The sequence below is a fragment of the Saccoglossus kowalevskii genome, chromosome 17, assembly GCF_978046115.1.
Source record: "Saccoglossus kowalevskii chromosome 17, keSacKowa6.1, whole genome shotgun sequence".
Classification (NCBI taxonomy): domain Eukaryota; kingdom Metazoa; phylum Hemichordata; class Enteropneusta; family Harrimaniidae; genus Saccoglossus; species Saccoglossus kowalevskii.
Genome location: NC_140657.1, coordinates 6,382,619 through 6,454,707, shown reverse-complemented (window position 1 = coordinate 6,454,707; position 72,089 = coordinate 6,382,619).

Below are 72,089 nucleotides of genomic sequence, written 5' to 3'. Positions count from 1 at the left end.
ATAATCTGCTTACATATCGGGCATTTTCTAGACATATACTTAATGTTTTCGAAATTTAACTGCGGGGTTTGCATTCCAATGACTTAGGTTATATATACATGCAACTCCGCCAACGTTTTGAACGCTTTTATCAACTTTGCATGCTGTTTCTATCATCTTTATGGTCAGTCAGCTCATGTGATACTCCGCTAATATAGGCTGTTTTCATCTCGCTTTTATTCATTTGTTTGACTTTACAATTGCGGGTTTCTATATGCCAACAACTTAGGTCAAACATACAAATACATCTACAAACTTTGTAATCACTTTGCACAACTTTGCGTACACTTTGTACGACTTTTCACGGTAAGTTAACTGGTCAAACTCCACTATGTGCCGACAGCGTCACCAACTTCTTCTCCGAAAATAATAGGGAAATTGAAAATTGTTCATGAATTTGAAAACAAGCCTAGATTTCCATGTCTTTCTACTAAAAATGATTAACATCACAGTGAAAAAAAACATGCACGAACGTTGTCTCATATCTTTGATATGTATGTGATGAAACCAAAAAAAATCCCAAGCTGGTGTTTTCAGGCAGTCTCCCATGCAAGAACTAACCATGCCCGATTGAGCTTAACTTTAAACTTTGTCTCTTCACCTACCCACACTACTGCTTACGTAAATTGAAATATACTCGAATTAGCGACTATTTCATTTTTGAAACTGTTTTAAACTTGATAGCTTTTGTACAAGTAACTTCTTGAATTGACCTATGACCTCTACATGCTCCGAGTGATAGTACGCTACTTTAACGGCAATGTGCGAAATATGTATTTACGTTTTCGAACTTTTGACTATGGAACCCGTCAATATAATATCATATGTAACATTGCCAAACGAATCTACAAATTTTGCAATCGCTTTTCATAACTTTGTAAGCAGTTTGTCTTCGATTTTCCGTTCGCAGTTGCGATAATCTGCTTACATATCGTGAATTTTCTAGACATATACTTAATGTTTTCGAAATTTAACTGCGGGGTTGGCATTCCAATGACTTAGGTTATATATACATGCAACTCCGCCAACGTTTTGAACGCTTTTATCAACTTTGCATGCTGTTTCTATCATCTTTATGGTCAGTCAGCTCATGTGATACTCCGCTAATATAGGCTGTTTTCATCTCGCTTTTATTCATTTGTTTGACTTTACAATTGCGGGTTTCTATATGCCAACAACTTAGGTCAAACATACAAATACATCTACAAACTTTGTAATCACTTTGCACAACTTTGCGTACACTTTGTACGACTTTTCACGGTAAGTTAACTGGTCAAACTCCACTATGTGCCGACAGCGTCACCAACTTCTTCTCCGAAAATAATAGGGAAATTGAAAATTGTTCATGAATTTGAAAACAAGCCTAGATTTCCATGTCTTTCTACTAAAAATGATTAACATCACAGTGAAAAAAAACATGCACGAACGTTGTCTCATATCTTTGATATGTATGTGATGAAACCAAAAAAAATCCCAAGCTGGTGTTTTCAGGCAGTCTCCCATGCAAGAACTAACCATGCCCGATTGAGCTTAACTTTAAACTTTGTCTCTTCACCTACCCACACTACTGCTTACGTAAATTGAAATATACTCGAATTAGCGACTATTTCATTTTTGAAACTGTTTTAAACTTGATAGCTTTTGTACAAGTAACTTCTTGAATTGACCTATGACCTCTACATGCTCCGAGTGATAGTACGCTACTTTAACGGCAATGTGCGAAATATGTATTTACGTTTTCGAACTTTTGACTATGGAACCCGTCAATATAATATCATATGTAACATTGCCAAACGAATCTACAAATTTTGCAATCGCTTTTCATAACTTTGTAAGCAGTTTGTCTTCGATTTTCCGTTCGCAGTTGCGATAATCTGCTTACATATCGTGAATTTTCTAGACATATACTTAATGTTTTCGAAATTTAACTGCGGGGTTGGCATTCCAATGACTTAGGTTATATATACATGCAACTCCGCCAACGTTTTGAACGCTTTTATCAACTTTGCATGCTGTTTCTATCATCTTTATGGTCAGTCAGCTCATGTGATACTCCGCTAATATAGGCTGTTTTCATCTCGCTTTTATTCATTTGTTTGACTTTACAATTGCGGGTTTCTATATGCCAACAACTTAGGTCAAACATACAAATACATCTACAAACTTTGTAATCACTTTGCACAACTTTGCGTTCACTTTGTACGACTTTTCACGGTAAGTTAACTGGTCAAACTCCACTATGTGCCGACAGCGTCACCAACTTCTTCTCCGAAAATAATAGGGAAATTGAAAATTGTTCATGAATTTGAAAACAATCCTAGATTTCCATGTCTTTCTACTAAAAATGATTAACATCACAGTGAAAAAAAGATGCACGAACGTTGTCTCATATCTTTGATATGTATGTGATGAAACCAAAAAAAAATCCCAAGCTGTTTTTTTCAGGCAGTCTCCCATGCAAGAACTAACCATGCCCGATTGAGCTTAACTTTAAACTTTGTCTCTTCACCTACCCACACTACTGCTTACGTAAATTGAAATATACTCGAATTAGCGACTATTTCATTTTTGAAACTGTTTTAAACTTGATAGCTTTTGTACAAGTAACTTCTTGAATTGACCTATGACCTCTACATGCTCCGAGTGATAGTACGCTACTTTAACGGCAATGTGCGAAATATGTATTTACGTTTTCGAACTTTTGACTATGGAACCCGTCAATATAATATCATATGTAACATTGCCAAACGAATCTACAAATTTTGCAATCGCTTTTCATAACTTTGTAAGCAGTTTGTCTTCGATTTTCCGTTCGCAGTTGCGATAATCTGCTTACATATCGGGAATTTTCTAGACATATACTTAATGTTTTCGAAATTTAACTGCGGGGTTGGCATTCCAATGACTTAGGTTATATATACATGCAACTCCGCCAACGTTTTGAACGCTTTTATCAACTTTGCATGCTGTTTCTATCATCTTTACGGTCAGTCAGCTCATGTGATACTCTGCTAATATAGGCTGTTTTCATTTCCCTTTTATTCATTTGTTTTACTTTACAATTGCGGGTTTCTATATGCCAACAACTTAGGTCAAACATACAAATACATCTACAAACTTTGTAATCACTTTGCACAACTTTGCGTTCACTTTGTACGACTTTTCACGGTAAGTTAACTGGTCAAACTCCACTATGTGCCGACAGCGTCACCAACTTCTTCTCCGAAAATAATAGGGAAATTGAAAATTTTTCATGAATTTGAAAACAATCCTAGATTTCCATGTCTTTCTACTAAAAATGATTAACATCACAGTGAAAAAAAAGATGCACGAACGTTGTCTCATATCTTTGATATGTATGTGATGAAACCAAAAAAAAAATCCCAAGCTGTTTTTTTCAGGCAGTCTCCCATGCAAGAACTAACCATGCCCGATTGAGCTTAACTTTAATCTTTGTCTCTTCACCTACCCACACTACTGCTTACGTAAATTGAAATATACTCGAATTAGCGACTATTTCATTTTTGAAACTGTTTTAAACTTGATAGCTTTTGTACAAGTAACTTCTTGAATTGACCTATGACCTCTACATGCTCCGAGTGATAGTACGTTACTTTAACGGCAATGTGCGAAATATGTATTTACGTTTTCGAACTTTTGACTATGGAACCCGTCAATATAATATCATATGTAACATTGCCAAACGAATCTACAAACTTTGCAATCGCTTTTCATAACTTTGTAAGCAGTTTGTCTTCGATTTTCGGTTCGCAGTTGCGATAATCTGCTTACATATCGGGAATTTTCTAGACATATACTTAATGTTTTCGAAATTTAACTGCGGGGTTGGCATTCCAATGACTTAGGTTATATATACATGCAACTCCACCAACGTTTTGAACGCTTTTATCAACTTTGCATGCTGTTTCTATCATCTTTATGGTCAGTCAGCTCATGTGATACTCCGCTAATATAGGCTGTTTTCATCTCGCTTTTATTCATTTGTTTGACTTTACAATTGCGGGTTTCTATATGCCAACAACTTAGGTCAAACATACAAATACATCTACAAACTTTGTAATCACTTTGCACAACTTTGCGTTCACTTTGTACGACTTTTCACGGTAAGTTAACTGGTCAAACTCCACTATGTGCCGACAGTGTCACCAACTTGTTCTCCGAAAATAATAGGGAAATTGAAAAATGTTCATGAATTTGAAAACAAGCCTAGATTTCCATGTCTTTCTACTAAAAATGATTAACATCACAGTGAAAAAAAAGATGCACGAACGTTGTCTCATATCTTTGATATGTATGTGATGAAACTAAGAACTAACCATGCCCGATTGAGCTTAACTTTAAACTTTGTCTCTTCACCTACCCACACTACTGCTTACGTAAATTGAAATATACTCGAATTAGCGACTATTTCATTTTTGAAACTGTTTTAAACTTGATATCTTTTGTACAAGTAACTTCTTCAATTGACCTATGACCTCTACATGCTCCGAGTGATAGTACGCTACTTTAACGGCAATGTGCGAAATATGTATTTACGTTTTCGAACTTTTGACTATGGAACCCGTCAATATAATATCATATGTAACATTGCCAAACGAATCTACAAACTTTGCAATCGCTTTTCATAACTTTGTAAGCAGTTTGTCTTCGATTTTCGGTTCGCAGTTGCGATAATCTGCTTACATATCGGGAATTTTCTAGACATATACTTAATGTTTTCGAAATTTAACTGCGGGGTTTGCATTCCAATGACTTAGGTTATATATACATGCAACTCCGCCAACGTTTTGAACGCTTTTATCAACTTTGCATGCTGTTTCTATCATCTTTATGGTCAGTCAGCTCATGTGATACTCCGCTAATATAGGCTGTTTTCATCTCGCTTTTATTCATTTGTTTGACTTTACAATTGCGGGTTTCTATATGCCAACAACTTAGGTCAAACATACAAATACATCTACAAACTTTGTAATCACTTTGCACAACTTTGCGTTCACTTTGTACGACTTTTCACGGTAAGTTAACTGGTCAAACTCCACTATGTGCCGACAGCGTCACCAACTTCTTCTCCGAAAATAATAGGGAAATTGAAAATTGTTCATGAATTTGAAAACAAGCCTAGATTTCCATGTCTTTCTACTAAAAATGATTAACATCACAGTGAAAAAAAACATGCACGAACGTTGTCTCATATCTTTGATATGTATGTGATGAAACCAAAAAAAATCCCAAGCTGGTGTTTTCAGGCAGTCTCCCATGCAAGAACTAACCATGCCCGATTGAGCTTAACTTTAAACTTTGTCTCTTCACCTACCCACACTACTGCTTACGTAAATTGAAATATACTCGAATTAGCGACTATTTCATTTTTGAAACTGTTTTAAACTTGATAGCTTTTGTACAAGTAACTTCTTGAATTGACCTATGACCTCTACATGCTCCGAGTGATAGTACGCTACTTTAACGGCAATGTGCGAAATATGTATTTACGTTTTCGAACTTTTGACTATGGAACCCGTCAATATAATATCATATGTAACATTGCCAAACGAATCTACAAATTTTGCAATCGCTTTTCATAACTTTGTAAGCAGTTTGTCTTCGATTTTCCGTTCGCAGTTGCGATAATCTGCTTACATATCGGGAATTTTCTAGACATATACTTAATGTTTTCGAAATTTAACTGCGGGGTTGGCATTCCAATGACTTAGGTTATATATACATGCAACTCCGCCAACGTTTTGAACGCTTTTATCAACTTTGCATGCTGTTTCTATCATCTTTATGGTCAGTCAGCTCATGTGATACTCCGCTAATATAGGCTGTTTTCATCTCGCTTTTATTCATTTGTTTGACTTTACAATTGCGAGTTTCTATATGCCAACAACTTAGGTCAAACATACAAATACATCTACAAACTTTGTAATCACTTTGCACAACTTTGCGTTCACTTTGTACGACTTTTCACGGTAAGTTAACTGGTCAAACTCCACTATGTGCCGACAGCGTCACCAACTTCTTCTCCGAAAATAATAGGGAAATTGAAAATTGTTCATGAATTTGAAAACAATCCTAGATTTCCATGTCTTTCTACTAAAAATGATTAACATCACAGTGAAAAAAAGATGCACGAACGTTGTCTCATATCTTTGATATGTATGTGATGAAACCAAAAAAAAATCCCAAGCTGGTTTTTTCAGGCAGTCTCCCATGCAAGAACTAACCATGCCCGATTGAGCTTAACTTTAAACTTTGTCTCTTCACCTACCCACACTACTGCTTACGTAAATTGAAATATACTCGAATTAGCGACTATTTCATTTTTGAAACTGTTTTAAACTTGATAGCTTTTGTACAAGTAACTTCTTGAATTGACCTATGACCTCTACATGCTCCGAGTGATAGTACGCTACTTTAACGGCAATGTGCGAAATATGTATTTACGTTTTCGAACTTTTGACTATGGAACCCGTCAATATAATATCATATGTAACATTGCCAAACGAATCTACAAATTTTGCAATCGCTTTTCATAACTTTGTAAGCAGTTTGTCTTCGATTTTCCGTTCGCAGTTGCGATAATCTGCTTACATATCGGGAATTTTCTAGACATATACTTAATGTTTTCGAAATTTAACTGCGGGGTTGGCATTCCAATGACTTAGGTTATATATACATGCAACTCCGCCAACGTTTTGAACGCTTTTATCAACTTTGCATGCTGTTTCTATCATCTTTACGGTCAGTCAGCTCATGTGATACTCTGCTAATATAGGCTGTTTTCATTTCCCTTTTATTCATTTGTTTTACTTTACAATTGCGGGTTTCTATATGCCAACAACTTAGGTCAAACATACAAATACATCTACAAACTTTGTAATCACTTTGCACAACTTTGCGTTCACTTTGTACGACTTTTCACGGTAAGTTAACTGGTCAAACTCCACTATGTACCGACAGCGTCACCAACTTCTTCTCCGAAAATAATAGGGAAATTGAAAATTGTTCATGAATTTGAAAACAAGCATAGATTTCCATGTCTTTCTACTAAAAATGATTAACATCACAGTGAAAAAAAACATGCACGAACGTTGTCTCATATCTTTGATATGTATGTGATGAAACCAAAAAAAAATCCCAAGCTGTTTTTTTCAGGCAGTCTCCCATGCAAGAACTAACCATGCCCGATTGAGCTTAACTTTAAACTTTGTCTCTTCACCTACCCACACTACTGCTTACGTAAATTAAAATATACTCGAATTAGCGACTATTTCATTTTTGAAACTGTTTTAAACTTGATAGCTTTTGTACAAGTAACTTCTTGAATTGACCTATGACCTCTACATGCTCCGAGTGATAGTACGCTACTTTAATGGCAATGTGCGAAATATGTATTTACGTTTTCGAACTTTTGACTATGGAACCCGTCAATATAATATCGTATGTAACATTGCCAAACGAATCTACAAATTTTGCAATCGCTTTTCATAACTTTGTAAGCAGTTTGTCTTCGATTTTCGGTTCGCAGTTGCGATAATCTGCTTACATATCGGGAATTTTCTAGACATATACTTAATGTTTTCGAAATTTAACTGCGGGGTTGGCATTCCAATGACTTAGGTTATATATACATGCAACTCCGCCAACGTTTTGAACGCTTTTATCAACTTTGCATGCTGTTTCTATCATCTTTATGGTCAGTCAGCTCATGTGATACTCCGCTAATATAGGCTGTTTTCATCTCGCTTTTATTCATTTGTTTGACTTTACAATTGCGGGTTTCTATATGCCAACAACTTAGGTCAAACATACAAATACATCTACAAACTTTGTAATCACTTTGCACAACTTTGCGTTCACTTTGTACGACTTTTCACTGTAAGTTAACTGGTCAAACTCCACTATGTGCCGACAGCGTCACCAACTTCTTCTCCGAAAATAATAGGGAAATTGAAAATTGTTCATGAATTTGAAAACAAGCCTAGATTTCCATGTCTTTCTACTAAAAATGATTAACATCACAGTGAAAAAAAACATGCACGAACGTTGTCTCATATCTTTGATATGTATGTGATGAAACCAAAAAAAATCCCAAGCTGGTTTTTTCAGGCAGTCTCCCATGCAAGAACTAACCATGCCCGATTGAGCTTAACTTTAAACTATGTCTCTTCACCTACCCACACTACTGCTTACGTAAATTGAAATATACTCGAATTAGCGACTATTTCATTTTTGAAACTGTTTTAAACTTGATAGCTTTTGTACAAGTAACTTCTTGAATTGACCTATGACCTCTACATGCTCCGAGTGATAGTACGCTACTTTAACGGCAATGTGCGAAATATGTATTTACGTTTTCGAACTTTTGACTATGGAACCCGTCAATATAATATCATATGTAACATTGCCAAACGAATCTACAAATTTTGCAATCGCTTTTCATAACTTTGTAAGCAGTTTGTCTTCGATTTTCCGTTCGCAGTTGCGATAATCTGCTTACATATCGGGAATTTTCTAGACATATACTTAATGTTTTCGAAATTTAACTGCGGGGTTGGCATTCCAATGACTTAGGTTATATATACATGCAACTCCGCCAACGTTTTGAACGCTTTTATCAACTTTGCATGCTGTTTCTATCATCTTTACGGTCAGTCAGCTCATGTGATACTCTGCTAATATAGGCTGTTTTCATTTCCCTTTTATTCATTTGTTTTACTTTACAATTGCGGGTTTCTATATGCCAACAACTTAGGTCAAACATACAAATACATCTACAAACTTTGTAATCACTTTGCACAACTTTGCGTTCACTTTGTACGACTTTTCACGGTAAGTTAACTGGTCAAACTCCACTATGTACCGACAGCGTCACTAACTTCTTCTCCGAAAATAATAGGGAAATTGAAAATTGTTCATGAATTTGAAAACAAGCCTAGATTTCCATGTCTTTCTAATAAAAATGATTAACATCACAGTGAAAAAAAACATGCACGAACATTGTCTCATATCTTTGATATGTATGTGATGAAACCAAAAAAAAATCCCAAGCTGGTTTTTTCAGGCAGTCTCCCATGCAAGAACTAACCATGCCCGATTGAGCTTAACTTTAAACTTTGTCTCTTCACCTACCCCACACTACTGCTTACGTAAATTGAAATATACTCGAATTAGCGACTATTTCATTTTTGAAACTGTTTTAAACTTGATAGCTTTTGTACAAGTAACTTCTTGAATTGACCTATGACCTCTACATGCTCCGAGTGATAGTACGCTACTTTAATGGCAATGTGCGAAATATGTATTTACGTTTTCGAACTTTTGACTATGGAACCCGTCAATATAATATCATATGTAACATTGCCAAACGAATCTACAAATTTTGCAATCGCTTTTCATAACTTTGTAAGCAGTTTGTCTTCGATTTTCCGTTCGCAGTTGCGATAATCTGCTTACATATCGGGAATTTTCTAGACATATACTTAATGTTTTCGAAATTTAACTGCGGGGTTGGCATTCCAATGACTTAGGTTATATATACATGCAACTCCGCCAACGTTTTGAACGCTTTTATCAACTTTGCATGCTGTTTCTATCATCTTTATGGTCAGTCAGCTCATGTGATACTCCGCTAATATAGGCTGTTTTCATCTCGCTTTTATTCATTTGTTTCACTTTACAATTGCGGGTTTCTATATGCCAACAACTTAGGTCAAACATACAAATACATCTACAAACTTTGTAATCACTTTGCACAACTTTGCGTTCACTTTGTACGACTTTTCACGGTAAGTTAACTGGTCAAACTCCACTATGTGCCGACAGCGTCACCAACTTCTTCTCCGAAAATAATAGGGAAATTGAAAATTGTTCATGAATTTGAAAACAAGCCTAGACTTCCATGTCTTTCTACTAAAAATGATTAACATCACAGTGAAAAAAAGATGCACGAACGTTGTCTCATATCTTTGATATGTATGTGATGAAACCAAAAAAAAATCCCAAGCTGTTTTTTTCAGGCAGTCTCCCATGCAAGAACTAACCATGCCCGATTGAGCTTAACTTTAAACTTTGTCTCTTCACCTACCCACACTACTGCTTACGTAAATTGAAATATACTCGAATTAGCGACTATTTCATTTTTGAAACTGTTTTAAACTTGATAGCTTTTGTACAAGTAACTTCTTGAATTGACCTATGACCTCTACATGCTCCGAGTGATAGTACGCTACTTTAACGGCAATGTGCGAAATATGTATTTACGTTTTCGAACGTTTGACTATGGAACCCGTCAATATAATATCATATGTAACATTGCCAAACGAATCTACAAACTTTGCAATCGCTTTTCATAATTGTGTAAGCAGTTTGTCTTCGATTTTCGGTTCGCAGTTGCGATAATCTGCTTACATATCGGGAATTTTCTAGACATATACTTAATGTTTTCGAAATTTAACTGCGGGGTTGGCATTCCAATGACTTAGGTTATATATACATGCAACTCCACCAACGTTTTGAACGCTTTTATCAACTTTGCATGCTGTTTCTATCATCTTTACGGTCAGTCAGCTCATGTGATACTCTGCTAATATAGGCTGTTTTCATTTCCCTTTTATTCATTTGTTTTACTTTACAATTGCGGGTTTCTATATGCCAACAACTTAGGTCAAACATACAAATACATCTACAAACTTTGTAATCACTTTGCACAACTTTGCGTTCACTTTGTACGACTTTTCACGGTAAGTTAACTGGTCAAACTCCACTATGTGCCGACAGCGTCACCAACTTCTTCTCCGAAAATAATAGGGAAATTGAAAATTTTTCATGAATTTGAAAACAATCCTAGATTTCCATGTCTTTCTACTAAAAATGATTAACATCACAGTGAAAAAAAGATGCACGAACGTTGTCTCATATCTTTGATATGTATGTTATGAAACCAAAAAAAAATCCCAAGCTGTTTTTTTCAGGCAGTCTCCCATGCAAGAACTAACCATGCCCGATTGAGCTTAACTTTAAACTTTGTCTCTTCACCTACCCACACTACTGCTTACGTAAATTGAAATATACTCGAATTAGCGACTATTTCATTTTTGAAACTGTTTTAAACTTGATAGCTTTTGTACAAGTAACTTCTTGAATTGACCTATGACCTCTACATGCTCCGAGTGATAGTACGCTACTTTAACGGCAATGTGCGAAATATGTATTTACGTTTTCGAACGTTTGACTATGGAACCCGTCAATATAATATCATATGTAACATTGCCAAACGAATCTACAAACTTTGCAATCGCTTTTCATAATTGTGTAAGCAGTTTGTCTTCGATTTTCGGTTCGCAGTTGCGATAATCTGCTTACATATCGGGAATTTTCTAGACATATACTTAATGTTTTCGAAATTTAACTGCGGGGTTGGCATTCCAATGACTTAGGTTATATATACATGCAACTCCACCAACGTTTTGAACGCTTTTATCAACTTTGCATGCTGTTTCTATCATCTTTACGGTCAGTCAGCTCATGTGATACTCTGCTAATATAGGCTGTTTTCATTTCCCTTTTATTCATTTGTTTTACTTTACAATTGCGGGTTTCTATATGCCAACAACTTAGGTCAAACATACAAATACATCTACAAACTTTGTAATCACTTTGCACAACTTTGCGTTCACTTTGTACGACTTTTCACGGTAAGTTAACTGGTCAAACTCCACTATGTGCCGACAGCGTCACCAACTTCTTCTCCGAAAATAATAGGGAAATTGAAAATTTTTCATGAATTTGAAAACAATCCTAGATTTCCATGTCTTTCTACTAAAAATGATTAACATCACAGTGAAAAAAAGATGCACGAACGTTGTCTCATATCTTTGATATGTATGTGATGAAACCAAAAAAAAATCCCAAGCTGGTTTTTTCAGGCAGTCTCCCATGCAAGAACTAACCATGCCCGATTGAGCTTAACTTTAAACTTTGTCTCTTCACCTACCCACACTACTGCTTACGTAAATTGAAATATACTCGAATTAGCGACTATTTCATTTTTGAAACTGTTTTAAACTTGATAGCTTTTGTACAAGTAACTTCTTGAATTGACCTATGACCTCTACATGCTCCGAGTGATAGTACGCTACTTTAACGGCAATGTGCGAAATATGTATTTACGTTTTCGAACGTTTGACTATGGAACCCGTCAATATAATATCATATGTAACATTGCCAAACGAATCTACAAACTTTGCAATCGCTTTTCATAATTGTGTAAGCAGTTTGTCTTCGATTTTCGGTTCGCAGTTGCGATAATCTGCTTACATATCGGGAATTTTCTAGACATATACTTAATGTTTTCGAAATTTAACTGCGGGGTTGGCATTCCAATGACTTAGGTTATATATACATGCAACTCCACCAACGTTTTGAACGCTTTTATCAACTTTGCATGCTGTTTCTATCATCTTTACGGTCAGTCAGCTCATGTGATACTCTGCTAATATAGGCTGTTTTCATTTCCCTTTTATTCATTTGTTTTACTTTACAATTGCGGGTTTCTATATGCCAACAACTTAGGTCAAACATACAAATACATCTACAAACTTTGTAATCACTTTGCACAACTTTGCGTTCACTTTGTACGACTTTTCACGGTAAGTTAACTGGTCAAACTCCACTATGTGCCGACAGCGTCACCAACTTCTTCTCCGAAAATAATAGGGAAATTGAAAATTTTTCATGAATTTGAAAACAATCCTAGATTTCCATGTCTTTCTACTAAAAATGATTAACATCACAGTGAAAAAAAGATGCACGAACGTTGTCTCATATCTTTGATATGTATGTGATGAAACCAAAAAAAAATCCCAAGCTGGTTTTTTCAGGCAGTCTCCCATGCAAGAACTAACCATGCCCGATTGAGCTTAACTTTAAACTTTGTCTCTTCACCTACCCACACTACTGCTTACGTAAATTGAAATATACTCGAATTAGCGACTATTTCATTTTTGAAACTGTTTTAAACTTGATAGCTTTTGTACAAGTAACTTCTTGAATTGACCTATGACCTCTACATGCTCCGAGTGATAGTACGCTACTTTAACGGCAATGTGCGAAATATGTATTTACGTTTTCGAACGTTTGACTATGGAACCCGTCAATATAATATCATATGTAACATTGCCAAACGAATCTACAAACTTTGCAATCGCTTTTCATAATTGTGTAAGCAGTTTGTCTTCGATTTTCGGTTCGCAGTTGCGATAATCTGCTTACATATCGGGAATTTTCTAGACATATACTTAATGTTTTCGAAATTTAACTGCGGGGTTGGCATTCCAATGACTTAGGTTATATATACATGCAACTCCACCAACGTTTTGAACGCTTTTATCAACTTTGCATGCTGTTTCTATCATCTTTACGGTCAGTCAGCTCATGTGATACTCTGCTAATATAGGCTGTTTTCATTTCCCTTTTATTCATTTGTTTTACTTTACAATTGCGGGTTTCTATATGCCAACAACTTAGGTCAAACATACAAATACATCTACAAACTTTGTAATCACTTTGCACAACTTTGCGTTCACTTTGTACGACTTTTCACGGTAAGTTAACTGGTCAAACTCCACTATGTGCCGACAGCGTCACCAACTTCTTCTCCGAAAATAATAGGGAAATTGAAAATTTTTCATGAATTTGAAAACAATCCTAGATTTCCATGTCTTTCTACTAAAAATGATTAACATCACAGTGAAAAAAAGATGCACGAACGTTGTCTCATATCTTTGATATGTATGTGATGAAACCAAAAAAAAATCCCAAGCTGGTTTTTTCAGGCAGTCTCCCATGCAAGAACTAACCATGCCCGATTGAGCTTAACTTTAAACTTTGTCTCTTCACCTACCCACACTACTGCTTACGTAAATTGAAATATACTCGAATTAGCGACTATTTCATTTTTGAAACTGTTTTAAACTTGATAGCTTCTGTACAAGTAACTTCTTGAATTGACCTATGACCTCTACATGCTCCGAGTGATAGTACGCTACTTTAACGGCAATGTGCGAAATATGTATTTACGTTTTCGAACTTTTGACTATGGAACCCGTCAATATAATATCATATGTAACATTGCCAAACGAATCTACAAATTTTGCAATCGCTTTTCATAACTTTGTAAGCAGTTTGTCTTCGATTTTCCGTTCGCAGTTGCGATAATCTGCTTACATATCGGGAATTTTCTAGACATATACTTAATGTTTTCGAAATTTAACTGCGGGGTTGGCATTCCAATGACTTAGGTTATATATACATGCAACTCCGCCAACGTTTTGAACGCTTTTATCAACTTTGCATGCTGTTTCTATCATCTTTACGGTCAGTCAGCTCATGTGATACTCTGCTAATATAGGCTGTTTTCATTTCCCTTTTATTCATTTGTTTTACTTTACAATTGCGGGTTTCTATATGCCAACAACTTAGGTCAAACATACAAATACATCTACAAACTTTGTAATCACTTTGCACAACTTTGCGTTCACTTTGTACGACTTTTCACGGTAAGTTAACTGGTCAAACTCCACTATGTACCGACAGCGTCACCAACTTCTTCTCCGAAAATAATAGGGAAATTGAAAATTGTTCATGAATTTGAAAACAAGCATAGATTTCCATGTCTTTCTACTAAAAATGATTAACATCACAGTGAAAAAAAACATGCACGAACGTTGTCTCATATCTTTGATATGTATGTGATGAAACCAAAAAAAAATCCCAAGCTGTTTTTTTCAGGCAGTCTCCCATGCAAGAACTAACCATGCCCGATTGAGCTTAACTTTAAACTTTGTCTCTTCACCTACCCACACTACTGCTTACGTAAATTAAAATATACTCGAATTAGCGACTATTTCATTTTTGAAACTGTTTTAAACTTGATAGCTTTTGTACAAGTAACTTCTTGAATTGACCTATGACCTCTACATGCTCCGAGTGATAGTACGCTACTTTAATGGCAATGTGCGAAATATGTATTTACGTTTTCGAACTTTTGACTATGGAACCCGTCAATATAATATCGTATGTAACATTGCCAAACGAATCTACAAATTTTGCAATCGCTTTTCATAACTTTGTAAGCAGTTTGTCTTCGATTTTCGGTTCGCAGTTGCGATAATCTGCTTACATATCGGGAATTTTCTAGACATATACTTAATGTTTTCGAAATTTAACTGCGGGGTTGGCATTCCAATGACTTAGGTTATATATACATGCAACTCCGCCAACGTTTTGAACGCTTTTATCAACTTTGCATGCTGTTTCTATCATCTTTATGGTCAGTCAGCTCATGTGATACTCCGCTAATATAGGCTGTTTTCATCTCGCTTTTATTCATTTGTTTGACTTTACAATTGCGGGTTTCTATATGCCAACAACTTAGGTCAAACATACAAATACATCTACAAACTTTGTAATCACTTTGCACAACTTTGCGTTCACTTTGTACGACTTTTCACTGTAAGTTAACTGGTCAAACTCCACTATGTGCCGACAGCGTCACCAACTTCTTCTCCGAAAATAATAGGGAAATTGAAAATTGTTCATGAATTTGAAAACAAGCCTAGATTTCCATGTCTTTCTACTAAAAATGATTAACATCACAGTGAAAAAAAACATGCACGAACGTTGTCTCATATCTTTGATATGTATGTGATGAAACCAAAAAAAATCCCAAGCTGGTTTTTTCAGGCAGTCTCCCATGCAAGAACTAACCATGCCCGATTGAGCTTAACTTTAAACTTTGTCTCTTCACCTACCCACACTACTGCTTACGTAAATTGAAATATACTCGAATTAGCGACTATTTCATTTTTGAAACTGTTTTAAACTTGATAGCTTTTGTACAAGTAACTTCTTGAATTGACCTATGACCTCTACATGCTCCGAGTGATAGTACGCTACTTTAACGGCAATGTGCGAAATATGTATTTACGTTTTCGAACTTTTGACTATGGAACCCGTCAATATAATATCATATGTAACATTGCCAAACGAATCTACAAATTTTGCAATCGCTTTTCATAACTTTGTAAGCAGTTTGTCTTCGATTTTCCGTTCGCAGTTGCGATAATCTGCTTACATATCGGGAATTTTCTAGACATATACTTAATGTTTTCGAAATTTAACTGCGGGGTTGGCATTCCAATGACTTAGGTTATATATACATGCAACTCCGCCAACGTTTTGAACGCTTTTATCAACTTTGCATGCTGTTTCTATCATCTTTACGGTCAGTCAGCTCATGTGATACTCTGCTAATATAGGCTGTTTTCATTTCCCTTTTATTCATTTGTTTTACTTTACAATTGCGGGTTTCTATATGCCAACAACTTAGGTCAAACATACAAATACATCTACAAACTTTGTAATCACTTTGCACAACTTTGCGTTCACTTTGTACGACTTTTCACGGTAAGTTAACTGGTCAAACTCCACTATGTACCGACAGCGTCACTAACTTCTTCTCCGAAAATAATAGGGAAATTGAAAATTGTTCATGAATTTGAAAACAAGCCTAGATTTCCATGTCTTTCTAATAAAAATGATTAACATCACAGTGAAAAAAAACATGCACGAACATTGTCTCATATCTTTGATATGTATGTGATGAAACCAAAAAAAAATCCCAAGCTGGTTTTTTCAGGCAGTCTCCCATGCAAGAACTAACCATGCCCGATTGAGCTTAACTTTAAACTTTGTCTCTTCACCTACCCCACACTACTGCTTACGTAAATTGAAATATACTCGAATTAGCGACTATTTCATTTTTGAAACTGTTTTAAACTTGATAGCTTTTGTACAAGTAACTTCTTGAATTGACCTATGACCTCTACATGCTCCGAGTGATAGTACGCTACTTTAATGGCAATGTGCGAAATATGTATTTACGTTTTCGAACTTTTGACTATGGAACCCGTCAATATAATATCATATGTAACATTGCCAAACGAATCTACAAATTTTGCAATCGCTTTTCATAACTTTGTAAGCAGTTTGTCTTCGATTTTCCGTTCGCAGTTGCGATAATCTGCTTACATATCGGGAATTTTCTAGACATATACTTAATGTTTTCGAAATTTAACTGCGGGGTTGGCATTCCAATGACTTAGGTTATATATACATGCAACTCCGCCAACGTTTTGAACGCTTTTATCAACTTTGCATGCTGTTTCTATCATCTTTATGGTCAGTCAGCTCACGTGATACTCCGCTAATATAGGCTGTTTTCATCTCGCTTTTATTCATTTGTTTCACTTTACAATTGCGGGTTTCTATATGCCAACAACTTAGGTCAAACATACAAATACATCTACAAACTTTGTAATCACTTTGCACAACTTTGCGTTCACTTTGTACGACTTTTCACGGTAAGTTAACTGGTCAAACTCCACTATGTGCCGACAGCGTCACCAACTTCTTCTCCGAAAATAATAGGGAAATTGAAAATTGTTCATGAATTTGAAAACAAGCCTAGACTTCCATGTCTTTCTACTAAAAATGATTAACATCACAGTGAAAAAAAGATGCACGAACGTTGTCTCATATCTTTGATATGTATGTGATGAAACCAAAAAAAAATCCCAAGCTGTTTTTTTCAGGCAGTCTCCCATGCAAGAACTAACCATGCCCGATTGAGCTTAACTTTAAACTTTGTCTCTTCACCTACCCACACTACTGCTTACGTAAATTGAAATATACTCGAATTAGCGACTATTTCATTTTTGAAACTGTTTTAAACTTGATAGCTTTTGTACAAGTAACTTCTTGAATTGACCTATGACCTCTACATGCTCCGAGTGATAGTACGCTACTTTAACGGCAATGTGCGAAATATGTATTTACGTTTTCGAACGTTTGACTATGGAACCCGTCAATATAATATCATATGTAACATTGCCAAACGAATCTACAAACTTTGCAATCGCTTTTCATAATTGTGTAAGCAGTTTGTCTTCGATTTTCGGTTCGCAGTTGCGATAATCTGCTTACATATCGGGAATTTTCTAGACATATACTTAATGTTTTCGAAATTTAACTGCGGGGTTGGCATTCCAATGACTTAGGTTATATATACATGCAACTCCACCAACGTTTTGAACGCTTTTATCAACTTTGCATGCTGTTTCTATCATCTTTATGGTCAGTCAGCTCATGTGATACTCCGCTAATATAGGCTGTTTTCATCTCGCTTTTATTCATTTGTTTGACTTTACAATTGCGGGTTTCTATATGCCAACAACTTAGGTCAAACATACAAATACATCTACAAACTTTGTAATCACTTTGCACAACTTTGCGTTCACTTTGTACGACTTTTCACGGTAAGTTAACTGGTCAAACTCCACTATGTGCCGACAGCGTCACCAACTTCTTCTCCGAAAATAATAAGGAAATTGAAAATTGTTCATGAATTTGAAAACAAGCCTAGATTTCCATGTCTTTCTACTAAAAATGATTAACATCACAGTGAAAAAAAAGATGCACGAACGTTGTCTCATATCTTTGATATGTATGTGATGAAACCAAAAAAAAATCCCAAGCTGGTTTTTTCAGGCAGTCTCCCATGCAAGAACTAACCATGCCCGATTGAGCTTAACTTTAAACTTTGTCTCTTCACCTACCCACACTACTGCTTACGTAAATTGAAATATACTCGAATTAGCGACTATTTCATTTTTGAAACTGTTTTAAACTTGATAGCTTTTGTACAAGTAACTTCTTGAATTGACCTATGACCTCTACATGCTCCGAGTGATAGTACGCTACTTTAACGGCAATGTGCGAAATATGTATTTACGTTTTCGAACTTTTGACTATGGAACCCGTCAATATAATATCGTATGTAACATTGCCAAACGAATCTACAAATTTTGCAATCGCTTTTCATAACTTTGTAAGCAGTTTGTCTTCGATTTTCCGTTCGCAGTTGCGATAATCTGCTTACATATCGGGAATTTTCTAGACATATACTTAATGTTTTCGAAATTTAACTGCGGGGTTGGCATTCCAATGACTTAGGTTATATATACATGCAACTCCGCCAACGTTTTGAACGCTTTTATCAACTTTGCATGCTGTTTCTATCATCTTTATGGTCAGTCAGCTCATGTGATACTCCGCTAATATAGGCTGTTTTCATCTCGCTTTTATTCATTTGTTTCACTTTACAATTGCGGGTTTCTATATGCCAACAACTTAGGTCAAACATACAAATACATCTACAAACTTTGTAATCACTTTGCACAACTTTGCGTTCACTTTGTACGACTTTTCACGGTAAGTTAACTGGTCAAACTCCACTATGTGCCGACAGCGTCACCAACTTCTTCTCCGAAAATAATAGGGAAATTGAAAATTGTTCATGAATTTGAAAACAAGCCTAGATTTCCATGTCTTTCTACTAAAAATGATTAACATCACAGTGAAAAAAAGATGCACGAACGTTGTCTCATATCTTTGATATGTATGTGATGAAACCAAAAAAAAATCCCAAGCTGTTTTTTTCAGGCAGTCTCCCATGCAAGAACTAACCATGCCCGATTGAGCTTAACTTTAAACTTTGTCTCTTCACCTACCCACACTACTGCTTACGTAAATTGAAATATACTCGAATTAGCGACTATTTCATTTTTGAAACTGTTTTAAACTTGATAGCTTTTGTACAAGTAACTTCTTGAATTGACCTATGACCTCTACATGCTCCGAGTGATAGTACGCTACTTTAACGGCAATGTGCGAAATATGTATTTACGTTTTCGAACTTTTGACTATGGAACCCGTCAATATAATATCATATGTAACATTGCCAAACGAATCTACAAATTTTGCAATCGCTTTTCATAACTTTGTAAGCAGTTTGTCTTCGATTTTCCGTTCGCAGTTGCGATAATCTGCTTACATATCGGGAATTTTCTAGACATATACTTAATGTTTTCGAAATTTAACTGCGGGGTTGGCATTCCAATGACTTAGGTTATATATACATGCAACTCCGCCAACGTTTTGATCGCTTTTATCAACTTTGCATGCTGTTTCTATCATCTTTATGGTCAGTCAGCTCATGTGATACTCCGCTAATATAGGCTGTTTTCATCTCGCTTTTATTCATTTGTTTCACTTTACAATTGCGGGTTTCTATATGCCAACAACTTAGGTCAAACATACAAATACATCTACAAACTTTGTAATCACTTTGCACAACTTTGCGTTCACTTTGTACGACTTTTCACGGTAAGTTAACTGGTCAAACTCCACTATGTGCCGACAGCGTCACCAACTTCTTCTCCGAAAATAATAGGGAAATTGAAAATTGTTCATGAATTTGAAAACAAGCCTAGATTTCCATGTCTTTCTACTAAAAATGATTAACATCACAGTGAAAAAAAGATGCACGAACGTTGTCTCATATCTTTGATATGTATGTGATGAAACCAAAAAAAAATCCCAAGCTGTTTTTTTCAGGCAGTCTCCCATGCAAGAACCATGCCCGATTGAGCTTAACTTTAAACTTTGTCTCTTCACCTACCCACACTACTGCTTACGTAAATTGAAATATACTCGAATTAGCGACTATTTCATTTTTGAAACTGTTTTAAACTTGATAGCTTTTGTACAAGTAACTTCTTGAATTGACCTATGACCTCTACATGCTCCGAGTGATAGTACGCTACTTTAACGGCAATGTGCGAAATATGTATTTACGTTTTCGAACTTTTGACTATGGAACCCGTCAATATAATATCATATGTAACATTGCCAAACGAATCTACAAATTTTGCAATCGCTTTTCATAACTTTGTAAGCAGTTTGTCTTCGATTTTCCGTTCGCAGTTGCGATAATCTGCTTACATATCGGGAATTTTCTAGACATATACTTAATGTTTTCGAAATTTAACTGCGGGGTTGGCATTCCAATGACTTAGGTTATATATACATGCAACTCCGCCAACGTTTTGAACGCTTTTATCAACTTTGCATGCTGTTTCTATCATCTTTATGGTCAGTCAGCTCATGTGATACTCCGCTAATATAGGCTGTTTTCATCTCGCTTTTATTCATTTGTTTCACTTTACAATTGCGGGTTTCTATATGCCAACAACTTAGGTCAAACATACAAATACATCTACAAACTTTGTAATCACTTTGCACAACTTTGCGTTCACTTTGTACGACTTTTCACGGTAAGTTAACTGGTCAAACTCCACTATGTGCCGACAGCGTCACCAACTTCTTCTCCGAAAATAATAGGGAAATTGAAAATTGTTCATGAATTTGAAAACAAGCCTAGATTTCCATGTCTTTCTACTAAAAATGATTAACATCACAGTGAAAAAAAGATGCACGAACGTTGTCTCATATCTTTGATATGTATGTGATGAAACCAAAAAAAAATCCCAAGCTGTTTTTTTCAGGCAGTCTCCCATGCAAGAACTAACCATGCCCGATTGAGCTTAACTTTAAACTTTGTCTCTTCACCTACCCACACTACTGCTTACGTAAATTGAAATATACTCGAATTAGCGACTATTTCATTTTTGAAACTGTTTTAAACTTGATAGCTTTTGTACAAGTAACTTCTTGAATTGACCTATGACCTCTACATGCTCCGAGTGATAGTACGCTACTTTAACGGCAATGTGCGAAATATGTATTTACGTTTTCGAACTTTTGACTATGGAACCCGTCAATATAATATCATATGTAACATTGCCAAACGAATCTACAAATTTTGCAATCGCTTTTCATAACTTTGTAAGCAGTTTGTCTTCGATTTTCCGTTCGCAGTTGCGATAATCTGCTTACATATCGGGAATTTTCTAGACATATACTTAATGTTTTCGAAATTTAACTGCGGGGTTGGCATTCCAATGACTTAGGTTATATATACATGCAACTCCGCCAACGTTTTGAACGCTTTTATCAACTTTGCATGCTGTTTCTATCATCTTTATGGTCAGTCAGCTCATGTGATACTCCGCTAATATAGGCTGTTTTCATCTCGCTTTTATTCATTTGTTTCACTTTACAATTGCGGGTTTCTATATGCCAACAACTTAGGTCAAACATACAAATACATCTACAAACTTTGTAATCACTTTGCACAACTTTGCGTTCACTTTGTACGACTTTTCACGGTAAGTTAACTGGTCAAACTCCACTATGTGCCGACAGCGTCACCAACTTCTTCTCCGAAAATAATAGGGAAATTGAAACTTGTTCATGAATTTGAAAACAAGCCTAGATTTCCATGTCTTTCTACTAAAAATGATTAACATCACAGTGAAAAAAAGATGCACGAACGTTGTCTCATATCTTTGATATGTATGTGATGAAACCAAAAAAAAATCCCATGCTGTTTTTTTCAGGCAGTCTCCCATGCAAGAACTAACCATGCCCGATTGAGCTTAACTTTAAACTTTGTCTCTTCACCTACCCACACTACTGCTTACGTAAATTGAAATATACTCGAATTAGCGACTATTTCATTTTTGAAACTGTTTTAAACTTGATAGCTTTTGTACAAGTAACTTCTTGAATTGACCTATGACCTCTACATGCTCCGAGTGATAGTACGCTACTTTAACGGCAATGTGCGAAATATGTATTTACGTTTTCGAACGTTTGACTATGGAACCCGTCAATATAATATCATATGTAACATTGCCAAACGAATCTACAAACTTTGCAATCGCTTTTCATAACTGTGTAAGCAGTTTGTCTTCGATTTTCGGTTCGCAGTTGCGATAATCTGCTTACATATCGGGAATTTTCTAGACATATACTTAATGTTTTCGAAATTTAACTGCGGGGTTGGCATTCCAATGACTTAGGTTATATATACATGCAACTCCACCAACGTTTTGAACGCTTTTATCAACTTTGCATGCTGTTTCTATCATCTTTATGGTCAGTCAGCTCATGTGATACTCCGCTAATATAGGCTGTTTTCATCTCGCTTTTATTCATTTGTTTGACTTTACAATTGCGGGTTTCTATATGCCAACAACTTAGGTCAAACATACAAATACATCTACAAACTTTGTAATCACTTTGCACAACTTTGCGTTCACTTTGTACGACTTTTCACGGTAAGTTAACTGGTCAAACTCCACTATGTGCCGACAGCGTCACCAACTTCTTCTCCGAAAATAATAAGGAAATTGAAAATTGTTCATGAATTTGAAAACAAGCCTAGATTTCCATGTCTTTCTACTAAAAATGATTAACATCACAGTGAAAAAAAAGATGCACGAACATTGTCTCATATCTTTGATATGTATGTGATGAAACCAAAAAAAAATCCCAAGCTGGTTTTTTCAGGCAGTCTCCCATGCAAGAACTAACCATGCCCGATTGAGCTTAACTTTAAACTTTGTCTCTTCACCTACCCACACTACTGCTTACGTAAATTGAAATATACTCGAATTAGCGACTATTTCATTTTTGAAACTGTTTTAAACTTGATAGCTTTTGTACAAGTAACTTCTTGAATTGACCTATGACCTCTACATGCTCCGAGTGATAGTACGCTATTTTAACGGCAATGTGCGAAATATGTATTTACGTTTTCGAACGTTTGACTATGGAACCCGTCAATATAATATCATATGTAACATTGCCAAACGAATCTACAAACTTTGCAATCGCTTTTCATAACTTTGTAAGCAGTTTGTCTTCGATTTTCGGTTCGCAGTTGCGATAATCTGCTTACATATCGGGAATTTTCTAGACATATACTTAATGTTTTCGAAATTTAACTGCGGGGTTGGCATTCCAATGACTTAGGTTATATATACATGCAACTCCACCAACGTTTTGAACGCTTTTATCAACTTTGCATGCTGTTTCTATCATCTTTATGGTCAGTCAGCTCATGTGATACTCCGCTAATATAGGCTGTTTTCATCTCGCTTTTATTCATTTGTTTGACTTTACAATTGCGGGTTTCTATATGCCAACAACTTAGGTCAAACATACAAATACATCTACAAACTTTGTAATCACTTTGCACAACTTTGCGTTCACTTTGTACGACTTTTCACGGTAAGTTAACTGGTCAAACTCCACTATGTGCCGACAGCGTCACCAACTTCTTCTCCGAAAATAATAAGGAAATTGAAAATTGTTCATGAATTTGAAAACAAGCCTAGATTTCCATGTCTTTCTACTAAAAATGATTAACATCACAGTGAAAAAAAAGATGCACGAACATTGTCTCATATCTTTGATATGTATGTGATGAAACCAAAAAAAAATCCCAAGCTGGTTTTTTTCAGGCAGTCTCCCATGCAAGAACTAACCATGCCCGATTGAGCTTAACTTTAAACTTTGTCTCTTCACCTACCCACACTACTGCTTACGTAAATTGAAATATACTCGAATTAGCGACTATTTCATTTTTGAAACTGTTTTAAACTTGATAGCTTTTGTACAAGTAACTTCTTGAATTGACCTATGACCTCTACATGCTCCGAGTGATAGTACGCTATTTTAACGGCAATGTGCGAAATATGTATTTACGTTTTCGAACGTTTGACTATGGAACCCGTCAATATAATATCATATGTAACATTGCCAAACGAATCTACAAACTTTGCAATCGCTTTTCATAACTTTGTAAGCAGTTTGTCTTCGATTTTCGGTTCGCAGTTGCGATAATCTGCTTACATATCGGGAATTTTCTAGACATATACTTAATGTTTTCGAAATTTAACTGCGGGGTTGGCATTCCAATGACTTAGGTTATATATACATGCAACTCCACCAACGTTTTGAACGCTTTTATCAACTTTGCATGCTGTTTCTATCATCTTTATGGTCAGTCAGCTCATGTGATACTCCGCTAATATAGGCTGTTTTCATCTCGCTTTTATTCATTTGTTTGACTTTACAATTGCGGGTTTCTATATGCCAACAACTTAGGTCAAACATACAAATACATCTACAAACTTTGTAATCACTTTGCACAACTTTGCGTTCACTTTGTACGACTTTTCACGGTAAGTTAACTGGTCAAACTCCACTATGTGCCGACAGCGTCACCAACTTCTTCTCCGAAAATAATAGGGAAATTGAAAATTGTTCATGAATTTGAAAACAAGCCTAGATTTCCATGTCTTTCTACTAAAAATGATTAACATCACAGTGAAAAAAAACATGCACGAACGTTGTCTCATATCTTTGATATGTATGTGATGAAACCAAAAAAAAATCCCAAGCTGGTTTTTTCAGGCAGTCTCCCATGCAAGAACTAACCATGCCCGATTGAGCTTAACTTTAAACTTTGTCTCTTCACCTACCCACACTACTGCTTACGTAAATTGAAATATACTCGAATTAGCGACTATTTCATTTTTGAAACTGTTTTAAACTTGATAGCTTTTGTACAAGTAACTTCTTGAATTGACCTATGACCTCTACATGCTCCGAGTGATAGTACGCTACTTTAACGGCAATGTGCGAAATATGTATTTACGTTTTCGAACTTTTGACTATGGAACCCGTCAATATAATATCATATGTAACATTGCCAAACGAATCTACAAATTTTGCAATCGCTTTTCATAACTTTGTAAGCAGTTTGTCTTCGATTTTCCGTTCGCAGTTGCGATAATCTGCTTACATATCGGGAATTTTCTAGACATATACTTAATGTTTTCGAAATTTAACTGCGGGGTTGGCATTCCAATGACTTAGGTTATATATACATGCAACTCCGCCAACGTTTTGAACGCTTTTATCAACTTTGCATGCTGTTTCTATCATCTTTATGGTCAGTCAGCTCATGTGATACTCCGCTAATATAGGCTGTTTTCATCTCGCTTTTATTCATTTGTTTCACTTTACAATTGCGGGTTTCTATATGCCAACAACTTAGGTCAAACATACAAATACATCTACAAACTTTGTAATCACTTTGCACAACTTTGCGTTCACTTTGTACGACTTTTCACGGTAAGTTAACTGGTCAAACTCCACTATGTGCCGACAGCGTCACCAACTTCTTCTCCGAAAATAATAGGGAAATTGAAAATTGTTCATGAATTTGAAAACAAGCCTAGATTTCCATGTCTTTCTACTAAAAATGATTAACATCACAGTGAAAAAAAGATGCACGAACGTTGTCTCATATCTTTGATATGTATGTGATGAAACCAAAAAAAAATCCCAAGCTGTTTTTTTCAGGCAGTCTCCCATGCAAGAACTAACCATGCCCGATTGAGCTTAACTTTAAACTTTGTCTCTTCACCTACCCACACTACTGCTTACGTAAATTGAAATATACTCGAATTAGCGACTATTTCATTTTTGAAACTGTTTTAAACTTGATAGCTTTTGTACAAGTAACTTCTTGAATTGACCTATGACCTCTACATGCTCCGAGTGATAGTACGCTACTTTAACGGCAATGTGCGAAATATGTATTTACGTTTTCGAACGTTTGACTATGGAACCCGTCAATATAATATCATATGTAACATTGCCAAACGAATCTACAAACTTTGCAATCGCTTTTCATAACTGTGTAAGCAGTTTGTCTTCGATTTTCGGTTCGCAGTTGCGATAATCTGCTTACATATCGGGAATTTTCTAGACATATACTTAATGTTTTCGAAATTTAACTGCGGGGTTGGCATTCCAATGACTTAGGTTATATATACATGCAACTCCACCAACGTTTTGAACGCTTTTATCAACTTTGCATGCTGTTTCTATCATCTTTATGGTCAGTCAGCTCATGTGATACTCCGCTAATATAGGCTGTTTTCATCTCGCTTTTATTCATTTGTTTGACTTTACAATTGCGGGTTTCTATATGCCAACAACTTAGGTCAAACATACAAATACATCTACAAACTTTGTAATCACTTTGCACAACTTTGCGTTCACTTTGTACGACTTTTCACGGTAAGTTAACTGGTCAAACTCCACTATGTGCCGACAGCGTCACCAACTTCTTCTCCGAAAATAATAAGGAAATTGAAAATTGTTCATGAATTTGAAAACAAGCCTAGATTTCCATGTCTTTCTACTAAAAATGATTAACATCACAGTGAAAAAAAAGATGCACGAACATTGTCTCATATCTTTGATATGTATGTGATGAAACCAAAAAAAAATCCCAAGCTGGTTTTTTCAGGCAGTCTCCCATGCAAGAACTAACCATGCCCGATTGAGCTTAACTTTAAACTTTGTCTCTTCACCTACCCACACTACTGCTTACGTAAATTGAAATATACTCGAATTAGCGACTATTTCATTTTTGAAACTGTTTTAAACTTGATAGCTTTTGTACAAGTAACTTCTTGAATTGACCTATGACCTCTACATGCTCCGAGTGATAGTACGCTATTTTAACGGCAATGTGCGAAATATGTATTTACGTTTTCGAACGTTTGACTATGGAACCCGTCAATATAATATCATATGTAACATTGCCAAACGAATCTACAAACTTTGCAATCGCTTTTCATAACTTTGTAAGCAGTTTGTCTTCGATTTTCGGTTCGCAGTTGCGATAATCTGCTTACATATCGGGAATTTTCTAGACATATACTTAATGTTTTCGAAATTTAACTGCGGGGTTGGCATTCCAATGACTTAGGTTATATATACATGCAACTCCACCAACGTTTTGAACGCTTTTATCAACTTTGCATGCTGTTTCTATCATCTTTATGGTCAGTCAGCTCATGTGATACTCCGCTAATATAGGCTGTTTTCATCTCGCTTTTATTCATTTGTTTGACTTTACAATTGCGGGTTTCTATATGCCAACAACTTAGGTCAAACATACAAATACATCTACAAACTTTGTAATCACTTTGCACAACTTTGCGTTCACTTTGTACGACTTTTCACGGTAAGTTAACTGGTCAAACTCCACTATGTGCCGACAGCGTCACCAACTTCTTCTCCGAAAATAATAGGGAAATTGAAAATTGTTCATGAATTTGAAAACAAGCCTAGATTTCCATGTCTTTCTACTAAAAATGATTAACATCACAGTGAAAAAAACATGCACGAACGTTGTCTCATATCTTTGATATGTATGTGATGAAACCAAAAAAAAATCCCAAGCTGGTTTTTTCAGGCAGTCTCCCATGCAAGAACTAACCATGCCCGATTGAGCTTAACTTTAAACTTTGTCTCTTCACCTACCCACACTACTGCTTACGTAAATTGAAATATACTCGAATTAGCGACTATTTCATTTTTGAAACTGTTTTAAACTTGATAGCTTTTGTACAAGTAACTTCTTGAATTGACCTATGACCTCTACATGCTCCGAGTGATAGTACGCTACTTTAACGGCAATGTGCGAAATATGTATTTACGTTTTCGAACTTTTGACTATGGAACCCGTCAATATAATATCATATGTAACATTGCCAAACGAATCTACAAATTTTGCAATCGCTTTTCATAACTTTGTAAGCAGTTTGTCTTCGATTTTCCGTTCGCAGTTGCGATAATCTGCTTACATATCGGGAATTATCTAGACATATACTTAATGTTTTCGAAATTTAACTGCGGGGTTGGCATTCCAATGACTTAGGTTATATATACATGCAACTCCACCAACGTTTTGAACGCTTTTATCAACTTTGCATGCTGTTTCTATCATCTTTACGGTCAGTCAGCTCATGTGATACTCTGCTAATATAGGCTGTTTTCATTTCCCTTCTATTCATTTGTTTTACTTTACAATTGCGGGTTTCTATATGCCAACAACTTAGGTCAAACATACAAATACATCTACAAACTTTGTAATCACTTTGCACAACTTTGCGTTCACTTTGTACGACTTTTCACGGTAAGTTAACTGGTCAAACTCCACTATGTACCGACAGCGTCACCAACTTCTTCTCCGAAAATAATAGGGAAATTGAAAATTGTTCATGAATTTGAAAACAAGCCTATATTTCCATGTCTTTCTACTAAAAATGATTAACATCACAGTGAAAAAAAACATGCACGAACGTTGTCTCATATCTTTGATATGTATGTGATGAAACCAAAAAAAAATCCCAAGCTGGTTTTTTCAGGCAGTCTCCCATGCAAGAACTAACCATGCCCGATTGAGCTTAACTTTAAACTTTGTCTCTTCACCTACCCACACTACTGCTTACGTAAATTGAAATATACTCGAATTAGCGACTATTTCATTTTTGAAACTGTTTTAAACTTGATAGCTTTTGTACAAGTAACTTCTTGAATTGACCTATGACCTCTACATGCTCCGAGTGATAGTACGCTACTTTAATGGCAATGTGCGAAATATGTATTTACGTTTTCGAACTTTTGACTATGGAACCCGTCAATATAATATCATATGTAACATTGCCAAACGAATCTACAAATTTTGCAATCGCTTTTCATAACTTTGTAAGCAGTTTGTCTTCGATTTTCCGTTCGCAGTTGCGATAATCTGCTTACATATCGGGAATTTTCTAGACATATACTTAATGTTTTCGAAATTTAACTGCGGGGTTGGCATTCCAATGACTTAGGTTATATATACATGCAACTCCGCCAACGTTTTGAACGCTTTTATCAACTTTGCATGCTGTTTCTATCATCTTTACGGTCAGTCAGCTCATGTGATACTCTGCTAATATAGGCTGTTTTCATTTCCCTTTTATTCATTTGTTTTACTTTACAATTGTGGGTTTCTATATGCCAACAACTTAGGTCAAACATACAAATACATCTACAAACTTTGTAATCACTTTGCACAACTTTGCGTTCACTTTGTACGACTTTTCACGGTAAGTTAACTGGTCAAACTCCACTATGTACCGACAGCGTCACCAACTTCTTCTCCGAAAATAATAGGGAAATTGAAAATTGTTCATGAATTTGAAAACAAGCCTAGATTTCCATGTCTTTCTACTAAAAATGATTAACATCACAGTGAAAAAAAACATGCACGAACGTTATCTCATATCTTTGATATGTATGTGATGAAACCAAAAAAAAATCCCAAGCTGGTTTTTTCAGGCAGTCTCCCATGCAAGAACTAACCATGCCCGATTGAGCTTAACTTTAAACTTTGTCTCTTCACCTACCCACACTACTGCTTACGTAAATTGAAATATACTCGAATTAGCGACTATTTCATTTTTGAAACTGTTTTAAACTTGATAGCTTTTGTACAAGTAACTTCTTGAATTGACCTATGACCTCTACATGCTCCGAGTGATAGTACGCTACTTTAATGGCAATGTGCGAAATATGTATTTACGTTTTCGAACTTTTGACTATGGAACCCGTCAATATAATATCATATGTAACATTGCCAAACGAATCTACAAATTTTGCAATCGCTTTTCATAACTTTGTAAGCAGTTTGTCTTCGATTTTCCGTTCGCAGTTGCGATAATCTGCTTACATATCGGGAATTTTCTAGACATATACTTAATGTTTTCGAAATTTAACTGCGGGGTTGGCATTCCAATGACTTAGGTTATATATACATGCAACTCCGCCAACGTTTTGAACGCTTTTATCAACTTTGCATGCTGTTTCTATCATCTTTACGGTCAGTCAGCTCATGTGATACTCTGCTAATATAGGCTGTTTTCATTTCCCTTTTATTCATTTGTTTTACTTTACAATTGCGGGGTTTCTATATGCCAACAACTTAGGTCAAACATACAAATACATCTACAAACTTTGTAATCCCTTTGCACAACTTTGCGTTCACTTTGTACGACTTTTCACGGTAAGTTAACTGGTCAAACTCCACTATGTACCGACAGCGTCACTAACTTCTTCTCCGAAAATAATAGGGAAATTGAAAATTGTTCATGAATTTGAAAACAAGCCTAGATTTCCATGTCTTTCTAATAAAAATGATTAACATCACAGTGAAAAAAAACATGCACGAACATTGTCTCATATCTTTGATATGTATGTGATGAAACCAAAAAAAAATCCCAAGCTGGTTTTTTCAGGCAGTCTCCCATGCAAGAACTAACCATGCCCGATTGAGCTTAACTTTAAACTTTGTCTCTTCACCTACCCACACTACTGCTTACGTAAATTGAAATATACTCGAATTAGCGACTATTTCATTTTTGAAACTGTTTTAAACTTGATAGCTTTTGTACAAGTAACTTCTTGAATTGACCTATGACCTCTACATGCTCCGAGTGATAGTACGCTACTTTAATGGCAATGTGCGAAATATGTATTTACGTTTTCGAACTTTTGACTATGGAACCCGTCAATATAATATCATATGTAACATTGCCAAACGAATCTACAAATTTTGCAATCGCTTTTCATAACTTTGTAAGCAGTTTGTCTTCGATTTTCCGTTCGCAGTTGCGATAATCTGCTTACATATCGGGAATTTTCTAGACATATACTTAATGTTTTCGAAATTTAACTGCGGGGTTGGCATTCCAATGACTTAGGTTATATATACATGCAACTCCGCCAACGTTTTGAACGCTTTTATCAACTTTGCATGCTGTTTCTATCATCTTTATGGTCAGTCAGCTCATGTGATACTCCGCTAATATAGGCTGTTTTCATCTCGCTTTTATTCATTTGTTTGACTTTACAATTGCGGGTTTCTATATGCCAACAACTTAGGTCAAACATACAAATACATCTACAAACTTTGTAATCACTTTGCACAACTTTGCGTTCACTTTGTACGACTTTTCACGGTAAGTTAACTGGTCAAACTCCACTATGTACCGACAGCGTCACCAACTTCTTCTCCGAAAATAATAGGGAAATTGAAAATTGTTCATGAATTTGAAAACAAGCCTAGATTTCCATGTCTTTCTACTAAAAATGATTAACATCACAGTGAAAAAAAACATGCACGAACGTTGTCTCATATCTTTGATATGTATGTGATGAAACCAAAAAATTATCCCAAGCTGGTTTTTTCAGGCAGTCTCCCATGCAAGAACTAACCATGCCCGATTGAGCTTAACTTTAAACTTTGTCTCTTCACCTACCCACACTACTGCTTACGTAAATTGAAATATACTCGAATTAGCGACTATTTCATTTTTGAAACTGTTTTAAACTTGATAGCTTTTGTACAAGTAACTTCTTGAATTGACCTATGACCTCTACATGCTCCGAGTGATAGTACGCTACTTTAACGGCAATGTGCGAAATATGTATTTACGTTTTCGAACTTTTGACTATGGAACCCGTCAATATAATATCATATGTAACATTGCCAAACGAATCTACAAATTTTGCAATCGCTTTTCATAACTTTGTAAGCAGTTTGTCTTCGATTTTCCGTTCGCAGTTGCGATAATCTGCCTACATATCGGGAATTTTCTAGACATATACTTAATGTTTTCGAAATTTAACTGCGGGGTTGGCATTCCAATGACTTAGGTTATATATACATGCAACTCCGCCAACGTTTTGAACGCTTTTATCAACTTTGCATGCTGTTTCTATCATCTTTATGGTCAGTCAGCTCATGTGATACTCCGCTAATATAGGCTGTTTTCATCTCGCTTTTATTCATTTGTTTGACTTTACAATTGCGGGTTTCTATATGCCAACAACTTAGGTCAAACATACAAATACATCTACAAACTTTGTAATCACTTTGCACAACTTTGCGTTCACTTTGTACGACTTTTCACGGTAAGTTAACTGGTCAAACTCCACTATGTGCCGACAGCGTCACCAACTTCTTCTCCGAAAATAATAAGGAAATTGAAAATTGTTCATGAATTTGAAAACAAGCCTAGATTTCCATGTCTTTCTACTAAAAATGATTAACATCACAGTGAAAAAAAAGATGCACGAACGTTGTCTCATATCTTTGATATGTATGTGATGAAACCAAAAAAAAATCCCAAGCTGGTTTTTTCAGGCAGTCTCCCATGCAAGAACTAACCATGCCCGATTGAGCTTAACTTTAAACTTTGTCTCTTCACCTACCCACACTACTGCTTACGTAAATTGAAATACACTCGAATTAGCGACTATTTCATTTTTGAAACTGTTTTAAACTTGATAGCTTTTGTACAAGTAACTTCTTGAATTGACCTATGACCTCTACATGCTCCGAGTGATAGTACGCTACTTTAACGGCAATGTGCGAAATATGTATTTACGTTTTCGAACGTTTGACTATGGAACCCGTCAATATAATATCATATGTAACATTGCCAAACGAATCTACAAACTTTGCAATCGCTTTTCATAACTTTGTAAGCAGTTTGTCTTCGATTTTCGGTTCGCAGTTGCGATAATCTGCTTACATATCGGGAATTTTCTAGACATATACTTAATGTTTTCGAAATTTAACTGCGGGGTTGGCATTCCAATGACTTAGGTTATATATACATGCAACTCCGCCAACGTTTTGAACGCTTTTATCAACTTTGCATGCTGTTTCTATCATCTTTATGGTCAGTCAGCTCATGTGATACTCCGCTAATATAGGCTGTTTTCATCTCGCTTTTATTCATTTGTTTGACTTTACAATTGCGGGTTTCTATATGCCAACAACTTAGGTCAAACATACAAATACATCTACAAACTTTGTAATCACTTTGCACAACTTTGCGTTCACTTTGTACGACTTTTCACGGTAAGTTAACTGGTCAAACTCCACTATGTGCCGACAGCGTCACCAACTTCTTCTCCGAAAATAATAGGGAAATTGAAAAACGTTCATGAATTTGAAAACAAGCCTAGATTTCCATGTCTTTCTACTAAAAATGATTAACATCACAGTGAAAAAAAAGATGCACGAACGTTGTCTCATATCTTTGATATGTATGTGATGAAACCAAAAAAAACTCCCAAGCTGGTTTTTTCAGGCAGTCTCCCATGCAAGAACTAACCATGCCCGATTGAGCTTAACTTTAAACTTTGTCTCTTCACCTACCCACACTACTGCTTACGTAAATTGATATATACTCGAATTAGCGACTATTTCATTTTTGAAACTCTTTTAAACTTGATAGCTTTTGTACAAGTAACTTCTTGAATTGACCTATGACCTCTACATGCTCCGAGTGATAGTACGCTACTTTAACGGCAATGTGCGAAATATGTATTTACGTTTTCGAACTTTTGACTATGGAACCCGTCAATATAATATCATATGTAACATTGCCAAACGAATCTACAAATTTTGCAATCGCTTTTCATAACTTTGTAAGCAGTTTGTCTTCGATTTTCCGTTAGCAGTTGCGATAATCTGCTTACATATCGGGAATTTTCTAGACATATACTTAATGTTTTCGAAATTTAACTGCGGGGTTGGCATTCCAATGACTTAGGTTATATATACATGCAACTCCACCAACGTTTTGAACGCTTTTATCAACTTTGCATGCTGTTTCTATCATCTTTATGGTCAGTCAGCTCATGTGATACTCCGCTAATATAGGCTGTTTTCATCTCGCTTTTATTCATTTGTTTGACTTTACAATTGCGGGTTTCTATATGCCAACAACTTAGGTCAAACATACAAATACATCTACAAACTTTGTAATCACTTTGCACAACTTTGCGTTCACTTTGTACGACTTTTCACGGTAAGTTAACTGGTCAAACTCCACTATGTGCCGACAGCGTCACCAACTTCTTCTCCGAAAATAATAGGGAAATTGAAAAATGTTCATGATTTTGAAAACAAGCCTAGATTTCCATGTCTTTCTACTAAAAATGATTAACATCACAGTGAAAAAAAGATGCACGAACGTTGTCTCATATCTTTGATATGTATGTGATGAAACCAAAAAAAATCCCAAGCTGTTTTTTTCAGGCAGTCTCCCATGCAAGAACTAACCATGCCCGATTGAGCTTAACTTTAAACTTTGTCTCTTCACCTACCCACACTACTGCTTACGTAAATTGAAATATACTCGAATTAGCGACTATTTCATTTTTGAAACTGTTTTAAACTTGATAGCTTTTGTACAAGTAACTTCTTGAATTGACCTATGACCTCTACATGCTCCGAGTGATAGTACGCTACTTTAACGGCAATGTGCGAAATATGTATTTACGTTTTCGAACTTTTGACTATGGAACCCGTCAATATAATATCATATGTAACATTGCCAAACGAATCTACAAACTTTGCAATCGCTTTTCATAACTTTGTAAGCAGTTTGCCTTCGATTTTCGGTTCGCAGTTGCGATAATCTGCTTACATATCGGGAATTTTCTAGACATATACTTAATGTTTTCGAAATTTAACTGCGGGGTTGGCATTCCAATGACTTAGGTTATATATACATGCAACTCCGCCAACGTTTTGAACGCTTTTATCAACTTTGCATGCTGTTTCTATCATCTTTATGGTCAGTCAGCTCATGTGATACTCCGCTAATATAGGCTGTTTTTATCTCGCTTTTATTCATTTGTTTGACTTTACAATTGCGGGTTTCTATATGCCAACAACTTAGGTCAAACATACAAATACATCTACAAACTTTGTAATCACTTTGCACAACTTTGCGTTCACTTTGTACGACTTTTCACGGTAAGTTAACTGGTCAAACTCCACTATGTGCCGACAGCGTCACCAACTTCTTCTCCGAAAATAATAGGGAAATTGAAAAATGTTCATGAATTTGAAAACAAGCCTAGATTTCCATGTCTTTCTACTAAAAATGATTAACATCACAGTGAAAAAAAGATGCACGAACGTTGTCTCATATCTTTGATATGTATGTGATGAAACCAAAAAAAATCCCAAGCTGGTTTTGTCAGGCAGTCTCCCATGCAAGAACTAACCATGCCCGATTGAGCTTAACTTTAAACTTTGTCTCTTCACCTACCCACACTACTGCTTACGTAAATTAAAATATACTCGAATTAGCGACTATTTCATTTTTGAAACTGTTTTAAACTTGATAGCTTTTGTACAAGTAACTTCTTGAATTGACCTATGACCTCTACATGCTCCGAGTGATAGTACGCTACTTTAACGGCAATGTGCGAAATATGTATTTACGTTTTCGAACTTTTGACTATGGAACCCGTCAATATAATATCGTATGTAACATTGCCAAACGAATCTACAAACTTTGCAATCGCTTTTCATAACTTTGTAAGCAGTTTGTCTTCGATTTTCGGTTCGCAGTTGCGATAATCTGCTTACATATCGGGAATTTTCTAGACATATACTTAATGTTTTCGAAATTTAACTGCGGGGTTGGCATTCCAATGACTTAGGTTATATATACATGCAACTCCACCAACGTTTTGAACGCTTTTATCAACTTTGCATGCTGTTTCTATCATCTTTATGGTCAGTCAGCTCATGTGATACTCCGCTAATATAGGCTGTTTTCATCTCGCTTTTATTCATTTGTTTGACTTTACAATTGCGGGTTTCTATATGCCAACAACTTAGGTCAAACATACAAATACATCTACAAACTTTGTAATCACTTTGCACAACTTTGCGTTCACTTTGTACGACTTTTCACGGTAAGTTAACTGGTCAAACTCCACTATGTGCCGACAGCGTCACCAACTTCTTCTCCGAAAATAATAGGGAAATTGAAAATTGTTCATGAATTTGAAAACAAGCCTAGATTTCCATGTCTTTCTACTAAAAATGATTAACATCACAGTGAAAAAAAAGATGCACGAACGTTGTCTCATATCTTTGATATGTATGTGATGAAACCAAAAAAAAATCCCAAGCTGGTTTTTTCAGGCAGTCTCCCATGCAAGAACTAACCATGCCCGATTGAGCTTAACTTTAAACTTTGTCTCTTCACCTACCCACACTACTGCTTACGTAAATTGAAATATACTCGAATTAGCGACTATTTCATTTTTGAAACTGTTTTAAACTTGATAGCTTTTGTACAAGTAACTTCTTGAATTGACCTATGACCTCTACATGCTCCGAGTGATAGTACGCTACATTAACGGCAATGTGCGAAATATGTATTTACGTTTTCGAACTTTTGACTATGGAACCCGTCAATATAATATCATATGTAACATTGCCAAACGAATCTACAAACTTTGCAATCGCTTTTCATAACTTTGTAAGCAGTTTGTCTTCGATTTTCGGTTCGCAGTTGCGATAATCTGCTTACATATCGGGAATTTTCTAGACATATACTTAATGTTTTCGAAATTTAACTGCGGGGTTGGCATTCCAATGACTTAGGTTATATATACATGCAACTCCGCCAACGTTTTGAACGCTTTTATCAACTTTGCATGCTGTTTCTATCATCTTTATGGTCAGTCAGCTCATGTGATACTCCGCTAATATAGGCTGTTTTCATCTCGCTTTTATTCATTTGTTTGACTTTACAATTGCGGGTTTCTATATGCCAACAACTTAGGTCAAACATACAAATACATCTACAAACTTTGTAATCACTTTGCACAACTTTGCGTTCACTTTGTACGACTTTTCACGGTAAGTTAACTGGTCAAACTCCACTATGTGCCGACAGCGTCACCAACTTCTTCTCCGAAAATAATAGGGAAATTGAAAATTGTTCATGAATTTGAAAACAAGCCTAGATTTCCATGTCTTTCTACTAAAAATGATTAACATCACAGTGAAAAAAAAGATGCACGAACGTTGTCTCATATCTTTGATATGTATGTGATGAAACCAAAAAAAAATCCCAAGCTGGTTTTTTCAGGCAGTCTCCCATGCAAGAACTAACCATGCCCGATTGAGCTTAACTTTAAACTTTGTCTCTTCACCTACCCACACTACTGCTTACGTAAATTGAAATATACTCGAATTAGCGACTATTTCATTTTTGAAACTGTTTTAAACTTGATAGCTTTTGTACAAGTAACTTCTTGAATTGACCTATGACCTCTACATGCTCCGAGTGATAGTACGCTACATTAACGGCAATGTGCGAAATATGTATTTACGTTTTCGAACTTTTGACTATGGAACCCGTCAATATAATATCATATGTAACATTGCCAAACGAATCTACAAACTTTGCAATCGCTTTTCATAACTTTGTAAGCAGTTTGTCTTCGATTTTCGGTTCGCAGTTGCGATAATCTGCTTACATATCGGGAATTTTCTAGACATATACTTAATGTTTTCGAAATTTAACTGCGGGGTTGGCATTCCAATGACTTAGGTTATATATACATGCAACTCCGCCAACGTTTTGTACGCTTTTATCAACTTTGCATGCTGTTTCTATCATCTTTATGGTCAGTCAGCTCATGTGATACTCCGCTAATATAGGCTGTTTTCATCTCGCTTTTATTCATTTGTTTGACTTTACAATTGCGGGTTTCTATATGCCAACAACTTAGGTCAAACATACAAATACATCTACAAACTTTGTAATCACTTTGCACAACTTTGCGTTCACTTTGTACGACTTTTCACGGTAAGTTAACTGGTCAAACTCCACTATGTGCCGACAGCGTCACCAACTTCTTCTCCGAAAATAATAGGGAAATTGAAAAACGTTCATGAATTTGAAAACAAGCCTAGATTTCCATGTCTTTCTACTAAAAATGATTAACATCACAGTGAAAAAAAAGATGCACGAACGTTGTCTCATATCTTTGATATGTATGTGATGAAACCAAAAAAAACTCCCAAGCTGGTTTTTTCAGGCAGTCTCCCATGCAAGAACTAACCATGCCCGATTGAGCTTAACTTTAAACTTTGTCTCTTCACCTACCCACACTACTGCTTACGTAAATTGATATATACTCGAATTAGCGACTATTTCATTTTTGAAACTGTTTTAAACTTGATAGCTTTTGTACAAGTAACTTCTTGAATTGACCTATGACCTCTACATGCTCCGAGTGATAGTACGCTACATTAACGGCAATGTGCGAAATATGTATTTACGTTTTCGAACTTTTGACTATGGAACCCGTCAATATAATATCATATGTAACATTGCCAAACGAATCTACAAACTTTGCAATCGCTTTTCATAACTTTGTAAGCAGTTTGTCTTCGATTTTCGGTTCGCAGTTGCGATAATCTGCTTACATATCGGGAATTTTCTAGACATATACTTAATGTTTTCGAAATTTAACTGCGGGGTTGGCATTCCAATGACTTAGGTTATATATACATGCAACTCCGCCAACGTTTTGAACGCTTTTATCAACTTTGCATGCTGTTTCTATCATCTTTATGGTCAGTCAGCTCATGTGATACTCCGCTAATATAGGCTGTTTTCATCTCGCTTTTATTCATTTGTTTGACTTTACAATTGCGGGTTTCTATATGCCAACAACTTAGGTCAAACATACAAATACATCTACAAACTTTGTAATCACTTTGCACAACTTTGCGTTCACTTTGTACGACTTTTCACGGTAAGTTAACTGGTCAAACTCCACTATGTGCCGACAGCGTCACCAACTTCTTCTCCGAAAATAATAGGGAAATTGAAAAACGTTCATGAATTTGAAAACAAGCCTAGATTTCCATGTCTTTCTACTAAAAATGATTAACATCACAGTGAAAAAAAAGATGCACGAACGTTGTCTCATATCTTTGATATGTATGTGATGAAACCAAAAAAAACTCCCAAGCTGGTTTTTTCAGGCAGTCTTCCATGCAAGAACTAACCATGCCCGATTGAGCTTAACTTTAAACTTTGTCTCTTCACCTACCCACACTACTGCTTACGTAAATTGATATATACTCGAATTAGCGACTATTTCATTTTTGAAACTGTTTTAAACTTGATAGCTTTTGTACAAGTAACTTCTTGAATTGACCTATGACCTCTACATGCTCCGAGTGATAGTACGCTACTTTAACAGCAATGTGCGAAATATGTATTTACGTTTTCGAACTTTTGACTATGGAACCCGTCAATATAATATCATATGTAACATTGCCAAACGAATCTACAAATTTTGCAATCGCTTTTCATAACTTTGTAAGCAGTTTGTCTTCGATTTTCGGTTCGCAGTTGCGATAATCTGCTAACATATCGGGAATTTTCTAGACATATACTTAATGTTTTCGAAATTTAACTGCGGGGTTGGCATTCCAATGACTTAGGTTATATCTACATGCAACTCCGCCAACGTTTTGAACGCTTTTATCAACTTTGCATGCTGTTTCTATCATCTTTATGGTCAGTCAGCTCATGTGATACTCCGCTAATATAGGCTGTTTTCATCTCGCTTTTATTCATTTGTTTGACTTTACAATTGCGGGTTTCTATATGCCAACAACTTAGGTCAAACATACAAATACATCTACAAACTTTGTAATCACTTTGCACAACTTTGCGTTCACTTTGTACGACTTTTCACGGTAAGTTAACTGGTCAAACTCCACTATGTGCCGACAGCGTCACCAACTTCTTCTCCGAAAATAATAGGGAAATTGAAAAATGTTCATGATTTTGAAAACAAGCCTAGATTTCCATGTCTTTCTACTAAAAATGATTAACATCACAGTGAAAAAAAACATGCACGAACGTTGTCTCATATCTTTGATATGTATGTGATGAAACCAAAAAAAAATCCCAAGCTGGTTTTTTCAGGCAGTCTCCCATGCAAGAACTAACCATGCCCGATTGAGCTTAACTTTAAACTTTGTCTCTTCACCTACCCACACTACTGCTTACGTAAATTGAAATATACTCGAATTAGCGACTATTTCATTTTTGAAACTGTTTTAAACTTGATAGCTTTTGTACAAGTAACTTCTTGAATTGACCTATGACCTCTACATGCTCCGAGTGATAGTACGCTACTTTAACGGCAATGTGCGAAATATGTATTTACGTTTTCGAACTTTTGACTATGGAACCCGTCAATATAATATCATATGTAACATTGCCAAACGAATCTACAAACTTTGCAATCGCTTTTCATAACTTTGTAAGCAGTTTGTCTTCGATTTTCGGTTCGCAGTTGCGATAATCTGCTTACATATCGGGAATTTTCTAGACATATACTTAATGTTTTCGAAATTTAACTGCGGGGTTGGCATTCCAATGACTTAGGTTATATATACATGCAACTCCGCCAACGTTTTGAACGCTTTTATCAACTTTGCATGCTGTTTCTATCATCTTTATGGTCAGTCAGCTCATGTGATACTCCGCTAATATAGGCTGTTTTTATCTCGCTTTTATTCATTTGTTTGACTTTACAATTGCGGGTTTCTATATGCCAACAACTTAGGTCAAACATACAAATACATCTACAAACTTTGTAATCACTTTGCACAACTTTGCGTTCACTTTGTACGACTTTTCACGGTAAGTTAACTGGTCAAACTCCACTATGTGCCGACAGCGTCACCAACTTCTTCTCCGAAAATAATAGGGAAATTGAAAAATGTTCATGAATTTGAAAACAAGCCTAGATTTCCATGTCTTTCTACTAAAAATGATTAACATCACAGTGAAAAAAAGATGCACGAACGTTGTCTCATATCTTTGATATGTATGTGATGAAACCAAAAAAAAATCCCAAGCTGGTTTTTTCAGGCAGTCTCCCATGCAAGAACTAACCATGCCCGATTGAGCTTAACTTTAAACTTTGTCTCTTCACCTACCCACACTACTGCTTACGTAAATTGAAATATACTCGAATTAGCGACTATTTCATTTTTGAAACTGTTTTAAACTTGATAGCTTTTGTACAAGTAACTTCTTGAATTGACCTATGACCTCTACATGCTCCGAGTGATAGTACGCTACATTAACGGCAATGTGCGAAATATGTATTTACGTTTTCGAACTTTTGACTATGGAACCCGTCAATATAATATCATATGTAACATTGCCAAACGAATCTACAAACTTTGCAATCGCTTTTCATAACTTTGTAAGCAGTTTGTCTTCGATTTTCGGTTCGCAGTTGCGATAATCTGCTTACATATCGGGAATTTTCTAGACATATACTTAATGTTTTCGAAATTTAACTGCGGGGTTGGCATTCCAATGACTTAGGTTATATATACATGCAACTCCGCCAACGTTTTGAACGCTTTTATCAACTTTGCATGCTGTTTCTATCATCTTTATGGTCAGTCAGCTCATGTGATACTCCGCTAATATAGGCTGTTTTCATCTCGCTTTTATTCATTTGTTTGACTTTACAATTGCGGGTTTCTATATGCCAACAACTTAGGTCAAACATACAAATACATCTACAAACTTTGTAATCACTTTGCACAACTTTGCGTTCACTTTGTACGACTTTTCACGGTAAGTTAACTGGTCAAACTCCACTATGTGCCGACAGCGTCACCAACTTCTTCTCCGAAAATAATAGGGAAATTGAAAAATGTTCATGAATTTGAAAACAAGCCTAGATTTCCATGTCTTTCTACTAAAAATGATTAACATCACAGTGAAAAAAAGATGCACGAACGTTGTCTCATATCTTTGATATGTATGTGATGAAACCAAAAAAAAATCCCAAGCTGGTTTTTTCAGGCAGTCTCCCATGCAAGAACTAACCATGCCCGATTGAGCTTAACTTTAAACTTTGTCTCTTCACCTACCCACACTACTGCTTACGTAAATTGAAATATACTCGAATTAGCGACTATTTCATTTTTGAAACTGTTTTAAACTTGATAGCTTTTGTACAAGTAACTTCTTGAATTGACCTATGACCTCTACATGCTCCGAGTGATAGTACGCTACATTAACGGCAATGTGCGAAATATGTATTTACGTTTTCGAACTTTTGACTATGGAACCCGTCAATATAATATCATATGTAACATTGCCAAACGAATCTACAAACTTTGCAATCGCTTTTCATAACTTTGTAAGCAGTTTGTCTTCGATTTTCGGTTCGCAGTTGCGATAATCTGCTTACATATCGGGAATTTTCTAGACATATACTTAATGTTTTCGAAATTTAACTGCGGGGTTGGCATTCCAATGACTTAGGTTATATATACATGCAACTCCGCCAACGTTTTGAACGCTTTTATCAACTTTGCATGCTGTTTCTATCATCTTTATGGTCAGTCAGCTCATGTGATACTCCGCTAATATAGGCTGTTTTCATCTCGCTTTTATTCATTTGTTTGACTTTACAATTGCGGGTTTCTATATGCCAACAACTTAGGTCAAACATACAAATACATCTACAAACTTTGTAATCACTTTGCACAACTTTGCGTTCACTTTGTACGACTTTTCACGGTAAGTTAACTGGTCAAACTCCACTATGTGCCGACAGCGTCACCAACTTCTTCTCCGAAAATAATAGGGAAATTGAAAAACGTTCATGAATTTGAAAACAAGCCTAGATTTCCATGTCTTTCTACTAAAAATGATTAACATCACAGTGAAAAAAAAGATGCACGAACGTTGTCTCATATCTTTGATATGTATGTGATGAAACCAAAAAAAACTCCCAAGCTGGTTTTTTCAGGCAGTCTCCCATGCAAGAACTAACCATGCCCGATTGAGCTTAACTTTAAACTTTGTCTCTTCACCTACCCACACTACTGCTTACGTAAATTGATATATACTCGAATTAGCGACTATTTCATTTTTGAAACTGTTTTAAACTTGATAGCTTTTGTACAAGTAACTTCTTGAATTGACCTATGACCTCTACATGCTCCGAGTGATAGTACGCTACATTAACGGCAATGTGCGAAATATGTATTTACGTTTTCGAACTTTTGACTATGGAACCCGTCAATATAATATCATATGTAACATTGCCAAACGAATCTACAAACTTTGCAATCGCTTTTCATAACTTTGTAAGCAGTTTGTCTTCGATTTTCGGTTCGCAGTTGCGATAATCTGCTTACATATCGGGAATTTTCTAGACATATACTTAATGTTTTCGAAATTTAACTGCGGGGTTGGCATTCCAATGACTTAGGTTATATATACATGCAACTCCGCCAACGTTTTGAACGCTTTTATCAACTTTGCATGCTGTTTCTATCATCTTTATGGTCAGTCAGCTCATGTGATACTCCGCTAATATAGGCTGTTTTCATCTCGCTTTTATTCATTTGTTTGACTTTACAATTGCGGGTTTCTATATGCCAACAACTTAGGTCAAACATACAAATACATCTACAAACTTTGTAATCACTTTGCACAACTTTGCGTTCACTTTGTACGACTTTTCACGGTAAGTTAACTGGTCAAACTCCACTATGTGCCGACAGCGTCACCAACTTCTTCTCCGAAAATAATAGGGAAATTGAAAAACGTTCATGAATTTGAAAACAAGCCTAGATTTCCATGTCTTTCTACTAAAAATGATTAACATCACAGTGAAAAAAAAGATGCACGAACGTTGTCTCATATCTTTGATATGTATGTGATGAAACCAAAAAAAACTCCCAAGCTGGTTTTTTCAGGCAGTCTCCCATGCAAGAACTAACCATGCCCGATTGAGCTTAACTTTAAACTTTGTCTCTTCACCTACCCACACTACTGCTTACGTAAATTGATATATACTCGAATTAGCGACTATTTCATTTTTGAAACTGTTTTAAACTTGATAGCTTTTGTACAAGTAACTTCTTGAATTGACCTATGACCTCTACATGCTCCGAGTGATAGTACGCTACATTAACGGCAATGTGCGAAATATGTATTTACGTTTTCGAACTTTTGACTATGGAACCCGTCAATATAATATCATATGTAACATTGCCAAACGAATCTACAAACTTTGCAATCGCTTTTCATAACTTTGTAAGCAGTTTGTCTTCGATTTTCGGTTCGCAGTTGCGATAATCTGCTTACATATCGGGAATTTTCTAGACATATACTTAATGTTTTCGAAATTTAACTGCGGGGTTGGCATTCCAATGACTTAGGTTATATATACATGCAACTCCGCCAACGTTTTGAACGCTTTTATCAACTTTGCATGCTGTTTCTATCATCTTTATGGTCAGTCAGCTCATGTGATACTCCGCTAATATAGGCTGTTTTCATCTCGATTTTATTCATTTGTTTGACTTTACAATTGCGGGTTTCTATATGCCAACAACTTAGGTCAAACATACAAATACATCTACAAACTTTGTAATCACTTTGCACAACTTTGCGTTCACTTTGTACGACTTTTCACGGTAAGTTAACTGGTCAAACTCCACTATGTGCCGACAGCGTCACCAACTTCTTCTCCGAAAATAATAGGGAAATTGAAAAACGTTCATGAATTTGAAAACAAGCCTAGATTTCCATGTCTTTCTACTAAAAATGATTAACATCACAGTGAAAAAAAAGATGCACGAACGTTGTCTCATATCTTTGATATGTATGTGATGAAACCAAAAAAAACTCCCAAGCTGTTTTTTTCAGGCAGTCTTCCATGCAAGAACTAACCATGCCCGATTGAGCTTAACTTTAAACTTTGTCTCTTCACCTACCCACACTACTGCTTACGTAAATTGATATATACTCGAATTAGCGACTATTTCATTTTTGAAACTGTTTTAAACTTGATAGCTTTTGTACAAGTAACTTCTTGAATTGACCTATGACCTCTACATGCTCCGAGTGATAGTACGCTACTTTAACAGCAATGTGCGAAATATGTATTTACGTTTTCGAACTTTTGACTATGGAACCCGTCAATATAATATCATATGTAACATTGCCAAACGAATCTACAAATTTTGCAATCGCTTTTCATAACTTTGTAAGCAGTTTGTCTTCGATTTTCGGTTCGCAGTTGCGATAATCTGCTTACATATCGGGAATTTTCTAGACATATACTTAATGTTTTCGAAATTTAACTGCGGGGTTGGCATTCCAATGACTTAGGTTATATCTACATGCAACTCCGCCAACGTTTTGAACGCTTTTATCAACTTTGCATGCTGTTTCTATCATCTTTATGGTCAGTCAGCTCATGTGATACTCCGCTAATATAGGCTGTTTTCATCTCGCTTTTATTCATTTGTTTGACTTTACAATTGCGGGTTTCTATATGCCAACAACTTAGGTCAAACATACAAATACATCTACAAACTTTGTAATCACTTTGCACAACTTTGCGTTCACTTTGTACGACTTTTCACGGTAAGTTAACTGGTCAAACTCCACTATGTGCCGACAGCGTCACCAACTTCTTCTCCGAAAATAATAGGGAAATTGAAAAATGTTCATGATTTTGAAAACAAGCCTAGATTTCCATGTCTTTCTACTAAAAATGATTAACATCACAGTGAAAAAAAACATGCACGAACGTTGTCTCATATCTTTGATATGTATGTGATGAAACCAAAAAAAAATCCCAAGCTGGTTTTTTCAGGCAGTCTCCCATGCAAGAACTAACCATGCCCGATTGAGCTTAACTTTAAACTTTGTCTCTTCACCTACCCACACTACTGCTTACGTAAATTGAAATATACTCGAATTAGCGACTATTTCATTTTTGAAACTGTTTTAAACTTGATAGCTTTTGTACAAGTAACTTCTTGAATTGACCTATGACCTCTACATGCTCCGAGTGATAGTACGCTACTTTAACGGCAATGTGCGAAATATGTATTTACGTTTTCGAACTTTTGACTATGGAACCCGTCAATATAATATCATATGTAACATTGCCAAACGAATCTACAAACTTTGCAATCGCTTTTCATAACTTTGTAAGCAGTTTGTCTTCGATTTTCGGTTCGCAGTTGCGATAATCTGCTTACATATCGGGAATTTTCTAGACATATACTTAATGTTTTCGAAATTTAACTGCGGGGTTGGCATTCCAATGACTTAGGTTATATATACATGCAACTCCGCCAACGTTTTGAACGCTTTTATCAACTTTGCATGCTGTTTCTATCATCTTTATGGTCAGTCAGCTCATGTGATACTCCGCTAATATAGGCTGTTTTCATCTCGCTTTTATTCATTTGTTTGACTTTACAATTGCGGGTTTCTATATGCCAACAACTTAGGTCAAACATACAAATACATCTACAAACTTTGTAATCACTTTGCACAACTTTGCGTTCACTTTGTACGACTTTTCACGGTAAGTTAACTGGTCAAACTCCACTATGTGCCGACAGCGTCACCAACTTCTTCTCCGAAAATAATAGGGAAATTGAAAAATGTTCATGATTTTGAAAACAAGCCTAGATTTCCATGTCTTTCTACTAAAAATGATTAACATCACAGTGAAAAAAAGATGCACGAACGTTGTCTCATATCTTTGATATGTATGTGATGAAACCAAAAAAAATCCCAAGCTGGTTTTGTCAGGCAGTCTCCCATGCAAGAACTAACCATGCCCGATTGAGCTTAACTTTAAACTTTGTCTCTTCACCTACCCACACTACTGCTTACGTAAATTAAAATATACTCGAATTAGCGACTATTTCATTTTTGAAACTGTTTTAAACTTGATAGCTTTTGTACAAGTAACTTCTTGAATTGACCTATGACCTCTACATGCTCCGAGTGATAGTACGCTACTTTAACGGCAATGTGCGAAATATGTATTTACGTTTTCGAACTTTTGACTATGGAACCCGTCAATATAATATCATATGTAACATTGCCAAACGAATCTACAAACTTTGCAATCGCTTTTCATAACTTTGTAAGCAGTTTGTCTTCGATTTTCGGTTCGCAGTTGCGATAATCTGCTTACATATCGGGAATTTTCTAGACATATACTTAATGTTTTCGAAATTTAACTGCGGGGTTGGCATTCCAATGACTTAGGTTATATATACATGCAACTCCACCAACGTTTTGAACGCTTTTATCAACTTTGCATGCTGTTTCTATCATCTTTATGGTCAGTCAGCTCATGTGATACTCCGCTAATATAGGCTGTTTTCATCTCGCTTTTATTCATTTGTTTGACTTTACAATTGCGGGTTTCTATATGCCAACAACTTAGGTCAAACATACAAATACATCTACAAACTTTGTAATCACTTTGCACAACTTTGCGTTCACTTTGTACGACTTTTCACGGTAAGTTAACTGGTCAAACTCCACTATGTGCCGACAGCGTCACCAACTTCTTCTCCGAAAATAATAGGGAAATTGAAAAACGTTCATGAATTTGAAAACAAGCCTAGATTTCCATGTCTTTCTACTAAAAATGATTAACATCACAGTGAAAAAAAGATGCACGAACGTTGTCTCATATCTTTGATATGTATGTGATGAAACCAAAAAAAACTCCCAAGCTGGTTTTTTCAGGCAGTCTCCCATGCAAGAACTAACCATGCCCGATTGAGCTTAACTTTAAACTTTGTCTCTTCACCTACCCACACTACTGCTTACGTAAATTGATATATACTCGAATTAGCGACTATTTCATTTTTGAAACTGTTTTAAACTTGATAGCTTTTGTACAAGTAACTTCTTGAATTGACCTATGACCTCTACATGCTCCGAGTGATAGTACGCTACTTTAACGGCAATGTGCGAAATATGTATTTACGTTTTCGAACTTTTGACTATGGAACCCGTCAATATAATATCATATGTAACATTGCCAAACGAATCTACAAACTTTGCAATCGCTTTTCATAACTTTGTAAGCAGTTTGTCTTCGATTTTCGGTTCGCAGTTGCGATAATCTGCTTACATATCGGGAATTTTCTAGACATATACTTAATGTTTTCGAAATTTAACTGCGGGGTTGGCATTCCAATGACTTAGGTTATATATACATGCAACTCCACCAACGTTTTGAACGCTTTTATCAACTTTGCATGCTGTTTCTATCATCTTTATGGTCAGTCAGCTCATGTGATACTCCGCTAATATAGGCTGTTTTCATCTCGCTTTTATTCATTTGTTTGACTTTACAATTGCGGGTTTCTATATGCCAACAACTTAGGTCAAACATACAAATACATCTACAAACTTTGTAATCACTTTGCACAACTTTGCGTTCACTTTGTACGACTTTTCACGGTAAGTTAACTGGTCAAACTCCACTATGTGCCGACAGCGTCACCAACTTCTTCTCCGAAAATAATAGGGAAATTGAAAAACGTTCATGAATTTGAAAACAAGCCTAGATTTCCATGTCTTTCTACTAAAAATGATTAACATCACAGTGAAAAAAAAGATGCACGAACGTTGTCTCATATCTTTGATATGTATGTGATGAAACCAAAAAAAACTCCCAAGCTGGTTTTTTCAGGCAGTCTCCCATGCAAGAACTAACCATGCCCGATTGAGCTTAACTTTAAACTTTGTCTCTTCACCTACCCACACTACTGCTTACGTAAATTGATATATACTCGAATTAGCGACTATTTCATTTTTGAAACTGTTTTAAACTTGATAGCTTTTGTACAAGTAACTTCTTGAATTGACCTATGACCTCTACATGCTCCGAGTGATAGTACGCTACTTTAACGGCAATGTGCGAAATATGTATTTACGTTTTCGAACTTTTGACTATGGAACCCGTCAATATAATATCATATGTAACATTGCCAAACGAATCTACAAATTTTGCAATCGCTTTTCATAACTTTGTAAGCAGTTTGTCTTCGATTTTCGGTTCGCAGTTGCGATAATCTGCTTACATATCGGGAATTTTCTAGACATATACTTAATGTTTTCGAAATTTAACTGCGGGGTTGGCATTCCAATGACTTAGGTTATATCTACATGCAACTCCGCCAACGTTTTGAACGCTTTTATCAACTTTGCATGCTGTTTCTATCATCTTTATGGTCAGTCAGCTCATGTGATACTCCGCTAATATAGGCTGTTTTCATCTCGCTTTTATTCATTTGTTTGACTTTACAATTTCGGGTTTCTATATGCCAACAACTTAGGTCAAACATACAAATACATCTACAAACTTTGTAATCACTTTGCACAACTTTGCGTTCACTTTGTACGACTTTTCACGGTAAGTTAACTGGTCAAACTCCACTATGTGCCGACAGCGTCACCAACTTCTTCTCCGAAAATAATAGGGAAATTGAAAAATGTTCATGATTTTGAAAACAAGCCTAGATTTCCATGTCTTTCTACTAAAAATGATTAACATCACAGTGAAAAAAAGATGCACGAACGTTGTCTCATATCTTTGATATGTATGTGATGAAACCAAAAAAAATCCCAAGCTGGTTTTGTCAGGCAGTCTCCCATGCAAGATCTAACCATGCCCGATTGAGCTTAACTTTAAACTTTGTCTCTTCACCTACCCACACTACTGCTTACGTAAATTAAAATATACTCGAATTAGCGACTACTTCATTTTTGAAACTGTTTTAAACTTGATAGCTTTTGTACAAGTAACTTCTTGAATTGACCTATGACCTCTACATGCTCCGAGTGATAGTACGCTACTTTAACGGCAATGTGCGAAATATGTATTTACGTTTTCGAACTTTTGACTATGGAACCCGTCAATATAATATCATATGTAACATTGCCAAACGAATCTACAAATTTTGCAATCGCTTTTCATAACTTTGTAAGCAGTTTGTCTTCGATTTTCGGTTCGCAGTTGCGATAATCTGCTTACATATCGGGAATTTTCTAGACATATACTTAATGTTTTCGAAATTTAACTGCGGGGTTGGCATTCCAATGACTTAGGTTATATCTACATGCAACTCCGCCAACGTTTTGAACGCTTTTATCAACTTTGCATGCTGTTTCTATCATCTTTATGGTCAGTCAGCTCATGTGATACTCCGCTAATATAGGCTGTTTTCATCTCGCTTTTATTCATTTGTTTGACTTTACAATTTCGGGTTTCTATATGCCAACAACTTAGGTCAAACATACAAATACATCTACAAACTTTGTAATCACTTTGCACAACTTTGCGTTCACTTTGTACGACTTTTCACGGTAAGTTAACTGGTCAAACTCCACTATGTGCCGACAGCGTCACCAACTTCTTCTCCGAAAATAATAGGGAAATTGAAAAATGTTCATGATTTTGAAAACAAGCCTAGATTTCCATGTCTTTCTACTAAAAATGATTAACATCACAGTGAAAAAAAGATGCACGAACGTTGTCTCATATCTTTGATATGTATGTGATGAAACCAAAAAAAATCCCAAGCTGGTTTTGTCAGGCAGTCTCCCATGCAAGATCTAACCATGCCCGATTGAGCTTAACTTTAAACTTTGTCTCTTCACCTACCCACACTACTGCTTACGTAAATTAAAATATACTCGAATTAGCGACTACTTCATTTTTGAAACTGTTTTAAACTTGATAGCTTTTGTACAAGTAACTTCTTGAATTGACCTATGACCTCTACATGCTCCGAGTGATAGTACGCTACTTTAACGGCAATGTGCGAAATATGTATTTACGTTTTCGAACTTTTGACTATGGAACCCGTCAATATAATATCATATGTAACATTGCCAAACGAATCTACAAATTTTGCAATCGCTTTTCATAACTTTGTAAGCAGTTTGTCTTCGATTTTCGGTTCGCAGTTGCGATAATCTGCTTACATATCGGGAATTTTCTAGACATATACTTAATGTTTTCGAAATTTAACTGCGGGGTTGGCATTCCAATGACTTAGGTTATATCTACATGCAACTCCGCCAACGTTTTGAACGCTTTTATCAACTTTGCATGCTGTTTCTATCATCTTTATGGTCAGTCAGCTCATGTGATACTCTGCTAATATAGGCTGTTTTCATCTCGCTTTTATTCATTTGTTTGACTTTACAAATGCGGGTTTCTATATGCCAACAACTTAGGTCAAACATACAAATACATCTACAAACTTTGTAATCACTTTGCACAACTTTGCGTTCACTTTGTACGACTTTTCACGGTAAGTTAACTGGTCAAACTCCACTATGTGCCGACAGCATCACCAACTTCTTCTCCGAAAATAATAGGGAAATTGAAAAATGTTCATGATTTTGAAAACAAGCCTAGATTTCCATGTCTTTCTACTAAAAATGATTAACATCACAGTGAAAAAAAGATGCACGAACGTTGTCTCATATCTTTGATATGTATGTGATGAAACCAAAAAAAATCCCAAGCTGGTTTTGTCAGGCAGTCTCCCATGCAAGAACTAACCATGCCCGATTGAGCTTAACTTTACACTTTGTCTCTTCACCTACCCACACTACTGCTTACGTAAATTAAAATATACTCGAATTAGCGACTATTTCATTTTTGAAACTGTTTTAAACTTGATAGCTTTTGTACAAGTAACTTCTTGAATTGACCTATGACCTCTACATGCTCCGAGTGATAGTACGCTACTTTAACGGCAATGTGCGAAATATGTATTTACGTTTTCGAACTTTTGACTATGGAACCCGTCAATATAATATCATATGTAACATTGCCAAACGAATCTACAAACTTTGCAATCGCTTTTCATAACTTTGTAAGCAGTTTGTCTTCGATTTTCGGTTCGCAGTTGCGATAATCTGCTTACATATCGGGAATTTTCTAGACATATACTTAATGTTTTCGAAATTTAACTGCGGGGTTGGCATTCCAATGACTTAGGTTATATATACATGCAACTCCACCAACGTTTTGAACGCTTTTATCAACTTTGCATGCTGTTTCTATCATCTTTATGGTCAGTCAGCTCATGTGATACTCTGCTAATATAGGCTGTTTTCATCTCGCTTTTATTCATTTGTTTGACTTTACAATTTCGGGTTTCTATATGCCAACAACTTAGGTCAAACATACAAATACATCTACAAACTTTGTAATCACTTTGCACAACTTTGCGTTCACTTTGTACGACTTTTCACGGTAAGTTAACTGGTCAAACTCCACTATGTGCCGACAGCGTCACCAACTTCTTCTCCGAAAATAATAGGGAAATTGAAAAATGTTCATGATTTTGAAAACAAGCCTAGATTTCCATGTCTTTCTACTAAAAATGATTAACATCACAGTGAAAAAAAGATGCACGAACGTTGTCTCATATCTTTGATATGTATGTGATGAAACCAAAAAAAATCCCAAGCTGGTTTTGTCAGGCAGTCTCCCATGCAAGATCTAACCATGCCCGATTGAGCTTAACTTTAAACTTTGTCTCTTCACCTACCCACACTACTGCTTACGTAAATTAAAATATACTCGAATTAGCGACTATTTCATTTTTGAAACTGTTTTAAACTTGATAGCTTTTGTACAAGTAACTTCTTGAATTGACCTATGACCTCTACATGCTCCGAGTGATAGTACGCTACTTTAACGGCAATGTGCGAAATATGTATTTACGTTTTCGAACTTTTGACTATGGAACCCGTCAATATAATATCATATGTAACATTGCCAAACGAATCTACAAATTTTGCAATCGCTTTTCATAACTTTGTAAGCAGTTTGTCTTCGATTTTCGGTTCGCAGTTGCGATAATCTGCTTACATATCGGGAATTTTCTAGACATATACTTAATGTTTTCGAAATTTAACTGCGGGGTTGGCATTCCAATGACTTAGGTTATATCTACATGCAACTCCGCCAACGTTTTGAACGCTTTTATCAACTTTGCATGCTGTTTCTATCATCTTTATGGTCAGTCAGCTCATGTGATACTCCGCTAATATAGGCTGTTTTCATCTCGCTTTTATTCATTTGTTTGACTTTACAAATGCGGGTTTCTATATGCCAACAACTTAGGTCAAACATACAAATACATCTACAAACTTTGTAATCACTTTGCACAACTTTGCGTTCACTTTGTACGACTTTTCACGGTAAGTTAACTGGTCAAACTCCACTATGTGCCGACAGCGTCACCAACTTCTTCTCCGAAAATAATAGGGAAATTGAAAAATGTTCATGATTTTGAAAACAAGCCTAGATTTCCATGTCTTTCTACTAAAAATGATTAACATCACAGTGAAAAAAAGATGCACGAACGTTGTCTCATATCTTTGATATGTATGTGATGAAACCAAAAAAAATCCCAAGCTGGTTTTGTCAGGCAGTCTCCCATGCAAGAACTAACCATGCCCGATTGAGCTTAACTTTACACTTTGTCTCTTCACCTACCCACACTACTGCTTACGTAAATTAAAATATACTCGAATTAGCGACTATTTCATTTTTGAAACTGTTTTAAACTTGATAGCTTTTGTACAAGTAACTTCTTGAATTGACCTATGACCTCTACATGCTCCGAGTGATAGTACGCTACTTTAACGGCAATGTGCGAAATATGTATTTACGTTTTCGAACTTTTGACTATGGAACCCGTCAATATAATATCATATGTAACATTGCCAAACGAATCTACAAACTTTGCAATCGCTTTTCATAACTTTGTAAGCAGTTTGTCTTCGATTTTCGGTTCGCAGTTGCGATAATCTGCTTACATATCGGGAATTTTCTAGACATATACTTAATGTTTTCGAAATTTAACTGCGGGGTTGGCATTCCAATGACTTAGGTTATATCTACATGCAACTCCGCCAACGTTTTGAACGCTTTTATCAACTTTGCATGCTGTTTCTATCATCTTTATGGTCAGTCAGCTCATGTGATACTCCGCTAATATAGGCTGTTTTCATCTCGCTTTTATTCATTTGTTTGACTTTACAAATGCGGGTTTCTATATGCCAACAACTTAGGTCAAACATACAAATACATCTACAAACTTTGTAATCACTTTGCACAACTTTGCGTTCACTTTGTACGACTTTTCACGGTAAGTTAACTGGTCAAACTCCACTATGTGCCGACAGCATCACCAACTTCTTCTCCGAAAATAATAGGGAAATTGAAAAATGTTCATGATTTTGAAAACAAGCCTAGATTTCCATGTCTTTCTACTAAAAATGATTAACATCACAGTGAAAAAAAGATGCACGAACGTTGTCTCATATCTTTGATATGTATGTGATGAAACCAAAAAAAATCCCAAGCTGGTTTTGTCAGGCAGTCTCCCATGCAAGAACTAACCATGCCCGATTGAGCTTAACTTTACACTTTGTCTCTTCACCTACCCACACTACTGCTTACGTAAATTAAAATATACTCGAATTAGCGACTATTTCATTTTTGAAACTGTTTTAAACTTGATAGCTTTTGTACAAGTAACTTCTTGAATTGACCTATGACCTCTACATGCTCCGAGTGATAGTACGCTACTTTAACGGCAATGTGCGAAATATGTATTTACGTTTTCGAACTTTTGACTATGGAACCCGTCAATATAATATCATATGTAACATTGCCAAACGAATCTACAAACTTTGCAATCGCTTTTCATAACTTTGTAAGCAGTTTGTCTTCGATTTTCGGTTCGCAGTTGCGATAATCTGCTTACATATCGGGAATTTTCTAGACATATACTTAATGTTTTCGAAATTTAACTGCGGGGTTGGCATTCCAATGACTTAGGTTATATATACATGCAACTCCACCAACGTTTTGAACGCTTTTATCAACTTTGCATGCTGTTTCTATCATCTTTATGGTCAGTCAGCTCATGTGATACTCCGCTAATATAGGCTGTTTTCATCTCGCTTTTATTCATTTGTTTGACTTTACAATTTCGGGTTTCTATATGCCAACAACTTAGGTCAAACATACAAATACATCTACAAACTTTGTAATCACTTTGCACAACTTTGCGTTCACTTTGTACGACTTTTCACGGTAAGTTAACTGGTCAAACTCCACTATGTGCCGACAGCGTCACCAACTTCTTCTCCGAAAATAATAGGGAAATTGAAAAATGTTCATGATTTTGAAAACAAGCCTAGATTTCCATGTCTTTCTACTAAAAATGATTAACATCACAGTGAAAAAAAGATGCACGAACGTTGTCTCATATCTTTGATATGTATGTGATGAAACCAAAAAAAATCCCAAGCTGGTTTTGTCAGGCAGTCTCCCATGCAAGATCTAACCATGCCCGATTGAGCTTAACTTTAAACTTTGTCTCTTCACCTACCCACACTACTGCTTACGTAAATTAAAATATACTCGAATTAGCGACTATTTCATTTTTGAAACTGTTTTAAACTTGATAGCTTTTGTACAAGTAACTTCTTGAATTGACCTATGACCTCTACATGCTCCGAGTGATAGTACGCTACTTTAACGGCAATGTGCGAAATATGTATTTACGTTTTCGAACTTTTGACTATGGAACCCGTCAATATAATATCATATGTAACATTGCCAAACGAATCTACAAATTTTGCAATCGCTTTTCATAACTTTGTAAGCAGTTTGTCTTCGATTTTCGGTTCGCAGTTGCGATAATCTGCTTACATATCGGGAATTTTCTAGACATATACTTAATGTTTTCGAAATTTAACTGCGGGGTTGGCATTCCAATGACTTAGGTTATATCTACATGCAACTCCGCCAACGTTTTGAACGCTTTTATCAACTTTGCATGCTGTTTCTATCATATTTATGGTCAGTCAGCTCATGTGATACTCCGCTAATATAGGCTGTTTTCATCTCGCTTTTATTCATTTGTTTGACTTTACAAATGCGGGTTTCTATATGCCAACAACTTAGGTCAAACATACAAATACATCTACAAACTTTGTAATCACTTTGCACAACTTTGCGTTCACTTTGTACGACTTTTCACGGTAAGTTAACTGGTCAAACTCCACTATGTGCCGACAGCGTCACCAACTTCTTCTCCGAAAATAATAGGGAAATTGAAAAATGTTCATGATTTTGAAAACAAGCCTAGATTTCCATGTCTTTCTACTAAAAATGATTAACATCACAGTGAAAAAAAGATGCACGAACGTTGTCTCATATCTTTGATATGTATGTGATGAAACCAAAAAAAATCCCAAGCTGGTTTTGTCAGGCAGTCTCCCATGCAAGAACTAACCATGCCCGATTGAGCTTAACTTTACACTTTGTCTCTTCACCTACCCACACTACTGCTTACGTAAATTAAAATATACTCGAATTAGCGACTATTTCATTTTTGAAACTGTTTTAAACTTGATAGCTTTTGTACAAGTAACTTCTTGAATTGACCTATGACCTCTACATGCTCCGAGTGATAGTACGCTACTTTAACGGCAATGTGCGAAATATGTATTTACGTTTTCGAACTTTTGACTATGGAACCCGTCAATATAATATCATATGTAACATTGCCAAACGAATCTACAAACTTTGCAATCGCTTTTCATAACTTTGTAAGCAGTTTGTCTTCGATTTTCGGTTCGCAGTTGCGATAATCTGCTTACATATCGGGAATTTTCTAGACATATACTTAATGTTTTCGAAATTTAACTGCGGGGTTGGCATTCCAATGACTTAGGTTATATATACATGCAACTCCACCAACGTTTTGAACGCTTTTATCAACTTTGCATGCTGTTTCTATCATCTTTATGGTCAGTCAGCTCATGTGATACTCCGCTAATATAGGCTGTTTTCATCTCGCTTTTATTCATTTGTTTGACTTTACAATTGCGGGATTCTATATGCCAACAATTTAGGTCAAACATACAAATACATCTGCAAACTTTGTAATCACTTTGCACAACTTTGCGTTCACTTTGTACGACTTTTCACGGTAAGTTAACTGGTCAAACTCCACTATGTGCCGACAGCGTCACCAACTTCTTCTCCGAAAATAATAGGGAAATTGAAAAACGTTCATGAATTTGAAAACAAGCCTAGATTTCCATGTCTTTCTACTAAAAATGATTAACATCACAGTGAAAAAAAAGATGCACGAACGTTGTCTCATATCTTTGATATGTATGTGATGAAACCAAAAAAAACTCCCAAGCTGGTTTTTTCAGGCAGTCTCCCATGCAAGAACTAACCATGCCCGATTGAGCTTAACTTTAAACTTTGTCTCTTCACCTACCCACACTACTGCTTACGTAAATTGATATATACTCGAATTAGCGACTATTTCATTTTTGAAACTGTTTTAAACTTGATAGCTTTTGTACAAGTAACTTCTTGAATTGACCTATGACCTCTACATGCTCCGAGTGATAGTACGCTACTTTAACGGCAATGTGCGAAATATGTATTTACGTTTTCGAACTTTTGACTATGGAACCCGTCAAATAATATCATATGTAACATTGCCAAACGAATCTACAAACTTTGCAATCGCTTTTCATAACTTTGTAAGCAGTTTGTCTTCGATTTTCGGTTCGCAGTTGCGATAATCTGCTTACATATCGGGAATTTTCTAGACATATACTTAATGTTTTCGAAATTTAACTGCGGGGTTGGCATTCCAATGACTTAGGTTATATATACATGCAACTCCACCAACGTTTTGAACGCTTTTATCAACTTTGCATGCTGTTTCTATCATCTTTATGGTCAGTCAGCTCATGTGATACTCCGCTAATATAGGCTGTTTTCATCTCGCTTTTATTCATTTGTTTGACTTTACAATTGCGGGTTTCTATATGCCAACAACTTAGGTCAAACATACAAATACATCTACAAACTTTGTAATCACTTTGCACAACTTTGCGTTCACTTTGTACGACTTTTCACGGTAAGTTAACTGGTCAAACTCCACTATGTGCCGACAGCGTCACCAACTTCTTCTCCGAAAATAATAGGGAAATTGAAAAATGTTCATGAATTTGAAAACAAGCCTAGATTTCCATGTCTTTCTACTAAAAATGATTAACATCACAGTGAAAAACAGATGCACGAACGTTGTCTCATATCTTTGATATGTATGTGATGAAACCAAAAAAAATCCCAAGCTGGTTTTTTCAGGCAGTCTCCCATGCAAGAACTAACCATGCCCGATTGAGCTTAACTTTAAACTTTGTCTCTTCACCTACCCACACTACTGCTTACGTAAATTGAAATATACTCGAATTAGCGACTATTTCATTTTTGAAACTGTTTTAAACTTGATAGATTTTGTACAAGTAACTTCTTGAATTGACCTATGATCTCTACATGCTCCGAGTGAGAGTACGCTACTTTAACGGCAATGTGCGAAATATGTATTTACGTTTTCGAACTTTTGACTATGGAACCCGTCAATATAATATCATATGTAACATTGCCAAACGAATCTACAAACTTTGCAATCGCTTTTCATAACTTTGTAAGCAGTTTGTCTTCGATTTTCGGTTCGCAGTTGCGATAATCTGCTTACATATCGGGAATTTTCTAGACATATACTTAATGTTTTCGAAATTTAACTGCGGGGTTGGCATTCCAATGACTTAGGTTATATATACATGCAACTCCACCAACGTTTTGAACGCTTTTATCAACTTTGCATGCTGTTTCTATCATCTGTATGGTCAGTCAGCTCATGTGATACTCCGCTAATATAGGCTGTTTTCATCTCGCTTTTATTCATTTGTTTGACTTTACAATTGCGGGTTTCTATATGCCAACAACTTAGGTCAAACATACAAATACATCTACAAACTTTGTAATCACTTTGCACAACTTTGCGTTCACTTTGTACGACTTTTCACGGTAAGTTAACTGGTCAAACTCCACTATGTGCCGACAGCGTCACCAACTTCTTCTCCGAAAATAATAGGGAAATTGAAAAATGTTCATGAATTTGAAAACAAGCCTAGATTTCCATGTCTTTCTACTAAAAATGATTAACATCACAGTGCAAAAAAAGATGCACGAACGTTGTCTCATATCTTTGATATGTATGTGATGAAACCAAAAAAAAATCCCAAGCTGGTTTTTTCAGGCAGTCTCCCATGCAAGAACTAACCATGCCCGATTGAGCTTAACTTTAAACTTTGTCTCTTCACCTACCCACACTACTGCTTACGTAAATTGAAATACACTCGAATTAGCGACTATTTCATTTTTGAAACTGTTTTAAACTTGATAGCTTTTGTACAAGTAACTTCTTGAATTGACCTATGACCTCTACATGCTCCGAGTGATAGTACGCTACTTTAACGGCAATGTGCGAAATATGTATTTACGTTTTCGAACTTTTGACTATGGAACCCGTCAATATAATATCATATGTAACATTGCCAAACGAATCTACAAACTTTGCAATCGCTTTTCATTACTTTGTAAGCAGTTTGTCTTCGATTTTCGGTTCGCAGTTGCGATAATCTGCTTACATATCGGGAATTTTCTAGACATATACATAATGTTTTCGAAATTTAACTGCGGGGTTGGCATTCCAATGACTTAGGTTATATATATATGCAACTCCACCAACGTTTTGAACGCTTTTATCAACTTTGCATGCTGTTTCTATCATCTTTATGGTCAGTCAGCTCATGTGATACTCCGCTAATATAGGCTGTTTTCATCTCGCTTTTATTCATTTGTTTGACTTTACAATTGCGGATTTCTATATGCCAACAACTTAGGTCAAACATACAAATACATCTACAAACTTTGTAATCACTTTGCACAACTTTGCGTTCACTTTGTACGACTTTTCACGGTAAGTTAACTGGTCAAACTCCACTATGTGCCGACAGCGTCACCAACTTCTTCTCCGAAAATAATAGGGAAATTGAAAAATGTTCATGAATTTGAAAACAAGCCTAGATTTCCATGTCTTTCTACTAAAAATGATTAACATCACAGTGAAAAAAAAGATGCACGAACGTTGTCTCATATCTTTGATATGTATGTGATGAAACCAAAAAAAAATCCCAAGCTGTTTTTTTCAGGCAGTCTCCCATGCAAGAACTAACCATGCCCGATTGAGCTTAACTTTAAACTTTGTCTCTTCACCTACCCACACTACTGCTTACGTAAATTGAAATATACTCGAATTAGCGACTATTTCATTTTTGAAACTGTTTTAAACTTGATAGCTTTTGTACAAGTAACTTCTTGAATTGACCTATGACCTCTACATGCTCCGAGTGATAGTACGCTACTTTAACGGCAATGTGCGAAATATGTATTTACGTTTTCGAACTTTTGACTATGGAACCCGTCAATATAATATCATATGTAACATTGCCAAACGAATCTACAAACTTTGCAATCGCTTTTCATAACTTTGTAAGCAGTTTGTCTTCGATTTTCGGTTCGCAGTTGCGATAATCTGCTTACATATCGGGAATTTTCTAGACATATACTTAATGTTTTCGAAATTTAACTGCGGGGTTGGCATTCCAATGACTTAGGTTATATATACATGCAACTCCACCAACGTTTTGAACGCTTTTATCAACTTTGCATGCTGTTTCTATCATCTTTATGGTCAGTCAGCTCATGTGATACTCCGCTAATATAGGCTGTTTTCATCTCGCTTTTATTCATTTGTTTGACTTTACAATTGCGGGTTTCTATATGCCAACAACTTAGGTCAAACATACAAATACATCTACAAACTTTGTAATCACTTTGCACAACTTTGCGTTCACTTTGTACGACTTTTCACGGTAAGTTAACTGGTCAAACTCCACTATGTGCCGACAGCGTCACCAACTTCTTCTCCGAAAATAATAGGGAAATTGAAAAATGTTCATGAATTTGAAAACAAGCCTAGATTTCCATGTCTTTCTACTAAAAATGATTAACATCACAGTGAAAAAAAAGATGCACGAACGTTGTCTCATATCTTTGATATGTATGTGATGAAACCAAAAAAAAATCCCAAGCTGTTTTTTTCAGGCAGTCTCCCATGCAAGAACTAACCATGCCCGATTGAGCTTAACTTTAAACTTTGTCTCTTCACCTACCCACACTACTGCTTACGTAAATTGAAATATACTCGAATTAGCGACTATTTCATTTTTGAAACTGTTTTAAACTTGATAGCTTTTGTACAAGTAACTTCTTGAATTGACCTATGACCTCTACATGCTCCGAGTGATAGTACGCTACTTTAACGGCAATGTGCGAAATATGTATTTACGTTTTCGAACTTTTGACTATGGAACCCGTCAATATAATATCATATGTAACATTGCCAAACGAATCTACAAACTTTGCAATCGCTTTTCATAACTTTGTAAGCAGTTTGTCTTCGATTTTCGGTTCGCAGTTGCGATAATCTGCTTACATATCGGGAATTTTCTAGACATATACTTAATGTTTTCGAAATTTAACTGCGGGGTTGGCATTCCAATGACTTAGGTTATATATACATGCAACTCCACCAACGTTTTGAACGCTTTTATCAACTTTGCATGCTGTTTCTATCATCTTTATGGTCAGTCAGCTCATGTGATACTCCGCTAATATAGGCTGTTTTCATCTCGCTTTTATTCATTTGTTTGACTTTACAATTGCGGGTTTCTATATGCCAACAACTTAGGTCAAACATACAAATACATCTACAAACTTTGTAATCACTTTGCACAACTTTGCGTTCACTTTGTACGACTTTTCACGGTAAGTTAACTGGTCAAACTCCACTATGTGCCGACAGCGTCACCAACTTCTTCTCCGAAAATAATAGGGAAATTGAAAAATGTTCATGAATTTGAAAACAAGCCTAGATTTCCATGTCTTTCTACTAAAAATGATTAACATCACAGTGCAAAAAAAGATGCACGAACGTTGTCTCATATCTTTGATATGTATGTGATGAAACCAAAAAAAAATCCCAAGCTGGTTTTTTCAGGCAGTCTCCCATGCAAGAACTAACCATGCCCGATTGAGCTTAACTTTAAACTTTGTCTCTTCACCTACCCACACTACTGCTTACGTAAATTGAAATATACTCGAATTAGCGACTATTTCATTTTTGAAACTGTTTTAAACTTGATAGCTTTTGTACAAGTAACTTCTTGAATTGACCTATGACCTCTACATGCTCCGAGTGATAGTACGCTACTTTAACGGCAATGTGCGAAATATGTATTTACGTTTTCGAACTTTTGACTATGGAACCCGTCAATATAATATCATATGTAACATTGCCAAACGAATCTACAAACTTTGCAATCGCTTTTCATAACTTTGTAAGCAGTTTGTCTTCGATTTTCGGTTCGCAGTTGCGATAATCTGCTTACATATCGGGAATTTTCTAGACATATACTTAATGTTTTCGAAATTTAACTGCGGGGTTGGCATTCCAATGACTTAGGTTATATATACATGCAACTCCACCAACGTTTTGAACGCTTTTATCAACTTTGCATGCTGTTTCTATCATCTTTATGGTCAGTCAGCTCATGTGATACTCCGCTAATATAGGCTGTTTTCATCTCGCTTTTATTCATTTGTTTGACTTTACAATTGCGGGTTTCTATATGCCAACAACTTAGGTCAAACATACAAATACATCTACAAACTTTGTAATCACTTTGCACAACTTTGCGTTCACTTTGTACGACTTTTCACGGTAAGTTAACTGGTCAAACTCCACTATGTGCCGACAGCGTCACCAACTTCTTCTCCGAAAATAATAGGGAAATTGAAAAATGTTCATGAATTTGAAAACAAGCCTAGATTTCCATGTCTTTCTACTAAAAATGATTAACATCACAGTGCAAAAAAAGATGCACGAACGTTGTCTCATATCTTTGATATGTATGTGATGAAACCAAAAAAAAATCCCAAGCTGGTTTTTTCAGGCAGTCTCCCATGCAAGAACTAACCATGCCCGATTGAGCTTAACTTTAAACTTTGTCTCTTCACCTACCCACACTACTGCTTACGTAAATTGAAATATACTCGAATTAGCGACTATTTCATTTTTGAAACTGTTTTAAACTTGATAGCTTTTGTACAAGTAACTTCTTGAATTGACCTATGACCTCTACATGCTCCGAGTGATAGTACGCTACTTTAACGGCAATGTGCGAAATATGTATTTACGTTTTCGAACTTTTGACTATGGAACCCGTCAATATAATATCATATGTAACATTGCCAAACGAATCTACAAACTTTGCAATCGCTTTTCATAACTTTGTAAGCAGTTTGTCTTCGATTTTCGGTTCGCAGTTGCGATAATCTGCTTACATATCGGGAATTTTCTAGACATATACTTAATGTTTTCGAAATTTAACTGCGGGGTTGGCATTCCAATGACTTAGGTTATATATACATGCAACTCCACCAACGTTTTGAACGCTTTTATCAACTTTGCATGCTGTTTCTATCATCTTTATGGTCAGTCAGCTCATGTGATACTCCGCTAATATAGGCTGTTTTCATCTCGCTTTTATTCATTTGTTTGACTTTACAATTGCGGGTTTCTATATGCCAACAACTTAGGTCAAACATACAAATACATCTACAAACTTTGTAATCACTTTGCACAACTTTGCGTTCACTTTGTACGACTTTTCACGGTAAGTTAACTGGTCAAACTCCATTATGTGCCGACAGCGTCACCAACTTCTTCTCCGAAAATAATAGGGAAATTGAAAAATGTTCATGAATTTGAAAACAAGCCTAGATTTCCATGTCTTTCTACTAAAAATGATTAACATCACAGTGAAAAAAAAGATGCACGAACGTTGTCTCATATCTTTGATATGTATGTGATGAAACCAAAAAAAAATCCCAAGCTGGTTTTTTCAGGCAGTCTCCCATGCAAGAACTAACCATGCCCGATTGAGCTTAACTTTAAACTTTGTCTCTTCACCTACCCACACTACTGCTTACGTAAATTGAAATATACTCGAATTAGCGACTATTTTATTTTTGAAACTGTTTTAAACTTGATAGCTTTTGTACAAGTAACTTCTTGAATTGACCTATGACCTCTACATGCTCCGAGTGATAGTACGCTACTTTAACGGCAATGTGCGAAATATGTATTTACGTTTTCGAACTTTTGACTATGGAACCCGTCAATATAATATCATATGTAACATTGCCAAACGAATCTACAAACTTTGCAATCGCTTTTCATAACTTTGTAAGCAGTTTGTCTTCGATTTTCGGTTCGCAGTTGCGATAATCTGCTTACATATCGGGAATTTTCTAGACATATACTTAATGTTTTCGAAATTTAACTGCGGGGTTGGCATTCCAATGACTTAGGTTATATATACATGCAACTCCGCCAACGTTTTGAACGCTTTTATCAACTTTGCATGCTGTTTCTATCATCTTTATGGTCAGTCAGCTCATGTGATACTCCGCTAATATAGGCTGTTTTCATCTCGCTTTTATTCATTTGTTTGACTTTACAATTGCGGGTTTCTATATGCCAACAACTTAGGTCAAACATACAAATACATCTACAAACTTTGTAATCACTTTGCACAACTTTGCGTTCACTTTGTACGACTTTTCACGGTAAGTTAACTGGTCAAACTCCACTATGTGCCGACAGCGTCACCAACTTCTTCTCCGAAAATAATAGGGAAATTGAAAAACGTTCATGAATTTGAAAACAAGCCTAGATTTCCATGTCTTTCTACTAAAAATGATTAACATCACAGTGAAAAAAAAGATGCACGAACGTTGTCTCATATCTTTGATATGTATGTGATGAAACCAAAAAAAAATCCCAAGCTGGTTTTTTCAGGCAGTCTCCTATGCAAGAACTAACCATGCCCGATTGAGCTTAACTTTAAACTTTGTCTCTTCACCTACCCACACTACTGCTTACGTAAATTGATATATACTCGAATTAGCGGCTATTTCATTTTTGAAACTGTTTTAAACTTGATAGCTTTTGTACAAGTAACTTCTTGAATTGACCTATGACCTCTACATGCTCCGAGTGATAGTACGCTACTTTAACGGCAATGTGCGAAATATGTATTTACGTTTTCGAACTTTTGACTATGGAACCCGTCAATATAATATCATATGTAACATTGCCAAACGAATCTACAAACTTTGCAATCGCTTTTCATAACTTTGTAAGCAGTTTGTCTTCGATTTTCGGTTCGCAGTTGCGATAATCTGCTTACATATCGGGAATTTTCTAGACATATCCTTAATGTTTTCGAAATTTAACTGCGGGGTTGGCATTCCAATGACTTAGGTTATATATACATGCAACTCCGCCAACGTTTTGAACGCTTTTATCAACTTTGCATGCTGTTTCTATCATCTTTATGGTCAGTCAGCTCAATGATACTCCGCTAATATAGGCTGTTTTCATCTCGCTTTTATTCATTTGTTTGACTTTACAATTGCGGGTTTCTATATGCCAACAACTTAGGTCAAACATACAAATACATCTACAAACTTTGTAATCACTTTGCACATATTTGCGTTCACTTTGTACGAGTTTTCACGGTAAGTTAACTGGTCAAACTCCACTATGTGCCGACAGCGTCACCAACTTCTTCTCCGAAAATAATAGGGAAATTGAAAAATGTTCATGAATTTGAAAACAAGCCTAACTTTCCATGTCTTTCTACTAAAAATGATTAACATCACAGAGAAAAAAAAGATGCACGAACGTTGTCTCATATCTTTGATATGTGTGTGATGAAACCAAAAAAACCTCAGCTGGTTTTCTCAGGCAGTCTCCCATGCAAGAACTAACCATGCCCGATTGAGCTTAACTTTAAACTTTGTCTCTTCACCTACCCACTCTACTGCTTACGTAATTTGAAAAATACTCGATTTAGCGACTATTTCAATTTTGTAACTGTTTTATACTTGATAGCTTTTGTACAAGTAACTTCTTGAATTGACCTATGACCTCTACATGCTCCGAGTGATAGTACGCTACTTTAACGGCAATGTGCGAAATATGTATTTACATTTTCGAACTTTTCACTATGGAACCCGTCAATATAATATCATTTGTAACATTGCCAAACGATTCTACAAACTTTGCAATCGCTTTTCATAACTTTGTAAGCATTTTGTCTTCGATTTTCGGTTCGCAGTTGCGATAATCTGCTTACATATCGGGAATTTTCTAGACATATACTTAATGTTTTCGAAATTTAACTGCGGGGTTGGCATTCCAATGACTTAGGTTATATATACATGCAACTCCGCCAACGTTTTGAACGCTTTTATCAACTTTGCATGCTGTTTCTATCATCTTTATGGTCAGTAAGCTCATGTGATACTCTGCTAATATAGGCTGTTTTCATCTCGCTTTTATTCATTTGTTTGACTTTACAATTGCGGGTTTCTATATGCCAACAACTTAGGTCAAACATACAAATACATCTACAAACTTTGTAATCACTTTGCACAACTTTGCGTTCACTTTGTACGACTTTTCACGGTAAGTTAACTGGTCAAACTCCACTATGTGCCGACAGCGTCACCAACTTGTTCTCCGAAAATAATAGGGAAATTGAAAAATGTTCATGAATTTGAAAACAAGCCTAGATTTCCATGTCTTTCTACTAAAAATGATTAACATCACAGTGAAAAAAAGATGCACGAACGTTGTCTCATATCTTTGATATGTATGTGATGAAACCTAAAAAAAATCCCCAGCTGTTTTTTCAGGCAGTCTCCCATGCAAGAACTAACCATGCCCGATTGAGCTTAACTTTAAACTTTGTCTCGTCACCTACCCACACTACTGCTTACGTAATTTGAAGTATACTCGAATTAGCGACTATTTCATTTTTGAAACTGTTTTAAACTTGATAGCTTTTGTACAAGTAACTTCTTGAATTGACCTATGACCTCTACATGCTCCCAGTGATAGTACGCTACTTTAACGGCAATGTGCGAAATATGTATTTACATTTTCGAACTTTTCACTATGGAACCCGTCAATATAATATCATATGTAACATTGCCAAACGATTCTACAAACTTTGCAATCGCTTTTCATAACTTTGTAAGCATTTTGTCTTCGATTTTCGGTTCGCAGTTGCGATAATCTGCTTACATATGGGGAATTTTTTAGACATATACTTAATGTTTTCGAAATTTAACTGCGGGGTTGGCATTCCAATGACTTATGTTATATATACATGCAACTCCGCCAACGTTTTGAACGCTTTTATCAACTTTGCATGATGTTTCTATCATCTTTACGGTCAGTCAGCTCATGTGATACTCTGCTAATATAGGCTGTTTTCATCTCGCTTTTATTCATTTGTTTGACTTTACAATTGCGGGTTTCTATATGCCAACAACTTAGGTCAAACATACAAATACATCTACAAACTTTGTAATCACTTTGCACAACTTTGCGTTCACTTTGTACGACTTTTCACGGTAAGTTAACTGGTCAAACTCCACTATGTGCCGACAGCGTCACCAACTTCTTCTCCGAAAATAATAGGGAAATTGAAAAATGTTCATGAATTTGAAAACAAGCCTAGATTTCCATGTCTTTCTACTAAAAATGATTAACATCACAGTGCAAAAAAAGATGCACGAACGTTGTCTCATATCTTTGATATGTATGTGATGAAACCAAAAAAAAATCCCAAGCTGGTTTTTTCAGGCAGTCTCCCATGCAAGAACTAACCATGCCCGATTGAGCTTAACTTTAAACTTTGTCTCTTCACCTACCCACACTACTGCTTACGTAAATTGAAATATACTCGAATTAGCGACTATTTCATTTTTGAAACTGTTTTAAACTTGATAGCTTTTGTACAAGTAACTTCTTGAATTGACCTATGACCTCTACATGCTCCGAGTGATAGTACGCTACTTTAACGGCAATGTGCGAAATATGTATTTACGTTTTCGAACTTTTGACTATGGAACCCGTCAATATAATATCATATGTAACATTGCCAAACGAATCTACAAACTTTGCAATCGCTTTTCATAACTTTGTAAGCAGTTTGTCTTCGATTTTCGGTTCGCAGTTGCGATAATCTGCTTACATATCGGGAATTTTCTAGACATATACTTAATGTTTTCGAAATTTAACTGCGGGGTTGGCATTCCAATGACTTAGGTTATATATACATGCAACTCCACCAACGTTTTGAACGCTTTTATCAACTTTGCATGCTGTTTCTATCATCTTTATGGTCAGTCAGCTCATGTGATACTCCGCTAATATAGGCTGTTTTCATCTCGCTTTTATTCATTTGTTTGACTTTACAATTGCGGGTTTCTATATGCCAACAACTTAGGTCAAACATACAAATACATCTACAAACTTTGTAATCACTTTGCACAACTTTGCGTTCACTTTGTACGACTTTTCACGGTAAGTTAACTGGTCAAACTCCATTATGTGCCGACAGCGTCACCAACTTCTTCTCCGAAAATAATAGGGAAATTGAAAAATGTTCATGAATTTGAAAACAAGCCTAGATTTCCATGTCTTTCTACTAAAAATGATTAACATCACAGTGAAAAAAAAGATGCACGAACGTTGTCTCATATCTTTGATATGTATGTGATGAAACCAAAAAAAAATCCCAAGCTGGTTTTTTCAGGCAGTCTCCCATGCAAGAACTAACCATGCCCGATTGAGCTTAACTTTAAACTTTGTCTCTTCACCTACCCACACTACTGCTTACGTAAATTGAAATATACTCGAATTAGCGACTATTTTATTTTTGAAACTGTTTTAAACTTGATAGCTTTTGTACAAGTAACTTCTTGAATTGACCTATGACCTCTACATGCTCCGAGTGATAGTACGCTACTTTAACGGCAATGTGCGAAATATGTATTTACGTTTTCGAACTTTTGACTATGGAACCCGTCAATATAATATCATATGTAACATTGCCAAACGAATCTACAAACTTTGCAATCGCTTTTCATAACTTTGTAAGCAGTTTGTCTTCGATTTTCGGTTCGCAGTTGCGATAATCTGCTTACATATCGGGAATTTTCTAGACATATACTTAATGTTTTCGAAATTTAACTGCGGGGTTGGCATTCCAATGACTTAGGTTATATATACATGCAACTCCGCCAACGTTTTGAACGCTTTTATCAACTTTGCATGCTGTTTCTATCATCTTTATGGTCAGTCAGCTCATGTGATACTCCGCTAATATAGGCTGTTTTCATCTCGCTTTTATTCATTTGTTTGACTTTACAATTGCGGGTTTCTATATGCCAACAACTTAGGTCAAACATACAAATACATCTACAAACTTTGTAATCACTTTGCACAACTTTGCGTTCACTTTGTACGACTTTTCACGGTAAGTTAACTGGTCAAACTCCACTATGTGCCGACAGCGTCACCAACTTCTTCTCCGAAAATAATAGGGAAATTGAAAAACGTTCATGAATTTGAAAACAAGCCTAGATTTCCATGTCTTTCTACTAAAAATGATTAACATCACAGTGAAAAAAAAGATGCACGAACGTTGTCTCATATCTTTGATATGTATGTGATGAAACCAAAAAAAAATCCCAAGCTGGTTTTTTCAGGCAGTCTCCTATGCAAGAACTAACCATGCCCGATTGAGCTTAACTTTAAACTTTGTCTCTTCACCTACCCACACTACTGCTTACGTAAATTGATATATACTCGAATTAGCGGCTATTTCATTTTTGAAACTGTTTTAAACTTGATAGCTTTTGTACAAGTAACTTCTTGAATTGACCTATGACCTCTACATGCTCCGAGTGATAGTACGCTACTTTAACGGCAATGTGCGAAATATGTATTTACGTTTTCGAACTTTTGACTATGGAACCCGTCAATATAATATCATATGTAACATTGCCAAACGAATCTACAAACTTTGCAATCGCTTTTCATAACTTTGTAAGCAGTTTGTCTTCGATTTTCGGTTCGCAGTTGCGATAATCTGCTTACATATCGGGAATTTTCTAGACATATCCTTAATGTTTTCGAAATTTAACTGCGGGGTTGGCATTCCAATGACTTAGGTTATATATACATGCAACTCCGCCAACGTTTTGAACGCTTTTATCAACTTTGCATGCTGTTTCTATCATCTTTATGGTCAGTCAGCTCAATGATACTCCGCTAATATAGGCTGTTTTCATCTCGCTTTTATTCATTTGTTTGACTTTACAATTGCGGGTTTCTATATGCCAACAACTTAGGTCAAACATACAAATACATCTACAAACTTTGTAATCACTTTGCACATATTTGCGTTCACTTTGTACGAGTTTTCACGGTAAGTTAACTGGTCAAACTCCACTATGTGCCGACAGCGTCACCAACTTCTTCTCCGAAAATAATAGGGAAATTGAAAAATGTTCATGAATTTGAAAACAAGCCTAACTTTCCATGTCTTTCTACTAAAAATGATTAACATCACAGAGAAAAAAAAGATGCACGAACGTTGTCTCATATCTTTGATATGTGTGTGATGAAACCAAAAAAACCTCAGCTGGTTTTCTCAGGCAGTCTCCCATGCAAGAACTAACCATGCCCGATTGAGCTTAACTTTAAACTTTGTCTCTTCACCTACCCACTCTACTGCTTACGTAATTTGAAAAATACTCGATTTAGCGACTATTTCAATTTTGTAACTGTTTTATACTTGATAGCTTTTGTACAAGTAACTTCTTGAATTGACCTATGACCTCTACATGCTCCGAGTGATAGTACGCTACTTTAACGGCAATGTGCGAAATATGTATTTACATTTTCGAACTTTTCACTATGGAACCCGTCAATATAATATCATTTGTAACATTGCCAAACGATTCTACAAACTTTGCAATCGCTTTTCATAACTTTGTAAGCATTTTGTCTTCGATTTTCGGTTCGCAGTTGCGATAATCTGCTTACATATCGGGAATTTTCTAGACATATACTTAATGTTTTCGAAATTTAACTGCGGGGTTGGCATTCCAATGACTTAGGTTATATATACATGCAACTCCGCCAACGTTTTGAACGCTTTTATCAACTTTGCATGCTGTTTCTATCATCTTTATGGTCAGTAAGCTCATGTGATACTCTGCTAATATAGGCTGTTTTCATCTCGCTTTTATTCATTTGTTTGACTTTACAATTGCGGGTTTCTATATGCCAACAACTTAGGTCAAACATACAAATACATCTACAAACTTTGTAATCACTTTGCACAACTTTGCGTTCACTTTGTACGACTTTTCACGGTAAGTTAACTGGTCAAACTCCACTATGTGCCGACAGCGTCACCAACTTGTTCTCCGAAAATAATAGGGAAATTGAAAAATGTTCATGAATTTGAAAACAAGCCTAGATTTCCATGTCTTTCTACTAAAAATGATTAACATCACAGTGAAAAAAAGATGCACGAACGTTGTCTCATATCTTTGATATGTATGTGATGAAACCTAAAAAAAATCCCCAG